General features: G+C 34.5%; 2 protein-coding genes and 1 pseudogene across 3 annotated transcripts; all 3 read left to right on the forward strand.

Annotated features, from left to right (window-relative positions):
- Positions 1–489: 489 nt before the first annotated feature.
- LOC100266139 (geraniol 8-hydroxylase-like) lies at positions 490–2,335 on the forward strand (annotated as a pseudogene).
- A 37,533-nt stretch (positions 2,336–39,868) lies between these two features.
- Positions 39,869–40,856, forward strand: LOC132253168 (uncharacterized; the record flags this gene model as incomplete). The annotated part of the gene is made up of 1 exon (XM_059734589.1): positions 39,869–40,856. A coding segment is annotated over exon 1 (981 nt), but the record flags the coding sequence as incomplete, so codon positions are not given.
- Positions 40,857–53,887: 13,031 nt separating this feature from the next.
- Positions 53,888–61,914, forward strand: LOC100242086 (uncharacterized). 2 transcript variants are annotated; one of them, XM_059734597.1, is made up of 9 exons: positions 53,888–54,335; positions 54,864–54,969; positions 57,045–57,223; positions 57,695–57,840; positions 58,363–58,454; positions 58,567–58,913; positions 59,298–59,361; positions 60,131–60,193; positions 61,519–61,914. In XM_059734597.1, the coding sequence occupies exons 1-9, from the start codon at positions 54,217–54,219 to the stop codon at positions 61,567–61,569; spliced, it is 1,167 nt and encodes a 388-aa protein (XP_059590580.1). In that variant the 5' UTR covers positions 53,888–54,216; the 3' UTR covers positions 61,570–61,914. The 2 variants fall into 2 exon arrangements, with proteins under 2 accessions (XP_059590580.1, XP_002275354.2); XM_002275318.5 differs by having other exon boundaries at positions 53,889–54,335; positions 61,578–61,914.
- The last annotated feature ends 10,175 nt before the right edge of the window (positions 61,915–72,089 follow it).

The following is a 72,089-nucleotide window of genomic DNA, read 5'->3' on the forward strand; positions in this document are numbered from 1 at the left end:
GAGTAACCCAACCTAATTAAGTTGCATCCCTAGTCATCTAACAATTAAAAGCTGTCATCGGCCATGGGTTGATCATGTTACATTTCAGTGCATCAAAGGGGTGTTGAAGTGATTTCATAAATCCAAGATATCTTTTAAGTATACTTATTAGGTACCTACCGTAATATTTTCCTTTTTTAAAAAAAGAAAAAAAAAATATACTTTGTAGACGGTCCCTTTTGACCGTTCCTCTTTTTGGGTTTGCCTTCTTTTAGATGAAATGGATCAACCAGCATTCAGCCAACCCAACTTTTTTGTGCAGGGAACCCACTTCATCAATAAAAAATTGTTGTTGAATATCTTTGGACAATAAATTTCACTTTTACATGCTTTCCAGAGTGGAATCCCATCTCTACAATTATATTAATGGATTATTACCTTCTATTTAAATGATAGTGCGACTTTTCTATGCAGATCATTAATTAGTGAAGCATGCTAACTAGGGCGGCTACTTTTATTTCCAAAAGAAACGTATCCGGAAATTAATAGATCAAACCATAGGGAAAGAAATAGGCAGTTTTATATTTGTGTGCTTGTCATGTTTGTAGTCTAAAAAAAGGTCTTGATTTTATAATTATTGAGAAATCATGTCATTGTGTGATGTTCAACAGCTCCAGGGGAACAAATAGAGTTGTTCATCTCTTGACCTGGACCTCAATTTAAACTTTCCCCGTAGGGAGAGGCGCGGAGACTGATGGACTTGTTCAGCTGTTTGTTATGTCTTCTTGTGGCCTGGGCCTCAATTTACATCGTTGTTTCAGCTAGAAGACGCAAATCTGGTGCTGGCAAGCTTCCGCCTGGACCTGTCCCGTTTCCAATCATTGGAAACCTTTTAAACCTTGGAAACAAACCCCATGAATCCCTCGCCAACCTTGCCAAAATTCACGGCCCCGTGATGACTCTCGAGCTTGGCTGTGTAACCACAGTAGTCATCACATCTGCAACCATGGCCAAAGAAGTCCTCCAAAAGAAGGACCAGTCCTTCTGCAACCGAACTATTCCTGATGCCCTCCGAGCCCATAACCACAACCAGCTCTCCGTGGTATGGTTGCCCGCTTCCACAAAGTGGAGAACCCTTCGGAAGATGGGCGTTGGAGTCTAGTTTTTGACTGGTGAATATGTGTGAATTGCCAAGCTGGTGATGTAGTAGATATTGGCCTAGAAGCTTTCAGAACTACTCTTAACTTGTTATCAAACACCATTTTCTCTGTGGATCTGGTAGAACCAAGTTCTGATACTGTGCAGGAGTTTAAAGAGTTAGTACGGAATATGATGGAAGAGGCTGCCAAACCCAATAATGGCAATTCATTTTGGAAACATGATTGAGGTGTTCGATAAAATGGTCAAGCAACGTCTGCGGTCAAGACAAGTGCAGGGTTGGATGGCTAGCAGCGATGTGTTGCATATTCTTCTCACCATCAGTGAAGACAGCAATAATGTTCTTGATATAACTAATATTGACCACTTGTTACTGGTTAGCAATCTCTATCCTCTCTTTCTTCCTTTCTTTTTTTTTTTCCCTTTTTCCTCAGTCTAAAAAAAAAAAAATCAAATTTTTGTAATTAAATTCGAGTGCATTAATCTTTCTTTAAAAGAAATTTATGTGTAAACTACGTTGCAGGACCTATTTGCGGCGGGGACTGATACAACTACGAACACATTGGAATGGGCAATGGCAAACTACTACACAAACCCGAAACACTACGGAGAGTCCAAGTAGAGCTCCTGCAAACAATTGGTAAAGACAAACTGGTAAAAGAATCAGACATCGCCCAACTTCCATACTTGCAAGCGGTGGTGAAAGAAACCTTCCGATTGCATCCAGCGGTTCCATTATTACTCCCACGGAAGGCCGATGTAGACACAGATATATGCGGGTTCATTGTCCCAAAGGATGCACAAGTACTGGTAAATGTATGGGCTATAGGCCGAGATCCGAATCTGTGGGAAAACCCCAACTCGTTTATGCCAGAGAGGTTCTTAGGATCAGATATGGATGTGAGGGGCCAGAATTTTGAGCTGATCCCATTCGGTGCCGGTAGGCGAATCTGTCCAGGTATCCGGATGATTCACTTGATGCTGGCTTCACTCCTTCACTCCTATGATTGGAAGCTTGAAGATGGGGTGACACCGGAGAACATGAACATGGAAGAAAAGTTTGGCGTCACCTTACAGAACGCTCAGCCTCTGCGTGCTCTCCCTACCCTTGTATGAAATTAAGGGTATGCGGCCTACTACCTCTGTTTATACTACAAACTGTATCAATGGCATGGTCAATAAAATCAAACCATTTGGCCGTGATGTGTGAGCAAAATTCCCAATGCATAAGCAAACGTGCATGCATGTTCAGCAAATAAAGTAGTTGATCACTCAGTAAAGCTGGTTATTTATATACCAAAGTAGGGTTCTAGTTGATTTTATTTTGAATTGGGTAATGTGAAACAAAATTCCCAGGACCTTATTGCCATCTAAACTGGCTTTTCAAAGGTGAACTCGTAGCTTGCTCCATGGGATAGCTATGAAGTGGACTTCCTAAGCCTAACTGAGGCCGGTGCAAAATAAAGATAAAAAATGAGAGAGGAAGAGACTATATTGAACTAAGTTTTAAAACATGCCAGAAGACATGTTTTGTTTAGCTGAAAGACTATTTACCATTCTTTTCACCATAGTTATGTAAGAAAAATTTTACGATAGGTATCTTACTCAACTACCAATTTGGTACCATGCTTTCATGTGAGTGTAATGTAATAGAAGCTCTCTACAGTATCATAGTCGTCTAACTTAAAATTCTCTTATAACATTTAGTAAAAGAACTTTTGATTAAGAAAGAATAATAGAAAGGCTCTTGTTTCCGTATCAAAATATAATTTTTTTTAGTATCTGTTGAAAGGTCTCATTATTTTGTATATGGGACTCATTCTTTTGTATCATGTATGAGATCCGTATACCTTGTACCTTGGTTTCATCATATCGTCTTTTAGTTCATTTGTTTGTATTTTATTTTCATTCATTTGTACATTAATTTTATTTTTTTATACCTTGATCTCATATATTTGTATCATTATTTAATGATCGAGATTTTACTATACAATATTTCCAATGATTCATATTCAAATTTGGTTGATAATGTATTACCTTAATATTTTCCAAATTGAAAGAAAATGTAATATTTCATTTATATGGGAAGTTGTGAAGTTGTTTTATGATTAATTAAATTTTAAAATCTTAAGTTATGATTTAGCCTAATCATACCTAATAGAATCTAGAATATTGATTGCCACTCACAATAAATTTTTAAGAGAATCATGCTTTAGAGTCTCTAATGTATGTAACCTAGCTAAAAGGATATAAAAGATTGACATTCTAAATAAATTACTTGTAAAGAAATTGACCATTTGACTATGATTATTATTCAATTTATCATTTATAATATTTAAATTGTTTAATATATAACTACTATTGTTAATAGTATTACTATGTTGTTATTACTTAACATCATCATCATCATCATTATCAATTAATGTCAATTTTATTTTGTATATATTTATTTAAAATAGTTTCAACAAATTACTAATATTAATTAATTAATATTTTAATCAACACTATTAATCAATTATTTTTTAATTTATCGTTATTTTAATGATTTTATTAGCATTAATTGTATTTTACATGTCACACAAATGCACTTCATAAATAGAATGTAATTTATCTTGTATATGGTTTTTTACATGCATAAAATGTATTTAGATTATAAAAAATTCATTACTGAGACAAATTATGGACCATAGCTTATGTTAGGGAGTTAAATAGGCATATATTAATTAACTTATATTATAAACTCTATTCACTCCCTCTTCATTCTAGTCTTGGAGGTGTATCTATGAGTGCGGCTAGGGATCTGTAATTTGACTTATCTTTCTAAATACACCTATCCTTGCATGGCTAATAGTAGGCTAGAGAGAGAAATAGGCAAGATTTTGAGTTGTCTCATACTATTAATAAGGGATAACCGATTAAAAGGTAGAAAATAAACATGAAATTACAAATCTAACCTCTTTTTTTTTCTTAAAAAAAAATACTCATTTTTGACAAAAATGCGCTTTATTTTTTTCTTCTAAAAATAACATTTTCTTTTAAAATGCACATATAAATAATGAAAATGTAAAAGAGTATTTATGTCCGAAATGAGTTACTTTTCAAGTTCAAAAATAAAAGAGGTTAATTTTATAAATTTAAGATCTTTTCATCATTTTTAATCAATTAATCCTAATAATAATAATATGCATATCCCATAATTACTACATAAATATAGCGTAGATATCTTATATATGGTTTATAAATAAATAAAGGTGAATAATACTACACATTGCATAATTGCTTTGTAAATACCATACATATATATATATATATATATATATATATATATATATATATATATATATATTTGCTAACATATCATAAATTGTTTATAACAACAATAGGATAAGTTGACTAAAAGAGATGAAATAATCCCAAATTTATAATTCTAACCGTCTATATTTTTTCAGCTTAAATAATACCAATTTTTGTCAAAAATAGTATTCTTATTTTTATTTTCTCGTAAAAATAACATTCTATCTTAAAACTTATATAAAAATAATCAAAATATTGAAGCATATTTGTATAAAAAAAATGGTTTATTTTTTAAATTCAAACATACAAGATATTGGATTTTTAAATTTAGGATCATTTTATCACTTTTTATGTAAAATCAAGAGAAACAAAAGATTATTTGAAAACTGGAGTGGAATTAAAACTGTTCAAGAGAAAACTTGATTTTTGAAATTTATTTGAAAATTGGAATCTCGAAAATTATTTGAAAATTAGAGTCTAGGGGAATAAATTTGAGAATTGGAAATTTAAAAATTAAATTTGAAAGAAATTTGAATTTTGAAAATTATTTGAGAATTGGAACTATGAAAATTAAATTATAAAAATTGGAATCTTGGAAATCATTTGAAGATGGAGTTTTTAAGCATAAATAAATAAAATAATAATAATAATAAACAAATGTGAAAACTGGAATTTTGGAAATTGGAAATTAAATTTGAAAATTGGAAATTTGAAGAATTATTTAAAGATCGAATTTTTAAAAATAAATAAAATAATAATAATAATAATAATAAATAAATAAATAAATAAATAAATAAATGTGAAAATTGGAATTTTGGAAATTGGAAATTAAATTTAGAAATTGGAATTTTGAAGAATTATTTAGAGATGGAATTTAAAAAATAAATAAATAAATAAAATAAAAATAATAACAAAAATAATAATTATTAAATAAATGAATGTGAAAATTGGAATTTTGGAAATTGGAAATTAAATTTGGAAATGGGAATTTTGAAGATTATTCAAAGATGGAATTTTTAAAAATAAATAAAATAATAATAATAATAATAATAATAATAAACAAATGTGAAAATTGGAATTTTGGAAATTGGAAATTAAATTTGAAAATCGGAATTTTGAAGAATCATTTGGAATTTTTAAAAATAAAATAATAATAAATAAATAAATAAATACATAAATAAATAAATAAATGTGAAAATTGGAATATTGGAAATTGAAAATTAAATTCAGAAATTGGAATTTTGAAGAATGATTTAAAGATGGAATTTAAAATAAATAAATAAATAATAATAATAACGAAATTAATAATGATTAAATAAATGAATGTGAAAATTGGAATTTTGGAAATTGGAAATTAAATTTGAAAATCGGAATTTTGAAGAATTATTTAAAGATGGAATTTAAAATAATAATAATAATAATAATAATAATAATAATAATAAGCAAATGTGAAAATTGGAATTTTGGAAATTGGAAATTAAATTCGGAAATTGGAATTTTGAAGAATTATTTAAAAATCGAAGTTTTAAAAATTAAATTTGAGAATCGGAATTTTGAAAAATTATTTGAGAATAGAATTTTTAGCAATAATTTGAAAATAGAAGTTTTGGAAATTAAAGATTCGGGAAATTATTTAAAAATAGTATTTTTTTTAGGAATTAAAATTGAAAATTAGAATAGAAACGAGATTATTCAAGAAATTGGGATTTTAAGAATCATTTAAAAAGAATTTAGGAAAATCAAACTTTGACACGTGAGAAAAAAGAAAAAAAAAATTCACCATGAGGCCACAATTGGACCCATGCCATTGCCACTTATTTATTCAGAGAACTTAAAGCGCCCCTACCACTTATGAAAATCCCCATGCCATTGACTTGTCATTCATCATTTTTTTAAAACCTTTTCATCTTTGCTTTCCCCCGCATTCAACTCATCCATTCTTAAAAAAAAAAAAAAAGGATTTTTGAACAGAAGTTCCCAAGTCTCCAACTCCATGGTTGTCATAAACACCAAAAAAAAAAAAACCAAGTGGAGGCATCCGGATCAGGGTATGCAGCATGAGCATTTTCATGGTTGTGCGTCATCCTAGCACCAACTCCACATACATCAAGAGGAAATACTGTTGTGTTTCCATACTTTAATGCGCTACCTCCGGCTAATATCGAAAGTCGTAAAACCTCCACTCTCAACTGTTTGGCCATTGATAATATCACTCCACCATCAACAAGAAACGGAGCAATAAACAGAGAATGATAAAAATGTAAAAACAAAGTAAGGATTCAGCTCTATGTCATGGACTATCAAGGAGCTAGGAGCAAGTGGAATCCAAAGAAAAAAAAAACATGGTTTTGATACATCAAGTTATGGGAAGGAACAGAGCATCCAATATTTTCAAGAAAAGTAAAAAACACCCAAAATAAATCTGAAACAGAGCATGCATACCCAGAGTCCCACAAAACAAACGAGTGACCTATAATATCCACACCAATCAACAAACCAAATACCCAGAAGAATAGCTGAAAACTAGACTCAATCCATGTGGAAATGAGAAATAAGGAGATCACGAATAGGCATACCTGGAATGCTCATTTCAAGAAAAGAGTGGGTTGGCTTCCAACTCTCCTCTCTCAGCTCTCTCTTTTGTGAAAACCCTCTTAGGCTCCTCCCACAGTCTTTTTCTCCCAAGTTCCTCAAACATCTCTCTGTAACCGCAACAAAATCTCTCATTCTCTCACTAAAACTCTCTCCTCGTTCTCTTTCCGTCCCATCTGGCCACCCAAAAAAAATAGCTTACCTATCAGTTGCTATGGCCGTCCAAAAAATAGCTCACCCATCAGTCCCATGGCCGCCCAATACAACTCACTCATCCGCAGTTTTCCGTCACCTTCAGTCCTCTTTGGTTGCCCAAGAATGGCTCCTTCTTGAGGTGGCTAGAAAAATAAAAATAAAATAAAATAAAATAAAATAAAATAAAATAAACCTTTCTATGTGAGGGGGTTTACAATTATGCCCTTCTTCGGTAGAGTTCACGAGTGCAAGGAATATGAACACTAGAGTGAAAAGAGAGCATGAAAAGTGAGTGGAATGAAGTGAACTCTACCGAAGAACAAAGAAAGACCCCTAAAAGGTACATAAGTAAAACACAAGCTCGCTCAAGATTCTAAAATCCTAAGAGAAAAGTAACTCTTAAAGTGCCTCCAAAGATGCACTAGGGATCCAGACTCCGTTTGATATTTCTCCAAAAGTGACTTGAAAATCGATGTAAAAAATGAGTAACGGTCGAACCACCCTGGAGTACAGAAAAGAATGCGTCTAAAGGGGACTTCCCTATGTGAACTACATGAGAACGCTAAGTGTAGGGTGCCCAACAATATGATCGAAATTTGTGTCGTGAACCATAAGGACTATGTTATGTGCCGGGAAAGGGAAAGTCTAGAAGGGCATGATGAACAAGCGATAAGCATAAGGCAACGAGGTGAGGAAAAAGAGGGCGAATGTAAAATTGTGAAGGCAAGATGTGCGATGCCAGTGAATATGAACACCAAGAGCTATGATTCTGAATGATTAGGTTGAGGAAAAAAATGACTTGGAACTCCAAAAGGAGGAAAGGTGGTGACTCAAAATGTTGGAATGAGTATGCATAATGACTCTGAATGTCAAAACTGAAGAGAGATGGTGACTTTAAATGACTGAATAAGTATGCACAACAGCTCTGAATGCCAAAACTAAAGGAAGATGGTGACTCTAAATGCCTGAATGAGTATGCACAATGGCTCTAAACGCCAAAACTAAAGGAAGATGGTGGCACTGAATGCCAAGTTGGACAATGGATCTAGATGTCAAAATAAAGACATGACTCTGAATGCCAAACTGAAGAAGATGATGGCTCTAAATGCCAAACTGAACACATGGCTCTGAACGCCTAAAACTGATGAAAGTGGGTCTGAATGGTAAGAAAGACTCTGAATGCTAAACTAAAAGAAAATGACAACCCTAAATGCTAACAATGTGGCTCTGAAAACCAAACTAGAAGAGAAAGACAACTCTAAATGCTAGGAATGTGGCTTAGAACACCAAGCTAACTAATGGCTCCGAATGCCAAACTGAAGATATGACTCTAAACGCCTAAAACTAATTAAAGTGGCTCTGAATGCCTAAAACTGGAAGAAATGGCCTTGAACGCTTGTATTAAAGGCATGGCTAGGAATGCCAAACTGAATACATGGCTTTGAATGCTTGTACTAAAGACATGGTTCTGAACTCCAAACTGAAGAAGATGATGGCTTTAAACACCAAGAATGAACGATGGCTCTGAACTCCAAATTGTGAACGCCAGGGATGTAGCTCTGAAAGTCGAAAAGACGACAACGAATGCTCGATCGTGACAAGATAATGGCTCTGAACGTCAAACTGTGAAAGGATAGTGACTTTAAACGCCAAACTGAAAAGAGATGGTGGCTCTAAACGCCCAAATTGAGAAGAGATGGTGGCTCTGGACACCCAAACTGAGAAGGGATGGTGGCTCTAAACACCAAACTAAAAAGATATGGTGGCTCTAAACGCCAAATTGAAAACATGGCTTTGAAGGCCAAACTGAGAGAGGATAGTGACTCTGAAAGCCAAACTGAAAAGAGATGGTGGCTCTGAACGCCAAACTGAAAAACATGGCTCTGAAGGCCAAACTGAGAAGGGATGGTGGCTTTGAATGCCAAACTGAAAAGAGATGGTGGCTCCGAACACCAAACTGAAAACATGGCTTTGAAGGCCAAACTGAGAAGATATGACGACTCTGAACGCTAAACTATGAAGGGATAGTGACTTTGAATGCTAAACTAAAGATGCGGCTCTGAACACCAAACTGGAGAAGATGAAGGCTCTGAACACCATAACTGAGAACTGACATCATGAGAATGCTAAGTGTAGGGTGCTCAACAATATGATCGAAATATGTGTCGTGAACTCAAAGGACTATGTTATGTGTCAGGGAAGGGAAAGTCTAGAAGGGCATGATGAACAAGCGATAAGCACAAGGCAACGAGGTGAGGAAAAAGAGGGCGAATGTAAAATCGTGAAGGCAAGATGTGTGATGCCAGTGAATATGAACACTAGGAGCTATGACTCTGAATGATTAAGCTGAGGAAAAAAATGACTTTGAACTCCAAAAGGAGGAAAGGTAGTGACTCAAAATGTCGGAATGAGTATGCATAATGACTCTGAACGTCAAAACTGAAGAGAGATGGTGACTCTAAATGACTGAATGAGTATGCACAACAGCTTTGGATGCCAAAAATAAAGGAAGATGGTGACTCTAAATGCCTGAATGAGTATGCACAACGGCTCTGAACACCAAAACTAAAGGAAGATGGTGGCACTGAATGCTAAGATGGACAATGGATCTGGATGCCAAAATAAAGATACAACTCTGAACGCCAAACTGAAGAAGATGATAGCTCTAAATGCCAAACTAAACACATGGCTCTAAACGCCTAAAACTGATGAAAGTGGGTCTAAATGGTAAGAATGACTCTGAATGCTAAACTAAAAGAAAATGACAACCCTAAATGCTAGCAATGTGGCTCTAAACACCAAACTAGAAGAGAAAGACAACTCTAAATGCTAGGAACTCTAAATGCTAGGAATGTGGCTCTGAATACTAGGTTGACTAATGGCTCTGAATGCCAAACTGAAGATATGGCTCTAAACGCCTAAAACTAATTAAAGTGGCTCTGAATGCCTAAAACTAGAAGAAATGGCCTTAAACGCTTGTACTAAAGACATGGCTCGGAATGCCAAACTTAAGACATGGCTTTGAATGCTTGTACTAAAGACATGGTTCTGAACTCTAAACTAAAAAAGATGATAGCTCTAAACACCAAGAATGAACGATGGCTCTGAACTCCAAATTGTGAACGACGACTTTGAATGCTAGGAATGTAGCTCTGAATGTTAAAAAGGCGACAACGAATGCCCGATCGTGACAAGATAATGGCTCTGAACGCCAAACTGGAAATGATAGTGACTTTAAACGCCAAACTGAAAAGAGATGGTGGCTTTGAACGCCCAAACTAAGAAGAGATGGTGGCTCCAAACACACTAAAAAGAGATGATGGCTTTAAACGCCAAACTGAAAACATGGCTCTAAAGGCCAAATTGAGAGGGGATAGTGGATCTGAACGCCAAACTGAAAAGAGATGGTGGCTCCGAACGCCAATTGAAAACATGGCTCTAAAGGCCAAACTGATAAGGGATGGTGGCTTTGAAAGCCAAACTGAAAAGAGATGGTGGCTCCGAACACCAAACTGAAAACATGGCTCTGAAGACCAAACTGAGAAGATATGACGACTCTGAACGCCAAACTGTGAAGGGATAATGACTTTGAACGCTAAACTAAAGATGCGGCTTTGAACGCCAAACTGGAGAAGATGAAGGCTCTAAACACCATAGCTGAGAACTGACATCTCTAAATGTCAAACCGAGAAAGATGACTTTGAACGACGTAATTGAGAAGCAATAATGGCTTTGAACGTCGAGCTGTAAGAAGATGGTGGCTCTAAACTCTCAAACTGAGAAATTATGGTGGCTTTGAACGCCAAACTAAAATGAGATGGTGGCTCTAAACGCCAAACTAAAAACATGGCTTTGAAGGCCAAACTGAAAAGAGATGGTGGCTTCGAATGCCAAACTGCAAACATGGCTTTGAAGGTCAAATTGAGAAGATATGGTGCTAAACTCCAAAGAGAAGAAGATGATGGCTCAAAACTCCAAGAATGAACGACAGCTCTGAACTCCAAACTATGAACGATGGCTCTGAACGCCAGGGATGTAGCTCTGAATGCCGAAAATGCGGCAATGAATGCCCGATCATGACAGGATGATGGCTTTGAACGCCAAACTGTGAAAGGACAATGACTCTGAATGCCAAACTGAAAAGAGATGGTGGCTCTGAACGCCCAAACTGATAAGAGATGGTGGCTTTGAACACCCAAACTAAGAAAGGATGGTGGCTCTGAACGCTAAACTAAAAAGAGATGGTGGCTCTGGACACCCAAACTAAGAAGGGATGGTGGCTCTGAACGCCAAACTAAAAAGAGATGGTGGCTTTGAACGCCAAATTGAAAACATGGCTCTGAAGGCCAAACCGAGAAGGGATGCTGGCTCTGATCGCCAAACTGAAAAGAGATGGTGGCTTAGAATGCCAAACTGAAAACATGGCTCTGAAGGCCAAACTGAGAAGATATGGCAACTTTGAACGCCAAACTGTAAAGGGATAATGACTTGGAACGCTAAACTAAAGATGCGGCTCTGAGCGCCAAACTGAAAAAGATTAAGGCTCTGAATGACATAACTAAGAACTGACATATTTGAATGTCAAACCGAGAAAGACGACTCTAAACGTCGTAATTGAGAAGCAATGATGGCTCTGAACTCTGAGCTGTAAGGAGATGGTGGCTTTTAATTCTCAAATTGAGAAGGGGTGGTGGCTCTGAACTCCAAATTGAGAAGAGATGGTGGCTCTGAACGCCAAATTGAGAAGAGATGGTGGCTTTGAACGCCAAATTGAAAACATGGCTCTAAAGGCTAAATTAAGAAGGGATGGTGGCTCTGAATGCCAAATTGAAAAAAGATGATGGCTCCGAACGCCAAACTTAAAACATGGCTCTGAAGGCCAAACTGAGAATGCCCGATCGTGACAGGATGATGGCTCTGAACGCCAAACTGTGAAAGGACAGTGACTCTGAACGCCAAACTGAAAAGAGATGGTGGCTCTGAATGCCCAAATTGAGAAGATATGGTGGCTTTAGACGCCCAAATTGAGAAGGGATGATGGCTCTAAACGTCAAACTAAAAAGAGATGGTGGCTTTGGAGGCCTAAACTGAGAAGGAATGGTGGCTCTGAATGCCAAACTGAAAAGAGATGGTGGCTTTGAATGCTAAACTAAAAACATGGCTTTAAAGGCCAAATCGAGAAATGATGGTGGCTCAGAACGCCAAATTGAAAAGAGATGGTGGCTCCGAACGCCAAACTGAAAAACATGGCTTTGAAGGCCAAACTGAGAAGATATAGCGGCTTTGAACGCTAAACTCTGAAGGGATAGTGACTCTGAACGCTAAACTAAAGATGCGGCTCTGAACGCCAAACTGAAGAAAATGATGGCTCTAAACGCCATAACTGAGAACTGACATCTTTGAATGTCAAATCGAGAAAGACGACTCTGAACGTTGTAACTGAAAAGCAATGATGGCTCTAAACGTTGAGCTGTAAGGAGATGGTGGCTCTGAATGCTCAAACTAAAAACATGGTGCTGAAGGCCAAATTGAGAAGGGATGGTGGCTCTGACCGCCAAATTGAAAAGAGATGGTGGCTACAAATGCCAAACTGAAAACATGACTTTGAAGGCCAAACTAAGAAGGAATGGTGGCTTTGAACGCCAAATTGAAAAGAGATGGTGGTTTCGAACACCAAACTGAAAACATGGCTATGAAGGCTAAATTGAGAAGGGATGGTAGCTTTGAACGCCATAATTGAGAACTGACATCTCTGAATGTCAAACCGAGAAAGGCGACTTTGAACGTCATAACTGAGAAGTAATGATGGCTCTGAACGTCGAGCTGTAAGGAGATGGTTGCTCTGAACGCTCAAACTGAGAAGGGATAGTGGCTTTGAACACCAAACTGAAAAGAGGTGGTGGCTCTGAACTCCAAACTGAAAAGAGATGGTGGCTCCAAACACCAAACTGAGAACATGGTGGTTCTAAACGCCCAAACTAAGAAGAGATGGTGGCTCTGAACGTCGAAATTGAGAAGTACAACTCTGAACGTTGTAATTGAGAATAGATGGCTGCTCTGAATGTCAAGCTGTAAGGAAATGATGAGAAGGGTAATATGCTTCAGTGTAGCGTGTCGCTATAACTCTTAATCTACTAAAAGGGTTTGAAAGAGACTCCATGAGTCTCAAAAGATGCTCCGCTAGCAAGCTGGAATGGTCAAATCGACTATAAGTACGATCTCACAATCGATCCGACTAAATCATGAGGCTGGTTGATGTGTCACAATAAGTCAGGCATCTCTAACTCAAAATGTTTTGCTTGAGGAGTCCATCGTCATCTCAAATGAATGATCCAACGAGGAGTCTCAAGAGAATAGTCTATCGGGGTAACTACTGCGATCTCAACATAAAAATCTACTGAAAAGTCATGGATAGTGGGGCAGTAAAAACCCAGAAGGTTGTGCTCTTCTGGAGGCTCATCTCGGCCAAAATCACCGAAACTGTGACTAGTAATGCAAAGATTTATCCATCGTCCGAGTAATGAAGACTGTAACAGATCTGTGAGAAAACAATCATCTCCACAGCTAAAAGAGGGAAATATGCCCCAGTATAGCAACTAAGGCATCCGGTCTATCCTGATAACTCGAGAATAACTTAATGGAGATGTATAAGAGATCTGACATCTACTCCACTGAAATGATGATATGGGAGTCTATGCGCCTGAGATAACTCCATCATAGGATCACGACAATATTGGAAAGTATGAGCCTGACTGAATGACTCAAGAAAGGTTTATCAAAGGAATCATCGTAAAATAGAAACAGATCATCAACTCAACATGTATCTCGTAAATGAGGATGATCATGCAAATCAATGGAGATCTACAAATCTCAACCAAAACGGAAATATGCCCCAGTATGGCATCAGATGTGTGGTAGGTCATAAAATCAGATGGCACCAAATCATCCATCACCAAGTGTGTAATCCTAGCCATCCATGTCCGCAGCTGAATCGGATCAACAGATCAAAGAAGCGTATCCTAGAAGGAAAAACATGATGACATCCAATTACCGAAAAGTGTGGGTCTGACTGAATGGCTCAAGAGAGGCTTCCTTAGGAGATTATGATAAGATAACAAACAGGTCATCATCTCGGCGTATATCTCGTAAGTGGGGATAAGCATGCAACTCTGTGAAGATCTATAAATCTCAATCGAAACAGAAATATGCCCCAATGTAGCATCAGATGTATGGTAGATCGAAAAATCAGACAACATCATGTCATCCATCATCGAAGGTGCAATCCCAATCATCCATATCCACAACTGAATCGGGTCCAAACGTCAAAGAGGCATCTCATAGAAGAAAAAACATGATGATATCTAAATATCAACCAAATCTCAAACACCTATCCAAGTAGGGGTTGTTGAAGACGACATCTGATCCCATGGCCTCATGGTGGTTTTAAGACACGGGACGTAACGTAGGCTAAGGTGATAAGGTAATAGAAATGAAGGGAAACTGGCCTAAATACCCAATGATAAAAAAAAAAAAAAAAAAAAAAGACCCATGCCCTCATGTATAAAATGCAACATGTATAGAAAAGCTCTTGAGCCATGGACCTGAGGGTGCCCAATATGAATATAATATCAATAATGAGACGATGAGGCAAATCAAACTGATAATGAGATACACAAGAATGATGCCAAGGAAATATCAAATTTGGAATAGGTTAGTGTAGGAAAAGAACAAAGGGGTGAAGAAAATGGGATGAATCACAAGCAATGACGAGGATGATAGCGAAACAATGAATATGAAGAAAAGTGATGATCAACTCAAATCAAACATGGAGTGAAGTCACATCAATAATGAATGTAATGATGAAAATGACAATGACCTAAAGTCCCTAGGAGAAGGTCACTCATCTCACTCTCAAAGAAATATGACAAAGTGGATACAAAGAAAAGAGGATCTCGGAATGCACATATACTAACTCTCAACAACAAACATACTCTATAAAATGACCCTCAAATATCAATATACACACTCAATGATGGAGAATACTATGCACATACACACATGTGCTTATTTTTCTTTTCTTTTCATTTCATTTCATTCTTTTTTTTCAGATTTTTTTTTTTTTTTTACATTCATACAAATGCACATACCCTGAACATAAACAAATGAACCCCAAATGTGATATCAATAAAGGATAGACACACTCGCAAGTGCAACAAAAACTCTCTCTGACGAGATGACCTTCTCAAACTAAGGATCTCTAAATCAGTGTCTGTATGATAGATAGTGGAAATGATGTGACTATCCTCCATGTAATGAACTGAGGAGGATCACCACTCAGGGTGGAGAGAATATGAAGCAAAACAAGCAATAGATAAAATAAAGAATAAGAGATGAAGAACACAACCAATGAGATACGATGGAATGTAGTAGAGTGATGGTAGGAAAAATAATGAGAGAAAAATGCACCTATATGTCCAAGACTCATGAGACTCCCAAACAATGCTTTCATACACTAAAGGGCTCCTATCCCAGCGCAAAAAAAAAAAAAAAAAAAAATGAGCAAGACAATAAGAAAGAAAGGTTATAATGCATATGTGAGGCTCAATGGGCTAGCAACGATCTATATGTCATAAGGGAATAACAAGGTATATGGCTAACTAAAATGATGGCCGCCCATCCTACGATCATGGTCTCAAACACAATACTTCTTCAGTTGATCTACGTTAGTTGGCTCCGAGAATCGGTTTCCATCTAGATCCATCAACCATGCAGCACTCTCTAGGGTCAGCTCCCTAATGAAGTAAGGTTTGCTCCAATTGGGTCTGAACTTCCTTCTAGGATCTCTGATCAATCCCTTGATGACCTTCAGAACCAAGGCACCTCTCTGTAGCGGTCTAGGCTTGACCCACTTTTTGAATGCACGGGCCATCTTCCTCTGATAAGCACAAACATAGTATGTTGCCCTCAATCTCCTCTCATCTAGGAGATTGAGTTGGTCTAATCGAGCCTAGGCACAATCTACCTTTAAAATCTGCTGCTCCAATGCTACCCTTAATGAACTCATATCTATCTCAACTAGTAGCACTGCTTCCATACCATACACCAAGGAGTCAGGTGTGGCTCCTGTAGAGGTGCGAAAAGAAGTTCAATAAGCCCACAATGCAAACGGAAGCTTCTCTTACCAATCTCGAGAAGTCTCAATCATCCTCCATAAGATCCTCTTAATATTCTTATTCGTAGCCTCTACCGTTCCGTTAGTCTCGGCCTGTACGCAAACGATCTATGATACTGGATCTCGTATCTCTATAATAAAGTATCAACATCTGCTCTGAAATGTACTCATCTGTCTAAAATCAGCTCATGAGGGACTCCAAAGTGACAGATAATGTGTGATATGATGAAACTAACAACTCCAGATGATGTCAATCTCGCATATGAGGCAACCTCCAGCCACTTGGTGAAGTAATCAATGGCGACCAAGATGAACTCATGAACAATGGAAGACTTTGGCGAAATCTTCCCAATAATGTCTATGCCCCATACTGAAAATAGCCATGGCAAAGTCAATTCATGTAACTCTTAAAGTGGCATGTGAATAAGGTCCCCATGAATCTAACACTTTGGACATCTCAGAACAAACTAGCAACAATCTATCTCCATAGTCAACAAAAAATAGTCAGTCCTCATGATCTTACGAGCTTACATATGCTTTCCCATGTGTGGTCCACAAACTCCCACGTGAACCTCTCTCATCACTCGATCGGCAGAGACGTGGTCTAAGCACAATAATAACATCCCATCAGCTGATCGTCTGTACAATGTCTCTCCACAAATCACAAATCGAGTGGCCAACTGTCTCAATGCTCTCTTATCCTTGGTCATGGCGGCCTCAAGATATGCACCAAGTCTAAGAAACTAGTATATGTCATGGTACCAAGGTAAGCCAGCATCAAACTCTACCTCATCAATCAAGCAACAGTAGGCAGGAACTGATCTCGACTCAATCAGTAAAGAGCAAACAACGGTATCAGTAGGAATATCAATCATGGAAGCTAGAGTATCTAAGACATCAGCAAACTGGTTCTGCGCTATAGGTAGATGTGTATAACTCAAATCATCAAATTTCCTAATCAACAGCTCTAAATATGCATGGTAAGGACAAAACTTCATATCTCTAGTCTTCCACTCGCCTTGAATTTGTCTTAATACCATATTGGAGTCACCAAACACCTCCATATGTCTGATCCCGAGCTCAAGAGTTGTCTCTTATCCCAAGATGTAAGCCTCATACTTAACAATATTATTCGTGGCAAGATGTTGATTCGAGAATGCCAAACGGACAGATTTAGGAATATGGTCACCATGAGGGGATATGAACAAAATACATATCCCGTATATAGAATGGTTGGTCGCACCATCAAAGTACATGCGCCAACCCGACAAACTAGTCACAACAGCAACATCCTCAGTTGGGAAATCATCATCTATAGCTCTGCCATAAAAACTGGCAATGAGGCTAGGTGATCTGCAACAATGTTCCCTCTAATGGACTTCTGAGTGACATAATGGATGTCAATCTCAGTTAGAAGTACCAACCATCTCAGGAGGCGACCGACCAAAGCAGGCCTATCAAACAAATATCTTAAAGGATCCAGACGGGATATCAAGTGCACTGAATACTCGGTCATGTAATGTCTCAATCTGCGAGTGACCCAAACCAATGCCAAATGGTAACGCTCAATCATGACATATCTCATCTCATAATCTAGCATCCTCTTACTCAAATAATAAATGGCTCGCTCCTTGCCTGAATCGTCGAGTTAAGCCAACATGCAATCCAAAGCTACGTCTGAGACTGATAGGTATAGGAGTAAAGGACGGCCTGGTGTAGGAGGCACCAAGACTGGAAGTGACAACAAGTACTCTCTAATCCTCTCAAATACGCACTGACATTGATCATCCCAAACAGTAGGTTGACTCTTCCTTAAGAGTTGGAAAATGGGCTCACAGATGTTTATCAATCTAGCAATGAATTTGATGATGTATTGAAGTCTACCCAAGAAACCTCTAATCTTTCTCTGTCATTGGCACAGGCATGTCAACGATGGCTCTAATCTTATCCGGATCTATCACTATACCTCTCTCATTGACCATGTACCCCAACAGCTTCCCAGAAGTCACTCCAAAAGTACACTTCTTGGGATTTAGTCTCAATCTGAACTATCTGATCTTCTCAAAGAATCTCTCCAAAGCTGCTAGGTGATTTGCTCTATCTCAGGATTTCACTATCATGTCGTCTACATAAACCTTGACATCCCGATGCATCATATCATGGAAGAGGATAGTTGTTACTCTTTGATAGGTAGCTTCCGCATTCTTTAACCCTAATGACATGACTTGGTAGCAGCAAGTACCCCACTCAGTAATGAAGGACGTCTTCTCCATGTCCTCTGATGCCATCAGAATCTGACTATACCAGGAAAATCCGTCCATAAAGGACAACATCGAGTGACCGGTCGTACTGTCAACTAGCATGTTAATGTGTGGGAGAGGAAAATCATCCTTAGGATTGGACTTGTTGAGATCTCGAAAATCAACACAGACTCTCACTTTGTCGTTCTTTTTGGGAATAGGGACGATATTGGCCAGCCACTCGGGATACTCGACCACTAATAAAAATCCTACACTGAGCTGCTTCTGAATCTCCTCCTTCACCTGCAAGTTCCAACGAGGGTGCAATCATCTCAACTTCTACTTAACTGGTTTGGCATGGGGCAGAAGTGGTAAACGATGTTAGACGATTGATGGATCAAGGCCCGACATGTCCTCATAAGACCATGCAAAAACATCCAAAAATGACCTGAGCAACTGGGCGAGGTCGTCCCTCTCATCTGTAGACAAATCCAATCCAATCCTTAGCTCCCTAGGCTAGTCTGTTGTACCAAAATCAACAATCTCAGTGTCTCCTATGCCAAGTGAAACTCTCTTATCAATGGGACTCGGATAAAAAACAAAAAAAGAGTTATCATCTGAATCGTGCTGTGCAATCTCATAATCTATATCGAATATCTATGATGTGGGTGAAAAGGGTGCAGATAAAGTGATATCATAAGAGACAGGCAGATACTCGAAAATGCTCAAATACATAAATGAAGAGTCATGAACATCGTCAGAACGAGATACAAATCTCGATAAAACATCAAATGAAAGAGGTGGGTTCATAAAGTCGGACACTCCCTCAACTAGGCCAACAGGGCCCTCAAACAAATCATCAACAACTACAACATCACCAACTGAAAACTCCTAAGCAGGAGCAGTGTGGATCTACTCGGTAACCTCGATGACGAAAACCCCAAAGAGATCAAATGGCAAAGCAAGCTCTGGCTAAAATATCCTATCGATCTGGCTTATACTCAACGCGAGCATCTCATCAATGTATTCGTCATGTGGAACAACTCTATCCACTATGTCTCCGATCTCGGCAAATGTCCCATGCTCATTGATCTCATCTGGGAAATAGAGCTTCATAAGGCTTATACGATCTGGAGATGATGGGGCGACCAACGCAAACACCGAAGTGCCAGGAGCTCCATCACAAAACTGTAGCTAATGGACAAGATGCTAAAGCTCGGCCTCCTAAACAGTGCTGAGTCCCCCAATGATCTCGTCCGAATACGTCTGTAGCTCTGACGCCCTCACAAAGTAATCTGCCAAGCTCGTGGTGTATGGGAGAACAAGATAGTCAAAGGATGTGTGAGTCAATCGGGGCCTCACCCTCTCCTTGCGCAATCGCACCATATATCGATAATCGGCCTCAATGGGGATGAACCCGAGTTCGAAAGGTACATCGTGATCTAGGATAGCCATGAACTCACTAGGCCTATGCTAACGTCGCCCCAACCCCATGCCAGGTAAATAAGACATGCTTCTCATCATGTCGAGTACCACTGTGCTACCATGCTGGTCAAACGACATAACCACGAAGTCTCGACAAAAATCCTCCATCTCCAAGGTTTGCACCTCATCGAATGTGAACCCAGTCAAGAATAGGTCATCATCGTTATGATTGATTTGAAGCTTAGAAGAAATAAACATATCTCCCACAAACTGCATTGTGACGACTTGGCCACCATGAATGAACTTCACCTTCTGATGAAGGGAAGAAGGAATGGCCCTTGCTCTGTGAATCCAAGGTCGACCCAATAGCAGATTAAAGGATGTAGAAATCCTCAAAACCTGGAACAAAGTGATGAATGTGGTTGGACCTATCAACAGCTTAATCTCTAAAGTGCCCATGACCTCTCTCTAAGTGCTATCATATGCACGAACTGTATGAGTTGAGGAACCAAATTCAGAGGGCGCATAGCCGAGGGAAATGGCAATGGCTAGAGGGTAGATGTTCAGGGCCGAGCCATTGTCCAAAAAGACGAATAGGACTTTACGGCCTAAACAATCAACTGAGATATATAGTGGACGTGTATGGTCTGAACCCTTAGGTGGCAAGTCATCATCAGAGAATACTATGCAAGTGGCTTTGCCAAGCGTTACCATGTGAATCAACCTCTCTAGAGTAGTGGTAATCTTGACTCTGATCTAGCTCAAAATTCAAATCAATGCATCTCTGTGAGTGTTGGAAAATGCCATCAAAATCCAAATAGAAATATGACCTTGAGTGCTTTACAACTGCCTCAGAATCTCATCATCCTCTCTCTTGAACTCCTCATGAGAGGACGTCCCCTCCAAGGGTCTAGTGACTGTAGGGGGCTACTGTCGTACCATCCTACCCCCACGAATAACATACTGTACATCAGGAGTGTGAACATCATCAACATATGGAGTTTGAACCTCCTCAACATTCAGAATCAATAAAAATGGCGTCTGAACACTGTAATATGGGAAAGTCAATGGCTCGACTGTCACAGTCTTTATTGATGCCGCTTCAGGAACCAGTCTGAATGGTGTGGGCATCTGTAAGCCCAAGGTCACTCCGCCTATCTCATAAATCTTATTTGCCACTATGGGCTCTGGCTCTGACTCATCCCAGCTCAGCATGTGGATATGATCGTCGACCTCGGAAAAGTCAATGGAATGTACGCCATCGCCCGGAGAGGAAACTACATGTGTAGTATGGGCCAGTAATGGGTTTGTGGTTACACTCGGCTGACCCAAGTGAACCAAACCCTGATTAATCAGATCTTGGATGGCATGTCTCAAAGCAATACAATGGTCTATCTCATGTCCTGGTCCCTGATGATATGCACAGTGTAGATCCATCTAGAACTGAGGCGGGATAGGCTGAAGCAATGGTTTGGGAGTGAGGGTCGTCAATAATCCAGCCTTTGTGAGTTTCTGAAGAGCCTGTCTCAATGGCATACCCAACTATGAAAACTGTCTCTACGTCCTCAAAGCAAAAGAAGCAGAGATCTACTGAGCTCTAGGCTTAGGATAGAATGTTGTAGGTTTAGTGGCAAACTGTGCTGTATAGCATGGCTGCATTGTGCTAGAATATGAAACAAGAGGTTTCATAGTGCCCTACGCAGCATAGTAAGGCAGTGCCAATGTAGGAGGCAGGTAAGCTTAATCATAAGACCGATGAGGTGTTCGTGGCCTATACTGCAGAAGAGGATATGAATGGTGAGTCCTAGTGAGTTGTGGAACTGGCTTATGATGCCTATGAGTCCTCTAACTGGTAGAACTAATAACACCAATATCTCCTGATCTCTGTCCTCCTAAAGGCTTCTTCCCCTTAGAGTCAGTAGGGAAAGACTCGGACCATAATCCTCTAGCTATGCCCTCCTTTATACCATACAATGCCTTCACCAAATAGCCAAAATCCGTATGAGGGAATCCCATCAAGTGCTTAGCAAATCGAGACTGCAAGCTCCTCATGATCATACTAATCTGATCCCTCTCAGATGGCCTATCAATAACCAGTGAAATCTTCTCCTTCCAGCTGGAGATAAATGAGGTGACCGACTCCTCTGTCCTCTGCCTCAAAGCCTCTAACTCTCTCCTCGAAACATCAATGACAGTGTTAAATGCAAACTGTCTCAAAAACTCTTGGGCCAAATCATCCGAAGTCCGGAGACGTGATACATCCAATGAAGCAAACCAACGCTGTGTCACACCACTCAGGGACATAGGGAAAATCATAACCATCTAGGTCTCATTCAGTCCATGGGCCCTCATGATCGTACTGTAAAGCCTTAAATGGATGCGAGGACAACCAATGCCCGTGTATCTCTCAATCTTGGGCATCCTGGTTGGTAAACTGGCCACTAGTGCTCCATCAAAGTCCTCCCAAGTAATAGATCCATCTAAAGTCCTCAATTGCCTCAACTTCTGCTCAAGTCTATCCATACGAGCATGTGGGTCCTCTGAGATTAGGGTAGGCACTATGACAGGAGGCGGGGCAACCTCGATCTGATTATGCAAAGTGAAAGGTATAGCCTGTGGCATTGACTAACTGGGTGGAGGGGGTGGTGGTATTATAGGGTCATACTGTGCGCCATCCAGAAGCAGAACCGTTGGGCCTACTGCCTATCTATCCTTTGGTAGAGGCTAGCTATAGCCTCCTAAATCGAAGCCATGGTTGAAGCAAACTGATCGATGGTAACCACCTACGAATCCATATCCCTCTTATCTGATCTCTAGTCTGACTGGTCTGATGCTCTGGTCAATCTACCTTTAACTCTGATCCAAGAAGTTGAATCTAGACCAAACCTATCAATACTCCTACAATAGTGGAAATACTAGATAAGATACAGTGTAAGGGAAACTCTACAAGGAATGTCTATCAAGTATGCTGAAAGGTAACCCGGAAGTAATCAAATCGATATCCAATTTTGAGCAAATATACAAGAGACTACTATGAAGGTAACTAAACCTATCACTACTAACCTGGCTTTGAAGGCCCACAGATGCACCCACGTGTAGGAAATGAAACCCTGATCGAATGATCTAAGGCTCAGCCTACAAGGTTAAGGTGACTCTAGAAAGAAAAAGAGGTGGACTTTAAAGGATCCCTAGCAGAAGCAATCATATGCTCTAGCAGTACGCAACCCTTTACACGCCTCTGAAGAGACGGAGCGCTTCCATGCAAGGTGGTCATCACCTTCACACATGCATTACCTCGACATCCCAGGGGGTCTCCTATAATGTAAGCTCTCGCAACTCTCAGCACTCAATAGTAAACTAAAGTGCATAGTGAGTGGTGTGGGTGCGTTTGAAAATCCTATAAAACTAAGGCAGAAAGGGAAACACACTAGTTGCACAAATATCCATGAAACCTAGCTCCGGGCTATATAGGTCTTCAATGATCGGACTTCAATCAACATCAATGTGTCGATCTCCTCCAGAATGCTCCCAAACATTGATATGGCCCGTCGCTAGACCCTACTCCTATCCTCTAGCTTGGTCAGAGAAACAAGCACATACAAGGCCTCACATTAACAAAAGTGAGAGCCGAAATGAAGGAAATGATCGAAACTAGAGGGTTGGAGGTAAGGGGATAGATGTGCAGCCCACACGGACTAACGACATGCAATCACGTAGAAGAGGGCAATCATTGAACATACAGTTAAGCAAAGTATAGATATATCACTCATGTCCACATACAAGCTATGACAATCAAGACGAATAATGATACAGACATCATGCTCAAAGACGATCAAGATAATATATAGGTCAGAGAATCAATCTATCAAGTCAAATGATATACAACAGTGAGCCTATACATGTGGAGTGAGCAGAACAATCATGGCAAAATCAGAGTCACTATGCTAAGACAGGCAAGATAATCAATTAATACAATCAGCATGTCAATGTCCCAAATGAATATAATAACCGAGCATGCATCAAGGATAATGATATCAAGAGCTCTTAATGTGCAGTCAAGAGATAGGTACCCACTGATTGACCAATCAAATGCTACATTTGCTTCATCTTAAGTTCAAGCTTGACCCACTAACAATCCTCAGTGGAGTCTCCATTTTGTGGACCCCACATTTCTACTCATGCGCTTCCACTTTTTTGTGGACCCCACATTTCTACTCATGCGCTTCCACTTGATGGCAAACTCACTTTTTATTTGAAAATGATTTATTTTTTAGAAAATGACTTGGAGTCGCCACTTATTTTTCTTTTATTTTTAAAGGGTAAACAAAATAAGAAAGAAAACCCTAAGTGTGACTCCTTATTTGGTAAAGGTGGTCTGTGAAAAATTGGATCAGGGCTCGAGGGTCAGGTTACTTATTGGGAAGGTACGGTAAAGACTATAGCACCCTTCTAAGTCTCTAAAAACGGGTCTCTACTAATGAAATGAAACAAGTATGACAATTGATCGATCAAACATGGATACTGAACGAATATCAATAAAAACAAACTAACCAAATGAACAAGAGAGGCAAGGAGTGCACCTGAATGATGGGTCAGTTTACTTCATGGAAAACAAAGGTTAGTAAACAAGTACAGAATAATCGCATGCATGTATAAGAGTGGAATAAATCAATCATGTATAACAATCAATCCATCAACCAATCAATGAGGAAATCACATATGTTGGGCTCCCGCCAAAGCCCGATTTATCTTGCATGAATTGGTCTCACAAATTTCATTATTTCGGAATTATGAAAAAATTCATTCTTGCTTATGTAAAATCAAGAGAAATAGAAGATTATTTGAAAATTGGAGTGGAATTAAAACTGTTCGAGAGAAAACTGGATTTTTGAAATTTATTTGAAAATTAGAGTCTCGAAAATTATTTGAAAATTGGAGTCTAGGGAATTAAATTTGAGAATTGGAATTTTGGAAATTAAATTGAAAGAAATTAGAATTTTGAAAATTATTTGAGAATTGGAACTATGAAAATTAAATTATAAAAATTGGAATCTTGGAAATCATTTGAACAAATGTGAAAACTGGAATTTTGGAAATTGGAAATTAAATTTGGAAATTGGAATTTTGAAGAATTATTTAAAGATGGAATTTTTAAAAATAAATAAATAACATAATAATAATAATAATAAATAAATAAATGTGAAAATTGGAAATTAAATTCAGAAATTGGAATTTTGAAGAATTATTTAGAGATGAAATTTTAAAAAATAAAATAATAATAATAATGAAAATAATAATGATTAAATAAATGAATGTGAAATTTGGAATTTTGGAAATTGGAAATTAAATTTGGAAATCGGAATTTTGAAGAATTATTTAAAGATAGAATTTTTTAAAAATAAAATAATGATAATAATAATAATAATAATAATAATAATAATAATAATAATAATAATAATAAACAAATGTGAAAATCGGAATTTTGGAAATTGAAAATTAAATTTGGAAATCGGAATTTTGAAGAATTATTTAAAGATGGAATTTTTAAAAATAAATAAAATAATAATAATAATAATAAATAAATAAATGTGAAAATTGGAATTTTGGAAATTGGAAATTAAATTCGGAAATTGGAATTTTGAAGAATTATTTAAAGATGGAATTTTAAAAAATAAATAAATAAATAAAGTAATAATAATAACGAAAATAATAATTATTAAATAAATGAATGTGAAAATTGGAAATTAAATTTGGAAATCGGAATTTTGAAGAATTATTTAAAGATGGAATTTTAAAAAAAAATAAAATAAAATAATAATAATAATAAACAAATGTGAAAATTGGAATTTTGGAAATTAGAAATTAAATTCAGAAATTGGAATTTTGAAGAATTATTTAAAAATCGAAGTTTTAAAAATTAAATTTGAGAATCAGAATTTCTAAAAATTATTTGAGAATAGAATTTTAGCGATCATTTGAAAATAGAAGTTTTGGAAATTAAATTTTGAAAATTAAAGATTCGGGAAATTATTTAAAAATGGTATTTTTAGGAATTAAATTTGAAAATTGGAATAGAAATGAGATTATTCGAGAAACCGGGATTTTAAGAATCATTTAAAAAGAATTTGCGAAAATCAAACTTTGACATGTGAGAAAAAAGAAAAAAAAAATTCATCATGAGGCCACAACTGGACCCATGCCATTGCCACTTATTTATTTAGAGAACTTAAAGCGCCCCTACCACTTATGAAAATCCCCATGCCATTGACTTGTCATTCATCATTTTTTTTTAAACCTTTTCATCTTTGCCCCCCCCCCAATTCAACTCATCCATTCTGAAAAAAAAAAAAAGATTTCTTCTGAACAGAAGTTCCCAAGTCTCTAGCTCCATGGTCGTCATAAACACCAAAAAAAAGAAAAAAGAAAAACCAAATGGAGGCATCCGGATTAGGGTATGCAGTATGAGCATTTCCATGGTTGTGCGCCATCCTTGCACCAACTCCACATACATCAAGAGGAAATACCGTAGTGTTTCCATACTTTCTAGAGAATGCACTACCTCTGGCTGATACCAAAAGCCGTAAAACCTCCACTCTCAACAGTTTGGCCATTGATAATATCACTCCACCATCAACAAGAAACGGAGCAATAAACAAAGAATGATAAAAACGTAAAAACATAGTAAGGATTTAGCTCTATGTCATGGACTATCAAGGAGCTAAGAGCAAGTGGAATCCGGAGAAAATAAAGCATGGTTTTGATACATCAAGTTATGGGAAGGAACAGAGCATCCAATATTTTCAAGAAAAGTAAAAAACACCCACAGTAAATTTGAAATAGAGCATTCGTACTCAGAGTCCCACAAAACAAACGAGTGGCCTATAATATCCACACCAATCAACAAACCAAATACATTGAAGAATAGCTAAAAATGAGAGTTAATCCATGTGGAAATGAGAAATAAGAAGGTCATGAATAGGCATACCTGGAATGCTCATTTCAAGCAAAGAGTAAGTTGGCTTCCAGCTCTGCTCTCTTAGCTCTTTCTTCTGTGAAAACCCTCTCAGGCTCCTCCCATAGTCTTTTTCTCCCAAGCTCCTCAAATATTTCTCTGTAACCACAACAAAATCTCTCCATTCTCTCACTAAAACTCTCTTCCCATCCATCTGGCCGCCCAAAAAAAAACAGCTCACCTATCAGCTACTATGGCTACCCAAAAAATAGCTCACCCATCAGTCCCATGGCCGCCCAATACATCTCACTCATCCATTGTTTTCTTTCACCTTCAGTCCTCTTTGGTTGCCCAAGAACGACTCCTTATTGGGATGGCTAGAAAAAAAATAAAATAAAAAACCTTTTTAGTTGAGGGGGTTTACAATTTGGTTTCCAAAAAATTTGAAGAAAAATGTGAAGAAAAGAAAATAAAGACAAAAAGTATAAGAAAATAAAAAATGAAAAAAATAAAAAATAAATTTAAATTTAATAAATTATTTTTATGCGTTTCTTCAAACTCATTTTACTTATTTCCTTTCATTATACAAAGATTAAATAATTTAACAATATGTAAATTTTTGATAAATTTTAATTTTTATCCAAATCACTGGAAAATATATGGATAATAAGTGTGTACAATAAGTATATAAATAAAATAAAGTAAGTAAAAAATTGAAACTCACAAATAAGGTTGATTGAGGCTAGAGTTTGACTTTATTTCCTTAAGACGAATTTGTTCCACTTAGGTGCTTATAATTTATTAACAATCATCTCTAAAGATACAACAATCACTTTCTTGTGATAGTAACACTTCAAATCACAAGAACAACAAATCACTTGGTGATTTATACTCTCTTGAATACCAAATATTTGGTAGAAAAGATAAATGACTAGACTTGAAGTTAAGAGAACTTGAATGACAAGAAAAGAGAGAGTGGAGAGAATTGATGAATGAATGAAAATGTCATTGGGAAGAGGTGGGGGGAAGAGGGGATTCCCTATTTATAGATCTGAATATGACTTATTAGAAGAGATGTGCCTTTAAAATACTAGACACATCCTTTGGAAGAGGTTATGTCTTTTAAATATAAGACACATCCTTTAAAACAAGTTGTGTCCATTAAGAAACTACATATCTTCCAAGAAAAAAAAAAATGTTCTAATGTAAATTCCAATATTAATTACATTTGTTTTTTTTTTCTAATGGTAAAACCAAATATGAGAAAACCATTTTCCTTTAACATTTTTTTTTCTTTTCTTAATATTTTTCAGGAACCAAACATAAACTAAAACATTCTTATCTGGATTTATAAAATCCAACATAGAACAAATTAGAGCATATTGACGTATGGGGGGGCCTTTTTGTGTCCATGCATAGGGAAGGTATGAGTACTTCATTATGTTTACATATGATTGCTTCAGGTTCTGATATGTTTACTTGGTGCATAGGAAGTTTGATGCCTTAGAAAAATTCATTGAATTTAAGGTGGAATAAAAAAACTAATTAGGTAAACATATCAAGGCACTTTAATCTTACTGAGGTAGCGAGTACATGTCTACTCAATTTGATTCTTTTCCTAAGGAGCATGGAATTATATCCTAGTTGAGTTCACTTGGAACTCCACAACAAAATGGAGTAATGGAAAAAAAAAATCAAACATTGATGGACATGGTGAGATCTATGATGAGTTTCTTATCTTTTACTATATCCTACATTCTCAACCTAGTGTCTTCCAAGTCGGTAACTTCAACTCCTGGAGAGATCTAGAAAGGTTGCAAACCTGGTTTGCAAAAATCCACACGTGGGGGTGCTTAACACATTTACTAAAACCAAAAGTAGACAAGTTGGAAGCAAGTCTGAGGTGTCTCTGTTTATAGGCTATCCAAAAAGAATGAGAGGATATTACTTTTATAGTCAAGTCAACTAGAAGGTATTTATTAGTACAAATGTCAAATTTCTAGAAGATGATTATATGATGTGTAATAGGGTAAAACGTGATATAGATTGGAAAGTACTTGAAGACATTCCCACATTAGCATAGGGGACTATGAGTTCAGAGGTTCTTATACATACCATTCCAGTCAGTTCTAGTACACTAGTGTCTCATCGTAATGGGATGGTTGTTATATAACTAGATAGGTTCATGTATTTGGAATAGCCCTTCGAGACAATTTTAAAGGAACATGAGACCAATCTCACAAATTACAATAAAGTAATGAGTAGTGAAGATGTTATTTTATGGTAATGAGTTATGGAGGTAAAGTTAGAATCTATGTATTTTAATGGAGTCAAAGATATTATAGAAGCACCTAAAGATATAAAATCCATAAGGTGAAGTGGGTTTACAAGAGGAAGGGAGGGGTAGATGGAAAGCTTAAAATGTATAAGGCTGGGCTGGTAGCGAAGAGTTATAGTCAGAAACCAGGTTTTGACTATGAAGAGACATTATCACTAGTAGCCATGCTCAAATCCATCAAAATACTCTTATCCATTGAAACGCATCTTGATTATGAGATATGGAAAATGGATGTCAAGATAACGTAGATCTTGAAGTGAGTATTTGTATGATGTAACTAGATGGATTCATAGCAAAGGGTCAAGAACACCTTGTGTGTAAGTTGCATAAATCTATTTATGGGTTAAAGCAAGCATTTCGCTCATGCAATAGGCATTTTGATCAAACTATTAAGACTTTTGATTTTAATCAAAACAAGGATAAGCCTTGTGTGTACAAGAAAACGTATGGAAATGTGGTGGTGTTTTTAGTCTTATATGTTGACAACATTCTACTCATTGGGAATGACGTAGGGTTATTGTCATTAGTTAAGATCTGATTGTCTACTTAGTTCCAAATGAAAGATTTACTTGAGGTGCAATATATTCTTAGGATAAAGGTCCTTTAGGATTACAAGAATAGAAAGATTGCGTTATCTCAAGCCAACTACATTGACAAGCTTTTGGTCAAGTATATGATGCAGTAGTATCCTATGCTTTTGTAGTGGGTAGTCTTTTGTATGTGATGTTATATACTAGACCAAATATTTGTTTTACTGTAAGGATGGTGAGTAGATATTAGTCCAATCCAAGCATGGAGCATTGGACGACAATCAAGCATATACTCAAGTTTTTTAAAGAATGAGGGATTATATATATGTTGATGTATCATTGAAATGAGTTGTTACCTCTTGGGTATATGGATTCAATCTTTCAATTTGATGAGGACTATCACAAGTCTACCTTCAATTTTGTGTTCACTCTAAGTAGTGGAGCTATTAGTTGGAAAAGTGTGAAACGATTTTGTATTGTTGAATCCACTATGAAAGTTGAGTATGTTGTTGCTTCTGAAGTATCAAAGGAAGTTGTTTGGCTTCATAAGTTCCTAATGGGACTTGGGGTAGTACCCTTGGTTCTGTCACCCCCAATACTATTTTGTGACAATAATGGGGTAGTGACACGGTTTAAAGAACTAAGAAACCACCCGAAAATAACCATATTAAGAGAAAGTATCATTTGATATGTGAGATAGTATTGAGAGGAGATGTGGCTATGTAGAAGATTGCTTTTGTGAAGAACATGGCATATCCCTTCATGAAGATTTTGCCTACTAGAGTCTTTAATAGTCACAAGGATGGCTCAAGTGTCAGATGTGTTCTTAGCATGCATTATGGCTAATGGGAATTTGTTGGGATTGAGCCCTAGAAAGCATGACATGATGCAACAACTTGAGATACATTTATAAATTTATTTATTTATGTTTCTTGGTTTCCCATTTATTATTTCTTTTGTATTAATCAATTGTTTGAGCATACGTGTCGCAAATCACTTGCATTGTACATGACTTGAGTGCTAGGAGTTGCACAAAAGATCCAAGTCATAGGTTCCTTTCAGAGTGATGAGTTGTCCATAGTCAGTTCATGGATTTAGGTAATCCATTTGAAAATATAATGCACTACCTCTTAATTGGAGGGATGACTTGTCTTGGCCATCGAGATGGTTTTCCCATGCCTAGTGCACTAGTATATGTGATGCATATTGGATATGAGCTATGTTGAATCATGATGTAAGACTATCAATTGTCATGATTCATCAAATTACTATACTGCATAGACTTTCAACATTAAGAGGATATTAAGCCTATGTCGAAGTCACCAAGAGGCTTTGACCTATGGATGAGACCCTAAAGTGGTCATATATCCCTATGTATTGGGTCACTATTGATGAAAGTTGGTGGCAACAAGTATTCTTAATCGAGTCACCATAATATCTCATGGGATTGAGACTATGTGTCCCCTTAGGGTGATCCAAAGGACATGTGATCTAAAAGACTATGACCATAACATTTCTTTTAATGGAAGTTTGACATATGCTGCTTGGAGATAGAGTATGTCAATTAATTACATAATAAGTGAGACCCGTAACTCAAGAATTGGACAAATAATCTTGATAGGTGATAGGACCACTTTGTTAGATTACGACACTAGTTCATGGAATTTTGCATACAATGGATACTGGTTGCAGACTAGAACTTCATTTTGTTGTTATTTACATAGGGTATTAGAGTGAAATTGATTTTTTTTTATGAAATGTTGAGTCAACTTCAGAATTGAATTTTAAAGGAGTCATTACTCTTATGAGTCATAGTAGTCCCTGTTCTAAGCTTATATACCATGATGACATGGTTTATGAGGATTGGATTGACTTTAAGTTCACTCTTATGCATAAGGACACCTTGGTAATTATGCAAGGTTGCATAGGGGAATAATGAACAAGTTATATGGATTGGGCTAATTGATTAATTAGATGACCTTATGTGGTTAATTTATTAATTAGGACCTATTTTGTGCTAAATTAAGGGACTCAAACCTTAGTGAGCTCAAGTCATTTAAGCTCAATAAAGGAACCTTATAAATACCCTATTAGGGCTTATGGTTTCCATCACTTTTTAGTGTGAGAGTCATCTTCCACCTCTAAAGGGAGAGAGAACCTAGGATTCTTCTCTTTTAAAGCCCACACTTCGGAGTGCCATGATCGTAGTTCGAGTCATCAGATGGAAGATCTTGAGCGTATGAGACCTCCAAACTCTTTGGACTTTATTTTCATCGAGCCAAATTGATTTGGGAATGTCCAAATCACAAGTAAATTTTTCTAATGCCTATTCTCTAGATTCTAGTATATTAAAAATGTTATTTTTGTCTTTTGTTACATAGGATTTAAAGACTCAGGGTAGTTAGCATGTACCTATTTGATCCAAGGTTAGGGAACATAGAGACTTAAGATTCCAACATGTAGTGCCCATTAGAGCTGGAGAATCTAATTGTAAGAGATTGGAAGCTTGGTTGAAACTTCACATTTGTGGAACCCTCACTCAAAAAGAAGTTGAGAAGAAGGGGATGTAGATAGGGTTTATTTAACTACTATAAATAGTGCTTACATCTCTCTAAACTCTATCTCTTTATATTCATTGTTCAATTACTTTTTAATTAAGAGTATTTTTTAAAAGGTTTTTAAAATCCAATTTACCTACCCCTTGGATGTTTTGCATTAATTAAATTAGTCTTTATTTCACACCTATCACTTGTTAAGCCCAAATTTTGTTAAATTAAAAAATTACAATTTTAATGATTAATTTAGTTGTAATTTAATCTGCTATTTTTTTTCTTTGTTTACAAATGCCCTACCTTCAAGATTTATTATATACATATCTTGTCATGCGTACGAGATGAGTCTTGAAGTTAGCCTCCTCAATCTTAATTTTTTTTTTTTTGTCAAAAAAATATTTTAATATAAAATTTCATATTTCATAATCTATTTCCCACTTTTCTCAAACACTACTTTGTTTTATTCATTTCCTTCTACTTGGTATCAAAGGAAGATTTTGCAATAACAAGAAAGTTTTTTATTTGAACATTCACTTTCCTTTTTCATAGACATCTTTATTTCCAATTTGTCCTCCTTATTTATTTATTTATTTATTTTTGTAAAAAAGGCAATAATTTGATTTTTCACACAAGAAAGCCTTTCACCCTTAGTCAATATTTCAACTTGTAAGTCTTGCTTTACCCTTATGTATTTTTTTTTTTTTAATATTTATAAAAGCTTGGAGATGATGATTCATTTTCCTAATGAAGCATGAAGCCACAAAGGAGTGCATGCCTACCCTACATGGTGCATGGTATGTTGTGGAACAACACCACATGTATATGTGTGTATGTATATATATATATATATATATATATCCCAAGTTACATCTAAGTTACATCTAAGGGAGCCACAAAGGAGTGTATGTATATATATATGTATATGTGTGTATGTATATATATATATATAATAATTTGATTTTTTTTTTAAATTTGTTTTCTATCTTTTTTCTTCTAACCTCTTTTTTTCAAGGCAAAAAAGCTCATCAATCCTAAACATGTGTTAATCTTCATTGCTTGTAGAGATGAATTTAATTTTAGATACCTTCTTTTTTAAAAAAAAAAATCAAGTAAAAATTCTTCAAAAAACTATATTTGTACTTCAAAAGAAAATTTAACAAACTTAAATATAAAAAAATATGTATATTTGGAGTTTGACCTTCATGTAAACAAGTTGTAGCCTTGTTCATATTTTTGACACTTAAATGCTAAAATCTTAATCTATGCAAATTGACTTAACTTGGATGCCTAATGGTATCCAACTTTTGACACTTGATTAAAAGTGAAAACATATTCAATACCTATATAGACAAGTCATAGCCTTGACATTGGGTGGTACTGTATTTTCAACATTTAATGTGACTTAAATATTAAAGTCTTCACTCATACGAATTAGCTTAGTTTAGATGCATAGTGGTGCCCAATTTTTAACACATAACAAGTTAATGTGGCTTAATTGCTAAAATTTTCACTCCTGTGAATTTGTTTATCTTCGATGTATAGAGGTCTATAACTTTTAACACTTAGTTAAATTTGGGATTGCACTTAACACTCACATATTTTTTCTCTCCTATTTATCATTTATTATTATTATTTTTTTGTGGTGGTGACTGAGCATTGGTAATTTCCACAAATTGCCTCTGTACCCTTTATAGAGAAATGATCAAGTCAAACGTAGGGAAGTTCTACAAAAATAACATACTGTTATAGGTGTTAAATATACTTTCAATTTTAACTAAGTGTTAAAATTTGGATACTATTATGCACTCAAACCAAGTCAACTGACATGCATGAAAACTTTAGTATTAAATGTCAAAAACATAAGACCGCTTAGCATCAAGGTTATGACTTGTTTTACATAGGTTTTAAATAAAGTTTCAGTTTTTGATTAAGTTAATAGTTGAACACCACTACTCATCCAAGCCAAGCTAATGAATGAAAACTTTAGTACTTAAGTTGCATTAAATGCTAAAAATACAACACCATTCAACATCAAGGTTATGACTTATTCACATGTGTTAAATGTATTTTCAATTTTAATTAAGTGTTAAAAATTGAACATCACTATACATCAAAACCAAGCTAATTGATATTGGTGAAAGTTTTAGTATTTAAGTGCCAAAAATATGAAATTGGTCCATGTTAAAGCTACAACTTGTCTACATGAAGGTCAAGGTTTAAATATTCCTTATTTTTTAAAATTTTAATTTTTTTTAATTCTTTTTCGAGTGTAAGGACAAATTTTTGAAGAATTTGGCCTTGATTTAAAAAAAAAAAAAAAAAAAGTATCTAAAGGCAAATTTGTCTCTACAAGTGATGAAGACTAACATGTATTCGGAGATTACAAACATTTCTTCCTCGAAAAAAGAAAGGTAAAAAAGACCAAAAAAAAAGTTTGAAAAAAAATAAATTCAAAAGAAATGTAGAAACTTGAAAACAAAAAGTCAAAAAGAAAAAGTTAAATTAGGAAAAAAAAATGAAAAAAAAAAACGTTAAAAAGAAAGCTTTATGTGAAGCCACCTATGAAAAAGACAAAAAAGTGCATATATAAATAGTCTCAAGGTACACCATAGATTGTTGTTCCATGGCATATGGTAGTGTGCAGGGCATGCATGTACTCTACTACAAGTTCATGCTCATTATGAAAATAGCTACAAAATAAAAAATTAAAAAAAATCTAGAATAGTAAAGCAAGACTTACAAATGGGAAACTTGTGTTTTCGGCCTATGATTAGGAAAATATATGATTTTGGAATCCTATATAAGTGAAATATGAGATTTTCTTGTTAGTAGGGAAAATATTATATTTCTCGTGCACTATATACTGTTTAGATATGCATTTCCAAAATTGCCCTTTAATGTTTCCCTGTCAATAGCCATCAGTTTCCATGTCAGCAAGAAGGTGCCCAATTTAATAAGCACCAAAATCTAAAACTTGAAGTTATCAAATCTGAAACCCACAAAACACCCGACCCGAGAAACATTTGAAAGTTGGGAAACTCTCTATGTCATTTTTTCTCATTTTACCCTAACCCGATCTTAGAAAATTCCCATTTTCATAGCTCGTTTGATACACGAAGGTAGCCAGTCGATCTGTTTGTTGACGTGTTGACCAGGTGATGGATACCCATCTTCCCAAAGTCGTCTTCGTCTCATTTTGGCCTAACCCTAGTGTGTGTCTCTTCATAAGTTGACCACCCAAACTTGATAGGCATCTTCCGAAAATCTTCAATGAAGCCAAAGTCGAGGCATATCTTCATATTTCTTCATCAAAGGTGGAATTTTTTAAGGTTTCTAGAAACTGAAGTAAAGCTTCCTCTTGTTGTGGATTAATCAATAACAGATGAGTTTTCCATTTCAGGATTCGTTTGGCTGTTGAGAAAATATTGTGGCTGAAAGTCTTATATTTTGGGGTTTATTGTATTTTGATTCATTTTCGCATGAATGAAATAGAAGGAAAATTTGTTTTGGTTAAAGAAATTTTTAGATGGAGTTAAATCGAGTTCATCCTAGCAATAGGAGCAAATTTTTTCAATAATCAATGGCCCTAGCCTATGGAAAGGCCTAAACTACCAATTTAGCTTTCTATCACTTTGTACGATTTAATCTATGTTTTACTATGTCTTCTTTCAATAAACCTATTTTTTGCATAATAGCCCAGTTGTTAGAAGTTGGAATAATTTCAGATTCATTTCCTTCAAGAAAGAGAAGTCATCAAATCTCTTATGAAATCATGTTCTTCTTCGATGGCTTGTTAGGTTTCTCTGGGGAAATGGGAAACAGGAAAAGAGAATGGGGAAGCAGGAACAGTTTAGGAAAAGTTTGTAGATTATAAACTAAAAAATTAGTTACAATTTGGGGCAATCTACTTTTAAAAACTACTTAAGAAAGACAAAACCCTAAAATCTGAAAGGGCTGCTTAGTGATTCATTATCATTTCATGCCCATTTTGTTCATTTTCTTTCACCTGTTCAGTTGTTTTGTCACCCACAATTCTCTAACAGTCAAAGTACAGAACACATGGAGGTTGAAATCAGGACATAAGAAAAGTTGAATCTCATTCTCCTTTTGAGACCTAGATTTCTGCACCTTCTCTAAAAGCAAAAGATATGAAGCATATTCAGGAGGAAATAAAATTACTGTTGAAATTTGACTCAGCTCAGGAGCTTGTCCATTCATTCGAGGCTTTTCCTTATGATGGAAATGATTCTTTGAGTATAATTGATTTACCTGCATTTTCAAGAAATAATGAGCTTGTATTTGAGTTTTTTGAATCTAAGCAGCCATAACTATGAAAGCCACTGCATAGCAAGTAAGTTCTTGCTACTCTATTGTTGTTTCTCTTTATTATTTCCTGTATTAAATATTGTTGATTTGAATCTATGTTTCAGCTTACACTTAAATTAAGGATGGTGCCATATTGTTATGATAGAGTTGGCACACATTAATATTGTGACTATATGTTATTTCTTTGGATTTGGTCTGTCAATCTGATGGTGGCCACTTCTTGAACACCTCAAATTTAAGGTACTTCCAATTCGCATTTCGACTTCTATGTTTTAATTTGAAGTGCTTACTTTTATGCGAAAATCTTCAATTTTCACAAAATCTTTTTGACTCTATTCAAGAGGTCTAATAATGTATGTATGTTGGACCTTTTGAAGCAATTATAGATCTTGGGAGGCAATTCTAATTGGTCAATAAAAATACATTTCAATTATTTATTTATTTTTTTTTCGTTTTTCCTTAATTTAGACATGTGGCAAATGGACAAATGAATTGTAGGGTAATTTTTTATTGTTGAATTTGTGATTTCTTTAATGGGTTTTTGTTGAAATAGTGATGAAACATGTAGAAATTATTAGACAATATATAATGACAAAACAAAACACAGAAAACAATATGTTAAATAGGATTTCTGTGGGCCTCTTGTTGAATCCCTCTATAACTAAAATAGAACAAGGTTACTATTTATATTCCACTTTTGGCGATGGGAAAAAGTGTTTTCATAGTGTTCATTTGGTTTCTGTCAAGTTGAAGGAAGAATTTTGTGAAACTGATCTGAGGCCACCCATGATTTATGGAATAGAATGATGGGCAATTAAGAAACAATACATGTAACGCCCAGGCATTTTCTTTTAAGGGTAATTTAGGAAATTGTTATTAATAATTTAATTAGTTAATTAATTAATTTAATAAAGTGGAAGAGGGGTAAAAGTGTAATTTTACAAATAAATACCCTAGGTATAAATTAGAAATTTTATTCTTTCCCTTCTTTTCTGAATAGAGTTCCTGTTCGCAGAATTCCAGAGAATGTAAGGTTGGAGTCAGATTTCAGGGTTGAAGAACAGATCTCTATAGGTAAGATTCTAACCCCTAGTTTAATATTTTAGATTCATTGATTAATTTCAAACACATTAGATATATTTTTTTTTGGAAAACCCCAAATCTAGATTAGGGTTAAATTATTTTTTTAATTCGTTTTAATATCAAATAGTGAAAATTTAATATTTTGATTTTAGTATTGGGAGATCTTAAGTTTTATTAGAAAAAAAAATTCCTTGGAATATTTCGATTTTAGATTAGGGTTAATTTTAAAAAAAAAAAGAGTAAATAAATATATTGTTATTTGTGGTGGAAGGGATTAGAAAAAGTTAATAAAAAAATAATAATAATAATAATAATAAGAAAAGAAGAGACGCGTGTGCACACTAGAAGGAAGAAGGAAGGAAAAAAAGAAAAAAAAAACAGGTGGGGCGTGACAGAGGGCTATGGAGGCTTTTATATATATATATATAATGAATCATCATCAAAAAAAAAAAAAACTTGCTTTTTGGTGTGTACCCGAGAATGAGTAATGGTTAGGTAGCTATTGAATTGGATAATAAAAAAAAATGAAAATGATATTTAGTTTTAGATTAATAAATAAGATAATAGTAATAATGGTATTTTTGTAATGAATAGAAAAAGAGATTTAGCAATATAAATATATATATATATATATATAGAATTTTATAATGAAATAAAGTTATAATTGAATTAAATTAGTAATGTGTTATTAGAAACAAATTGGGAATTTATTAGTTTTATTTAAATAAGGAATAGATTAGTTAAATTATAAATAAATAGTAATAATTGTTTCTCTTATGTTATATTAGGTGAAGAGTAGATTATTATTTTTCAGAATTATCCTTCTCCCAAGCTTTCAAGGACTTCCTTTGAGGTAAGGGAAGTTAATGTAATATTTATAAAATTAAATTATTTTATGCGTTATTTTGAATTGTGGAAAAGAAAATGATATTTTGTTACCATGCATGGATCAAATTGTTTTGCACTAAATGTTATGTTGGAATATTTTGTTTTATTTATGACACAAAATATGGAGATATTATGTTGTGTAAATTTGAATACTTGAACAAAAAACATCACTCTAATTTATTTGGCCCTTGTCAACGGGATATAATAGTTGACTATTCGGCCCTGTCAACGGGATATAATAGTTGACCTTTACATTTCATGGTGGGAATGTAATTGATTTGGACCCCAGCCTCTAGGGGTTTGGTTAGAGGTTACTAGTACTAGTAGTGTTTGGTTCCGTCCACCAAGAACAATTTGAGGCTAGCCACCCATTTGAAAAGTCCCACCTAACTGGGCATTTGATATTTAATAACCAGAGTAATGAAAAAATTGAATGGATTTGATTGAGTCTGATGTGAAAGTGTTTGAATTTGATATGAAATTTGTTGGTTGAATTTTGAATATATTGGTATTTTTGAAACTCTGATATTTGATGAGAAAAAAAAAATTGATATCTCCTATTTGAAATGAAAATATTTGATCCATGAATTGCATTAATATTCCTTATTGGGCTGTGAGCTCATTCCCAATTGTTGAAAATTTTTCAGGTACTCTTAGGTCGGGTGAGGAGTGATGGCTAGGCTGAGGAATGGTCATCATTAGGATTTGACTTAGGATTTTATGTTGGATTTTGTTTAACTATTAGTTATGTTCATTTGGATCATTTGATATTTGGGAGTTATTTGGTAATTGAATTTTGAGGATTTTAGATTTTGTTCCGCTACTCTGAACAGGTATTTGGTAATTGGTAACATCCAGTTACAATATGATTGTTTGGGTCAGATTATACTTTAAGCCTTCGGGTTTGAGGTGTGAAATGACCGTCACGCCCTTGGAGTGGGTCTTGGGGCGTGACAGAGTGGTATCAGAAGAGCACTAGGTTGTGATCTTGATGGGAACTTGTTTAGTGTACCTTTGGGAATAGATGAGTGACGTATTAGTTTAAGTTTCAACTTCATCTAGTGTGATTCCTTTTATTCCTTACAATTCTGATTCACTTATTTGACTTTTTAGTGACTAATTTAGTTACACCTATTGCTTTATAGGACACCATGCCACCAAGGAGACCTGCATCTTCCCAAAACAGTCAGGCTAATGATGATGTACCTCCAGTTGAGGGTTTGCCTCCCGTGAGTGCAGAAGAGATCTATAGGTATCTTGGGACACTAGCTGGTTTAGTTGAACGCCAAGCTCGAGCTGTTGGGACTAATGTTCAGGGACAGTCTTCATCTTCTAGGGGTAACTCTTTTGATGACTTCAATAAATTGGGTCCTCCTTACTTTTCTGGTGCTACAGATCCCACAGAGGCAGAGGCTTGGATCCTTAAGATGGAGAAATTCTTTGGTGTCATAGATTGCTCTGAGGAGCAAAAAGCCTCTTATGCAGCTTTTATGTTAGATAAAGAGGCAGATCATTGGTGGCGTATGACTAGGAGACTTTTGGAGGATCAGGGACCCATAACATGGAGACAATTTAGGGAGGCTTTCTACAAGAAGTATTTCCCTGACAGTGTTAGGCGGCAGAAGGTGGGAGAGTTTATTCGTTTGGAACAGGGGGATATGACTGTGGCTCAGTATGAGGCCAAATTTACAGAGTTATCACGTTTTTCCCCACAGTTGATTGCTACAGAGGAGGAAAAGGCATTAAAGTTTCAGGATGGATTGAAGCCTTATTTGAAGAACAAGATATCTATTCTGAAGCTTGGTGTCTATTCAGAGGTTGTTGACAGAGCCCTTATAGCAGAGAAAGATAATGAGGAGCTTCTTCAGTATAGGGAACAGCAAAGGAAGCGAAATAGGAGTGATGGTGCTCATGGTAATCAAGCACAGCGAAGGTCTACATCAGGAAGAAATCAGAATAAAGGGAAGGCAGCGCAGAATTTGGATGGGGCTTGTCCTACTTGTGGTAAGAAGCATGGGGGTAGGCCATGCTATAGAGAGACTGGAGCTTGCTTTGGTTGTGGGAAGCAAGGACATTTGATCAGAGATTGTCCAGAGAATAGGAAGTTCATCACTGGGAAGCCTAAAGAGGAAAATAAGGTAGATAAACAAAAACCCAAAGCCCAAGGACGGGTGTTTGCTATGACTCATCGAGATGCTCAGGCCACTTCTGATGTGGTGACAGGTACTCTCCGAATCCACACCTTATTTGCTAGAGTCTTGATTGATCCTGGATCAACACACTCTTTTGTTTCAGTATCTTTTGCTGGTTTGTTGGGTTTGCCTGTTGCTAGCATGGACTTTGATTTGATTGTTGCTACTCCTGTGGGAGATTCTGTTGTGGCTAGTAGAATGCTTAGAAATTGTATTGTGATGATTAGTTATAGGGAAATGCCAGTTGATTTAGTACTCCTTGACCTTCAGGATTTTGATGTGATTTTGGGGATGGATTGGTTAGCTTCCTACCATGCCTCTATTGACTGTTTTGAGAAAAGGGTGACGTTTAGTATTCCTGGTCAGCCTAAGTTTAGCTTTGAAGGGAAGCATGTGGACAGACCACTGCGTATGATCTCAGCCTTACGAGCTAGTAGCTTGCTCAAGAAGGGTTGCCAAGGATTTTTGGCGAGTGTGATGAGTAATGAAAGTGATTTGAAGTTGGAAGACATACCCATAGTAAGGGAGTATCCTGATGTCTTTCCAGAGGATTTGCCTGGCTTGCCACCAGAGAGAGAGGTGGAGTTCACCATCGATCTGGTACCAGGAACAGGTCCTATGTCTAAGGCCCCATACAGGATGGCACCTATGGAGCTTAAGGAGTTGAAAGTTCAGCTTCAGGAGTTATTAGACAAGGGTTTTATCAGGCCTAGTGTTTCACCTTGGGGAGCTCCTGTTCTATTTGTGAAAAAGAAAGATGGCTCAATGAGACTTTGCATTGACTATAGGGAGTTGAATAAGGTGACAATGAGGAATAAGTATCCCCTTCCTCGGATTGATGATTTGTTTGATCAGCTATAAGGTGCTTGTGTGTTCTCTAAGATAGATCTTCGATCGGGTTATCACCAGTTGAGGGTTAGAGGGGAAGATGTACCCAAGACTGCTTTTCGAACTAGGTATGGGCACTATGAGTTTCTTGTTATGCCTTTTGGTTTGACTAATGCACCTGCTGCTTTTATGGACTTGATGAATAGGGTATTCAAACCCTATTTAGATCAGTTTGTGGTGGTTTTTATAGATGACATCTTGGTATACTCAAGAAGTAGAGAGGAGCATGAGGGCCATTTGAGTATTGTATTACAGACCCTCAGAGATAAGCAGTTGTATGCTAAACTGAAGAAGTGTGAGTTTTTGTTAGACCGAATTTCTTTCCTTGGGCATGTGGTAAGCAATGATGGCATCTCAGTTGACCCTGGTAAGGTAGATGCTGTAGCTAATTGGAGAAGACCTAGTACTGTGACTGAGATTCGAAGTTTCTTGGGACTTGCTGGTTACTATAGGCGGTTTATAGAAGGGTTCTCTAAGATTGCCCTACCTTTAACTAAGTTGACACAGAAGGGAGTTAAGTTTGAGTGGTCTGATGATTGTGAATGTAGCTTCCAAGAGTTGAAGAATAGATTAGTGTCAGCTCCTATTTTGACTATCCCTTCAGGTTCAGGAGGATTTGTGGTGTATAGTGATGCCTCTCATCAGGGTTTAGGTTGTGTTCTTATGCAGCATGGGAGAGTTGTAGCTTATGCTTCTAGACAGTTGAAGCCTTATGAAAGGAACTACCCTACTCATGATTTGGAGTTAGCTGCTGTGGTTTTTGCACTTAAGATTTGGAGACATTTTCTTTTTGGTGAAACTTGTGAGATATTCACAGATCATAAGAGTTTGAAGTATCTATTTTCCCAAAAGGAGTTGAACATGAGACAGAGAAGATGGATAGAACTACTTAAGGACTATGATTGTATTATTCAGTATCATCCTGGGAAGGCGAATGTTGTAGCTGATGCCTTGAGTAGGAAGTCAGTTGGTTCTCTAGCAGCTATTAGAGGTTGTCAAAGGCAGTTACTTGAAGAGTTAAGGAGTTTACAAGTCCACTTTCGAGTTATGGGCTTAGGAGCACTTGTAGCAAATTTCAGAGTACAACCAGACTTAGTTGGGAGAATTAAGACCCTATAAAAGAATGACTCCCAATTAGTGCAAGTTATGGAGGAAGTTAAGAGGGGCAGTAAGCCTGATTTTGTTTTGTCAGATGATGAGATCTTGAGATTTGGGACTAGACTTTGTGTCCCAAATGATGAAGACTTAAGGAGGAAGCTCATTGTTCCAAGTTTGCAATCCACCCAGGAGGGACAAAGATTTTCACGGATTTGAGGCAAAACTATTGGTGGTCAGGTATGAAGCGTGATATTGCACAATTTGTGGCTCAGTGTTTAGTGTGTCAACAGGTGAAGGCTGAACATCAGCGACCAGCAGGGTCTTTGCAGCCACTTGTTATTCCTGAGTGGAAGTGGGAGCATATTACCATGGATTTTGTGATAGGATTGCCAAGAACCTTAGGGGGTAATAATGCTATTTGGGTGATTGTTGATCGGTTGACAAAGTCTGCTCACTTTTTGCCTATGAAAGTCAACTTTTCTTTAGATCGTTTAGTTTCTCTTTATGTGAAGGAGATTGTGAGAATGCATGGAGTACCAGTTTCTATAGTGTCTGACAGAGATCCTCGTTTCACTTCTAGATTCTGGCATAGTCTACAAAAAGCTTTGGGCACTAAGTTGAGTTTTAGTACTGCTTTCCATCCTCAAACTGATGGCCAATCAAAAAGGGTAATTCAAGTTTTGGAAGACTTGTTGAGAGCTTGTATTTTGGACCTACAAGGTAATTGGGATGATCATTTTCCTTTAGTAGAGTTTGCCTATAACAATAGTTTTCAAGCTAGCATTGGGATGGCACCTTTTGAGGCATTGTATGGTAGGAAATGTCGATCTCCTATCTGTTGGAATGATGTTGGAGAAAGGAAACTTTTGGGGCCTGAACTTGTGCAGTTAACTGTTGAAAAAGTTGCTTTGATTAAAGAAAGATTAAAAGCAGCTCAAAGTAGACATAAGAGTTATGTTGATCAGCGTAGGCGAGATTTGGAGTTTGAGGTGGGTGATCATGTGTTCTTGAAAGTTTCACCTATGAAGTCTGTGATGAGATTTGGGAGAAAAGGAAAACTTAGTCCTCGTTTTGTGGGTCCGTTTGAAATATTAGAAAGAGTAGGCACTTTGGCATATAAAGTAGCCTTGCCCCCAAGCCTGTCTAAGGTTCATAATGTTTTCCATGTTTCAACCTTGAGGAAGTATATTTATGATCCCTCTCATGTTGTGGAGTTGGAGCCTATTCAAATTTCTGAGGACTTGAACTATGAAGAGGTACCCGTTCAAATTGTGGATGTGATGGATAAGGTACTGCAACATGCTGTTGTCAAATTGGTAAAGGTTCAATGGAGCAACCATAGTGTTCGTGAAGCTACTTGGGAGTTAGAAGAAGAGATGAGAGAAAAACATCCTCAATTATTTCAAGACTCAGGTATGTCAAGTTTAGAGGACTAAACTTTTGTTAAGGAATGGAGGATGTAACGCCCAGGCATTTTCTTTTAAGGGTAATTTAGGAAATTGATATTAATAATTTAATTAGTTAATTAATTAATTTAATAAAGTGGAAGAGGGGTAAAAGTGTAATTTTACGAATAAATACCCTAGGTATAAATTAGAAATTTTATTCTTTCCCTTCTTTTCTGAATAGAGTTCCTGTTCGCAGAATTCCAGAAAACGTAAGGTTGGAGTCAGATTTCAAGGTTGAAGAACAGATCTCTATAGGTAAGATTCTAACCCCTAGTTTAATATTTTAGATTCATTGATTAATTTCAAACACATTAGATATATTTTTTTTTGGAAAACCCCAAATCTAGATTAGGGTTAGATTATTTTTTTAATTCGTTTTAATATCAAATAGTGAAAATTTAATATTTTGATTTTAGTATTGGAATTTGGGAGATCTTAAGTTTTATTAGAAAAAAAAAAAATTCCTTGGAATATTTCGATTTTAGATTAGGGTTAATTTAAAAAAAAAAAGAGTAAATAAATATATTGTTATTTGTGGTGGAAGGGATTAGAAAAAGTTAATAATAATAATAATAATAATAATAATAATAATAAGAAAAGAAGAGACGCGTGTGCACACTAGAAGGAAGAAGGAAAGAAAAAAAGAAAAAAAAAACAGGTGGGGCGTGACAGAGGGTTATGGAGGCTTTTATATATATATATATATATAATGAATCATCATCAAAAAAAAAAAAAAAAAAAAAAAAACTTGCTTTTTGGTGTGTACCCGAGAATGAGTAATAGTTAGGTAGCTATTGAATTGGATAATAAAAAAAAAATGAAAATGATATTTAGTTTTAGATTAATAAATAAGATAATAGTAATAATGGTATTTTTGTAATGAATAGAAAAAGAGATTTAGCAATATAAATATATATATATATATATATATATATATATAGAATTTTATAATGAAATAAAGTTATAATTGAATTAAATTAGTAATGTGTTATTAGAAACAAATTGGGAATTTATTAGTTTTATTTAAATAAGGAATAGATTAGTTAAATTATAAATAAATAGTAATAATTGTTTCTCTTATGTTATATTAGGTGAAGAGTAGATTATTATTTTTCAGAATTATTCTTCTCCCAAGCTTTCAACCTTTGAGGTAAGGGAAGTTAATGTAATATTTATAAAATTAAATTATTTTATACGTTATTTTGAATTGTGGAAAAGAAAATGATATTTTGTTACCATGCATGGATCAAATTGTTTTGCACTAAATGTTATGTTGGAATATTTTGTTTTATTTATGACACAAAATATGGAGATATTATGTTGTGTAAATTTGAATACTTTAACAAAAAACATCACTCTGATTTATTTGGCCCTTGTCAACGGGATATAATAGTTGACTATTCGGCCCTGTCAACGGGATATAATAGTTGACTTTTACATTTCATGGTGGGAATGTAATTGATTTGGACCCCAGCCTCTAGGGGTTTGGTTAGAGGTTACTAGTACTAGTAGTGTTTGGTTCCGTCCACCAGGAACAATTTGAGGCTAGCCACCCATTTGAAAAGTCCCACCTAACTGAGCATTTGATATTTGATAACCAGAATAATGAAAAAATTGAATGGATTTGATTGAGTCTGATGTGAAAGTGTTTGAATTTGATATGAAATTGGTTGGTTGAATTTTGAATATATTGGTATTTTTGAAACTCTGATATTTGATGAGAAAAAAAAAAATTGATATCTCCTATTTGAAATGAAAATATTTGATCCATGAATTGCATTAATATTCCTTATTGGGCTGTGAGCTCATTCCCAATTGTTGAAAATTTTTCAGGTACTCTTAGTTCGGGTGAGGAGTGATGGCTAGGCTGAGGAATGGTCATCATTAGGATTTGACTTAGGATTTTATGTTGGATTTTGTTTAACTATTAGTTATGTTCATTTGGATCATTTGATATTTGGGAGTTATTTGGTAATTGAATTTTGAGGATTTTAGATTTTGTTCCGCTACTCTGAATAGGTATTTGGTAATTGGTAACATCCAGTTACAATATGATTGTTTGGGTCAGATTATACTTTAAGCCTTCGGGTTTGAGGTGTGAAATGACCGTCACGTCCTTGGAGTGGGTCTTGGGGCGTGACAATACATCTAAAAAATTATCATAAATGAATGAGGAAGCTGGGATGGTATATAAAGAATGTCAATGATTGCACTAGCATGGATGTTTAAGGTTAGCATAAGGACAAAGATGAATGGATCAAAATGAAAACAGGATGAAACAATAAGAGAAGACGAAAGATTATGATTTAACTAGACTGTGGGTGTTTATAGAGCTGAATGGAAAAAGTATTGATTTTTCAGCTTTTATTTTTTCCATTTCTGTCCAACATTAGCTATTTTGTTAACTTTTAAATGCTCTTCATTTTCCTACCATTTGTGCATAATCATCATTTCTGCTCTTAACCCATAGTCTATCTGTGGTTAATATTTCACTAGTAAGAGGTTAATATTTTATTTATTGTAGGATTATGGAGCTCATCAACGATGGAAATTCCAATCATCAAGCAATTGGTGACCCATCAAAGTTGGCATGCATGAAGCTACTTGAGTTACATCCTGCATCTTGGTTAGGACAATCTAATTTAATTAGGCTAATCATAGCATGCCTATTGATTACTCAAAGACAATTATGGAATTGCATAGGCATGCTAAGCTTGAATTCCTTTAATTAAGGGTAATGAAAGATAACTTTATCTCTAATCTTTTTAGTTGATTTATAAGTTTCAACTCTAAAGACCCCCTGATTTTTCTATCTAGAATTGCAGTATATGCTAACTATTTTTTTTATAAATCACGTTAAACTGCTTTTCTTTAGCTTTTGATATGGGCAAATAGAATAAGGTGTAGCAAGAAAATCCACAAATTGAAACTTAATGTCTTTATTCATCATTTTCACCTTCAAATTTATTTACACAAAAAGGAAGAAAAATTTTCTTCACATTGGGACTGGATGTTAAGTAGATTAGAGTGCATAATTTTGTGCAGATTTTTAGATTAATATCATTATCTTTCTACTTTTACTCTAAAGGAACCTTGCTGACAAAGTTGCGGGAGCTGGAGTCAACGTGGTGGTCCCTAACTTCTTCTATGGAGATCCATTTTTACCTGAAACCAATATACCAGTCTAGATAAAAGTGCATGGAATGGTTTGTTTATGATTTGATCCAAAATAGAGTTGCATTTATTTTTCATTTACATATGCATCATTATGTAAGTTTTATTCATAAGCCTTACTATCACATTCCTTTTTGTTGTTGTTGTAAGGATAAAAGATTTGAAGATGCAAAACCGATTATTGCAGAACTGAGAAGTAAAGGCATAAATGAAATTGGAGTAGCAGGATTTTGCTGGGATGGTGAGAATGGATACACACAGTAAGAGAAAGTGGAATGAGAAGCATGAATGAAGACCTTTTTGGTTCTCCTGTATATGTTTTATGTTTTATGATCTTAAGGACAAGATGACTCAATTATGTTTTTTGTACCATTTTTAGATGAATGTTGGTATGGTGCCTAAATAATTTTTTCCCTGTAAAGTTGGTTGAGAGTGAGAAAGTTGTGCATCATGGGGACGAGATAAAGGGTTTTGGGCATGTAAGTCTTTTTATTTGTAAATCTTTAAAGTACAAATAGGATCTAGTACAAACATTATTTGAATATTATGAGTGTGAATAGACAATATTATGACTCCTCATATTTATTCCATACGTAGTCATCCTAGACAAAGTCCGAATCCATGAATTATTGGTCTTGTATTCTTTTTGGACAAGTGTAGGGCAATTATTGTAGATGTAAAAATGGGTTCAATTTTCAGGCAAATGAAATCAAACTCTCATTTAAGTCCGTCTGCGCTTGGTTAGATTTTCCTACTCTTTTGTTTTCTTATGGGTTTGTTTTATTAATTGTAAGTGCAGTGCAAGTTGAAACGTGAAATGGGGTTTGATTTATGTTGTTGATTATTGCTTATTTGAAGTTTGTTGGGTTGATTTTAGGATCCTTTTTGTTGTAGGTGAGTGTTACTTTCCTGGAAATTGAGTGAAAATGTGTAAGAAAGTTGTTGGGGATGATGAGAAAATGAAGGGCTTGACATAGACTTTTGATTTTGAGTTTGTAAGTACTGAGAGATTGAACTAGAGACCCCATATAACATTATGTGGGCATTCTGGCTATGAGACGCCAAAATGTTTTATGTTGGTTAATATTTATCCAAATCCAGTCACTGCAGGCAATTTATGTTTGTTAATAAGGGGAACATAATTTTTAAGTTGAAAAGAATTCCTATCATTTTATTGTCCATGATTAAATTATAGATGTGATAAATTTCTTAGCCCTTCTTCTTGCTTTTTATAATTTTTAATTACATTAATTTTGCATTATCTAAATATAATTTCTATCAAAAGAAACAAACATAATTTAAATAATTAGAAATTTATTTTAGCTCATATTGACAAAATTTGTACATATTAGCTTAAATTTAAATTTGAAAAATGCTAAAATTTAATTTCCCTATATATAGTTGTTAGCTTTACATCTCAACTAAAATTTATTCCAAAGCTTATGATGTGTCAAAAATTCTCAATTTCTCTTATGTTGTGACCTCTAATAAACAAATTGTCTTATGCTTCAAACGTTTGAGTGAGCATTTTCAGTTTAACAAAGTTGGTAATAATAATAATAATCACATAGTACCTGTGAACACTACGACAAATACATTACTAGACATTGATATTCATAACATATTTCCACAACCTATGTTAAACTAAATATTACAATAAATAGAACACATGCTACAAAGAAGCTAACAAAGAAACTGATTACATATGTATATGAAATATTTTGCAAGGAATGTTGATCATCAATTGCAAGTTCAAACTTTGTTTTGCCAGCTGATGAACATTCATCACTTCTCTTCCATCTTGGTGCATAGAACACCCAAGCTCAGACAACTTCCTCTCTAGAAGTATATGATTTGTAAACACTCCCCTTATAAAGTAGCATATTCTTTTGACATTCAGCCCAAGAATCGTACACTCCATGTCTACGACCCACAAACACTGCATAGTATGTTTGCTTGTTCGTCATCTGATGACATAATTGTTGTTGGTTAATTTTTTATAATCAATTGAGAAAAAACTATTGAAAAATATAGTACGAAACATATATAATTCACACATGTGTACCACATTGTAGGATAATAATAGTGATGATTAACTACAAAGTTTTAAATATAACAAGTAATGTCCGAGATTGAAAGTCTGAGGCTTCGGATAGGTAGATCCCAATTTTAACTAAGGTAGTACCTAAGGTCGCTTAAAGTAGTACCTAAGGTAGATTAAGGTGGTACCTAAGGGCTATTAAGGTAGTACCTAAGGTACAGTCTGAAAAAAAAACCAAAGGTGAACCACTTGCCCACACAAAAAAATCACATAATGACATGCTCTAAGGGTCATAAAGGAAGGTCCAAGGCTTCGGATAGGTAGAACCCAACTTTAACTAAGGTAATACCTAATGTCGCTTAAGGTAGTACCAAAGGCAGATTAAGGTGGTACCTAAGGGCTATTAAGGTAGTACCTAAGGTACAGTCCGAAAAAGACCAAAGGTAAACCACTTGCCCACATAAAAGAATCACATAATGGCATGTCCTAAGGATCACAAAGGAAGGTCCGAGGCTTCGGATAAGTAGAACCCAACTTTAACTAAGGTAGTACCTAAGGTCGCTTAAGGTAGTACCTAAGGTAGATTAAGGTGGTACCTAAAGGCTATTAAGGTAGTACCCAAGGTGCAGTTCGCAAAAAACCAAAGGTGAACCACTTGACCACTCAAAAGAATCACATAATGGCATGCTCTAAGGGTTAGAAGGAAAGGTCTGAGGCTTCGGATAGGTAGAACCCAACTTTAACTAAAGTAGTACCTAAGGTCGGTTAAGGTAGTACTTAAGGTAGATTAAAGTGGTACCTAAGGGCTATTAAGGTGGTACCTAAGGCATAGTCCGCAAAAAACCAAAGATGAACCACTTAGCCAAACAAAAGAATCACATAATGGCATGCTCTAAGGGTCACAAAGGAAGGTCTGAGGCTTCGGATAGGTAGAACCCAACTTTAACTAAGTTAATACCTTTGGTACTACCTAAGGTAGATTAAGGTGGTACCTAAGGGCTATTAAGATAGTACCTAAGGTACAGTCCACAAAAAACCAAAGGTGAACCACTTGACCACACAAAAGAATCATATAATGGCATGCTCTAAGGGTTACAAAGGAAGGTCCGAGGCTTCGGATAGGTAGAACCCAACTTTAACTAAGGTAGTACCTAAGGTCGCTTAAAGAAGTACCTAAGGTAGATTAAGGTGGTACCTAAGGTACAGTCTGTAAAAAACCAAAGGTGAACCACTTGACCACACAAAATAATCACATAATGGCATGCTCTAAGGGTCACTAATGAAGGTCTGAGGCTTCAGATATGTAGTACCCACCTTTAACTAAGGTAGTACCTAAGGTTGGTTAAGGTAGTACCTAAGGTAGATTAAGGTGGTACCTAAGGGCTATTAAGGTAGTACTTATAATACAGTCTCCAAAATAACAATGTGACTTACAACCAGATATGTTGTAAGTTCCATCTTGATTCAATATGACTTGTGGGTCATATGGTTATTTGGGAATAATATGGTTCCTACAACCCAACACAAAAGTTTAAGTCCACCAACAACTCCAAAATCCTTGATGTGCTCTATTTCAAATAAATGAACTAAAAAACAATAATGAAAATAATTTACCTCCAGATTTCGATTTGGGGTTAGGGCAAAATGCCACTCAATGACAGGAAGAGATATCTTGTTCATGAAGCCAATATTTTGGATTCCACCTTTCTGTTCTGGTACGCGCTGCTACAGTAAATTCTCAATCACAGATGTGCCTCTTGAAGTTGTCTTTTAATCGGACATTCTTAGGATGGAATGCTCCATTTTGTTGCACTTTTATGTGGATAAGAGAGAAACACGCAGATTGGAGTTTTAGATTAATGGTTTTTTTTCTCTCAAATGAGACAATTTTTGGGAAATTTTACATGGGTCTCGGGATTGTGTGGGTGATGAAGCCAAGAGAGAGAGAGAGAGAGAGAGAGAGAAATGCTCCCAAATCAGAGAGAAGAAAAGTTTTAGATTAGGGAAATTACAACTGGTTCTCGAGTTGGGTCATTTTTCATAGGTTTCAAATTCAAATTTTTGTTTTAAAAATTTTCACTCTCTCATGTGACATGGAGGGCTTCCTACTAATATGGAGATAGGGTTGCAGCTGATATGGAGACATGGAGGGGCAATCTAGGAACATAAAATGGAGTCAACAAAGAGTGCATGAGAAAGATAATATTTTCCCCATTAATAGGGACATCTCATATTTCATTTACGTGGGTTCCCAAAACCATATATCTTCCTAATAGCAGCCTACAAACACAACTTTCCCCTTACAAATTGGAAAATCAACTAAACGTTAAATACTTCTTACGAAAAGTTCAAGTTGGGTCTCTCATATTATTGTCTATTTAATATATATAAAAAAAAAGGGAGAGTAGGAAAATTTTCTATTAAAATATTATTTTAAAGAAAAAAAATTAAAGATCTAAAAGACTAACTTCTAGATTTACTTGGTACATATCACAAGACATATATTTGATTGTTTTTGAAATGAAGATATTTGTAGACAAAAAAAATATATATAGTAGATTTAATTATTACTAAATTAATCATTAAAGTTGTGACGTTTTAGTTTAATAAATTTTGAACTTAACAAGTGACAAGTCATATATGTTTGAAAGATAAAGGGTGACATATAATGAAATTTGGAAGAATAAAAAATTTAAGTCTTATAAAATAAAATAATTAAAGTTAAGAGAGAATTAGAAATAAATATTCTCTTTTTGGTAAATTTTTTAAAACAAAAGAAAGAAATCTTTTAATTGAAATCAAAAGAGAATTAAAAATAAATATTCTCTTGTTGCCAAATTTTTTTTAGGAAAGAGACAAGTTAAAATAAAAAAGCCAAGTTCTTTGAATTAAGTAATTAAATTTTAAGGATTTTAAATTTAATATCCCAACTTCGATAATGGTGACTTCCTTCCCTAGGGAGGATTAGGAAAAAACAATTTTACATGGGAAAAAAAGTGTCATGAAAAGAAAAAGGCTTCATAAAATATCCTTATAAGTTTAAAAAATCAGAACAATACTATACACACGTGCTTTATCATTTAACAAATTCATTTGGGAACAAATTGTTCTAAACCTTCAAGTGATCTTCAACTCTAAGGAGACATTTTTAAAGTGAATGAATTAGAAGAAAATATATTCTTTTTTAAAGAATATTATCACAAATATTGTATCCCATACTTATTTTAATACAAAATTTTTATTTACATATTTTTCTTATAGTTTTATGGGTTATTTGATTAAAAAGGTTTTTGAAAACCCAATTTTCAAAATTTAACCTCCTACCCTTTTATGATATCATTTGGATAAAAATATCTTTATTATTTTATTATAAAAATAATTATCTTTTTTAAAATCTACATTTAAATACGTGAAATAATAGAGGACATTTATATAAAAAATGGAATGCTTTTCAAGAAAAAAAAATACGAGAATTATTAAATTCACAATTTGAGGATTATTTCATCATTTTTAACCAAATATTTTTAATTTTATTTAATTTTGTTTCTAAAATTCGTACTAAAAAGTTATTTGTCGTTGAATTTTTCAATAAAACAAAGGTACGGTAGAAATTTTGATTTATTACTGAATACAATCCTGCAATAAAACCTATCCACCTAGGCAGCTTTTCGAAAGAGCAAAAACCAAGGTTTTGTGAGTTATAGTTCCCAAATGGGAATGGTCCAATCGTGACAATCTTCCTATTTGTATTTAATAAATTATTATAAATTTGAAATATGTTTTTTAGTGCTATAAATCCGAAATTATTATTACAAACCATTTTTAACAAATATGATTTTTTTAAAAGGTGGTAGAAATAGAAACAATTGGAATCGATGGGTGTAGGGATGATAGTGGAACAAATTTTTTCTGTACCGGTCCCTCTTTATCCCTAATGAAACTAGTTTGAATTTTAATTAAATCGGTATAATCTTTTTTTTTTAAACCCAAAAAGGGTTTGGGTATTGCCTTATCCCATCCTGTTCATCCCTGATTATATATAAAATTAAAATTAAAATTAAAATTAATTTAATTTTTATTTTATTATTTTTAATTATAGATAATAATAAAATAAGTTATAAAAAATATAATAATTTAATTATTTATAAAAATATTTATTTTAAAGTAATTAAAAAAATTTTAAAGTAATTTACAAAAATAAAAAAATAAAAGGTTAAACGGGATGGAGCATAATGGGACGGGTATGAAAATTTCTTATATTTGCCTTTAATTTCTTAAACGAGATCAAAATATAAATTATTTTGAATAAATTGGACGAGGTTGGATGGGCCGACTGCCATCCTAGATGGGAGGGTTAAATTGCAAAAACAAGAGATACTAGGTTTAGAATTAGCTGGGGTTCATTTAGTAATGGTGGTCCAGTTTGCAATACCCAGATACAACACAAAATAGTACACCGCGCCAATTGGGAGAACCCTATTTTTGGAGGCCCAAGTGATTCTCTTAGTCTTGCTCCAGAATACTCAGAAAAGCCGAAACATTAAGAATTCTGGCGGCATTTCTTTCGGCTCCCGTCCAAGTCCGGGATTTTGGATCGAAATCTTGGAGATTCTCTCGAAATCTTAGGCACTCAATAATATTTGAGAGGGCAATGCTGTCGCCTGGTGCAGTAGAAATAGGGAGGGATCTGATGGAAAATGAGAAGGAAAACAAGGTTTATGTTCACTACACCCACACTCACCCCACCAAATTCTCTAGGTGGACTGCGAGGTAATGCATATCTTTTTAATTAATTTGCCATTTTTTTTCTGCAATTTTTTGTTGGGTTGTTTTAATGACCTACCCGAGTGTTGGAGTGAGTTTTGAGTTGACCAAGTTGGGTTTTGAGACAACTTTTTGCAGTTCGTGAGAATTTCCAAGAATTTCGAGTTTTTATTGATTTGTTTTATGGGTTGTTGAACGGGTTAACTCACAAGTTGACTCGTGGGGTTGCAAGCCTTTTTGCCTTTTGAGCTGACACAGATGGTTTTTGAGGCAACATTGCTAAAAATTTTCAATTTTCTTTATTGTAGTAGTTTTAAACGGGTTCACTCACGAGTTGAGTTGGGTGTGTTTCGGATTGTATGCCTTTGTAGTCATGAACTTGAGAGGATCAGATTTTGGTTGAGTTATGATTTTACCCACCTGGGTTTTGAATAATCTGGTTCAATGTTCTTTGCAGTGTTTCATGACAGGGCATCTTTAAACTATTTTTTTAAGCACAATCTTGGTGAAATAGTGTATATTTTGTTTTGGCAGGGAAAGTCACCAATTTATGTATAAAAGGCCCTGGCAACAAGTTCTTGATTTTTACTCAAATGTGGTGACCGGGCGCTGCTCATTGTTGGGATTGCTTGGAATTGAGGTGGGTCTTTGGTGAGTTTTAATTTTGGACGCATTTCTATTTCACATTTTGGTTGCAATAGTCTTTAGCTTTTCTTGTTGGATTTGCTATTGGTAACTCTACATTTTGTGAGGTTGTCGTGTGGATTGAAATTAACACGCAAGCAATCTGAGTTCAAAATTAGTTGTCCTTAACTGAGAAATATTAATTAGTTTATTAGAATTCAGTATGAACTGCTTCTGGTTGTTGGTCAGTTCTTAAGTAGGTATTGTATTTGCAAACAATTGTCTTGCTATGATTCTTTCTAGTTATTTCTATGAATATCCTTCCATTCCTTCACAAGCTTTGTAATTAGTCCGAGTTTCATTCTTGTTATTCTGCTCAACTTTGCTGTATGCGGTCGATGTCTCCTACGAGTTCAGGCCTTGTTTGAGAACATTTTCAAAAACAGTTCTATTATGTTTTTGGAATAAAAATCTGTTTGGGAACTTAAATGTTCTTAACCTGTTTTGTGTGTTTTCGGATATTGCTTATAAATAAACTTTTATCTATAATGCTTTATTTTTAATTATTCCTCATATTTGTACAATTATTTTTTAAAATAGTCTATAGAAAACAAGTGAAAACAACTAAAATGTGTTATAAAAAAACATGTGTTTTTTAAACAATTCTCAAAAATCTGTGTTGGAAACAAGAGATAACCAAAACCCTGAGGGGTAGCTCAGTTGGTCCGGCCTTGGGTTTGCTCCCCAATGGTCACCAGTTCGAGTCTCCTCAGGGCCATTGGAGGTTTACCCAGTCGTTAACTTCAGGGCCTCGTGGAATTAGTCGAGGTGCGTGTAAGCTGACCCGGACATCTACGGTTATAAAAAAGAAACAAGAGATAACCAAATGTGTGCTCATATTTTTCTGTTTTTTTTTTTGGTTTGAAAACCTGCTCCTGAGAACAATTCTCAAACATAGCCTTGATTATTTTATGGTGCACTAGGATGACTTGTGGAAATGACTAATTTCAATGCATTTTAATTGGCATATGCAAAGTAATTGTCCTTGCAATTGGTACTTGAAAATGAACCTTTTCGACAATTGATGGTAAAGATTAGATTTTTAGAATTTATGTCATTTCAATCAATGGACTCATTTTAATGCCATACAAATTGGTCCTTTGTAACGCTTGATACTAAAGATCTTAGAATTTTTAATTTTTTAATAGGATAAAAACACAAAAATATATTATACATAAAGAACAAAGGGCCCCCAAAGGCCAACCCAAAATATACAAGGAGTATATGACATGCGCCTACGACAAAAAAGAAGAAGAGGGGATATGAAAAACCTCATCCGCCCTTATTTAGAACCCAACCAATTAAAAAAGTTGATTAAAGGTAAATGTCCTTCGTCTATAAACAATGTAGTCGAAGACCAAAAACTGCAAACAAAAGAATTTTTTATCATTTGAATTGAAAAATCCTCATTATTCGAAGGCAATCCTGTTTCTTTCCTCCCAAACGGTCCAAAAGAAACATAAAGGAGTGGCTTTCCAAAGTTTTTTACGCTTCTTTCCCACAAGAGAATTTATGTCATTTCAACCAATGGACTCATTTTAATGCTATACAAATTGGTTGACTATTTTGCAAGGACAGTTCACTCGTAAGAGGAAACAACTATGGGCCAAAAATGTATTATTATTACTTCTCATTGCTGTTGAACTCAAACTAAATTTGAGTTTGCTTTGCTGGTTACTGATAGAACTCCTTACAAACATTATATGGATCTACCTATCTCTCTTTGGAGAAGAAAAGAAATGATGATTGCAATCATTTTTGAATATGGCTCTTTTCTTCATTCTGTTTGTTGCATCCTGTTGTATAGGGTTATACAAGGGTTTGATTTGGTCAATTTTTGGGGAAAAATTGGTGGAACTGAAGGAAAAATGAATCTCACTGAATTTGTTGAGATTGATTTAGATGGATATGCTTAACCCAAGCTAATTTGGGCTTTATGTTTTCTTGTATTGTGAATGACAAATTAGTGTGAGTATCTTATGGATTTGTTATTTTCATTTTTGTATTTATTCTATAGAGCTTTCTCCACAGACGCATCCTATTCATGATGGTGAAATTGTAGAGGCTTCTGATAAAACTGAATTTGGTAATGTTCTGACTAAAGATAGGGGTGGAAGGTGGGCAAGATTGACATTTAAGATTGTTCTTTCGTATCATGGCGCCTCTTTTGATGGGTGGCAGAAGCAGCCTGGCTTGAACACTGTTCAAGGGTAAGTTGTTTTCCTTCCAACTTCTGAAGTTTGGTCAACCATTCTATCTGGTGGAAAAATTAGAATCTTGTATATGATATCTTGTATCCCAGATAACTTGTGCAAGTGGGGTTTTTATCAATGGTGTATTAGGAACTAGAGGAAAATGAGATTTTCCCTTTTTTTATATAACATCTGAAGTGAATCTATTTATTTTCTCATGGTATTTGGGATGAAAATATTTTGGATCAGGAATCAGGTTTTTTGTTTTTTGTATCATATTTGTGACATGCCCACCCCCACCCTCCCCCAATGCAGTCTCAGTTGATTCTTAATGCTATTTTTTTGGGTCAGGTGGGGTGGGGTGGTTAAGTTGAGGGTTTTGTTGTTGATGAAACCTGTTGTGCTGGTCCCGTGCATGATTTTGCTACCGTCTTCTAATTATTTTGCCCTCATGTGTTAACTATTTTCTTTAAATATTAATTTTGACAGCTTAGTAGAAGCATCACTTGGGAGATTTGTTGATGAGAGAAAGGCACAACAGCTGAAAGAGAAGAATTTACCTGTAGAAGGCATGGTTACTGTTGCAGGACGCACAGACAAGGGAGTGACAGCTCTTCAACAAGTCTGCTCTTTCTGTATGCCAAGCTACAACCTCATTTTTTCTTGAAGCATGTTATTTCATTTCTGATAGGCACCCCTTCACCTTATTAGTGTCTTATATTATCTTTATTTATTTCTGGACTATTTATTTATTTGCTTCAGTCTTGCTTATAATGACCAGATGGATCATGGCCATAACTTGTGGTGTTTTTTGGTGATGATTTATTTGAATTGCAGCAGGGTTAACTCTGTAAATGTTTTCCATAATTAACATTCAGGAGTATTTATTTCATCCATATTTTGAAAATTCCTTCACTTCGAGTTCTATAGGCTATTTATCCTTTTAAAACCTGAAAGAAATGAAAGATCTTCACTATGTCTTACTTTTTCTTATGTCTCCTTTCATTTAAAATATATGAAGCTAACCTTTCCTATATTAAAGTTGGTTTAACTTCATGCAATTATAGGCTAACAAATAAACAGCTTCCATTTGCACACATCTTTTATGCAATCTCTTGTTAATAAAAGAGATTCAAAATGCTTTCCGTTTCATCTAGATACTTGGAAGAAGGATGTTAAAGTTCAAGATATTGAAGATGCCATCAATGGTGCAGCACCAGGAAAGCTCAGGGTTATATCTGTTTCTGAGGTAATTTCTTTTTTTTTTTTCCTTTCTGATTAAAGCTTGTGGAGATTTTTGTCTTCTGCCATTCATATTCATCATTGTCTAATGGAATAATATAGGATCAAAATTGGTGCAGGTATCACGTATATTCCATCCTAATTTCTCTGCCAAGTGGAGGCATTATTTTTATATTTTCCCTTTGAATGATGGGGATGATGGGGAGCAAATTAGTGAGAATGAGATGGATATTCAGAAAATCAGTTTTAATGAAAAGTATGGTGAGCAGGGAAGTGAATGTCCTGCTCAATACAATGGTGGGGAGAATACGGAGAACTTAATATTTGATGATGATGGTGAGTTTGAAAGCAGAAAGAAACCAAGTACGTTCAGCATAAGCAGAGTCGACCAACTTTTGCGACAATTAGAAGGAAAGTTATTATCCTACAAAATATTTGCACGGGATACAAAAGCTTCAAGAAACATGTAAGAAAAGAAAAAACACTACAATGTTGCTAATGATTTAGCTTGTGAAGTCATAGTCATATGTGTGGCCCACAAATTTCTACACAGGTTGGGTATTTTTTGTATTTGTATGTGTTTATTTTGCTGAGAATACTTCTGGTTTCTAACCAAGAATATGTATCCAAGCATAATTAGATTCAGCTTTTGTCTCTTACTTTTACTTGATCTAATTCAGGATTAAGAAGTAACTCAGTGCTTTAGTTTGGGTTTGTTGCCATGTGTTTTCATATTTTGTGTAGTGTGATAATTCAGCTACCTGAAGTTGCTCTTGACAAGGGCTTTATTTTGCTGAAGAGATTAATCTTTCAATTGCACATTCTAACTGCATTTTTTTTCCTCTTTCAGAGGTCCACCAACAGAATGTTTTGTCTTCCATGCTCGAGCCACAGAAGCCAGATTACAATTTTCTGTCAGTACTTCCTACTATTACCCTTTCAGCATATTTAGTCATCTTTCTGTGTTTTTCCTTTGAAAATTTCATGCTATGTATTTTATGTAATGTTTTATAATGCCTGCTCAATTTATGGAAGCCAGGTTACGATGTTCTGCAGGTGTTTCGTGATGTTACCCATTTTGCAATTTTTTCTTCCTTTTCTTCTAAAATTAGTGACTTTGATTTCAAGTTGACCATAAAATGACATCAAGTGTGGGACTGTTCACTTGCACATGTCTGCTTGTGCATTGAACGGACACCTGGGTTGCATATTCATGCCTGTATAAAAGGGAAATTGAACTTTACGTTATTCCGTTGGTTGGTAAAACTGAATAGTTTGAAACACACAAGTGAAGAGCTTAAAGAAAAGTTAAATATTATTGTAATACATGATTTCTCATGTACTATTGCTTTTCATTCAATTTCTTTTTGAAGTTTTCTACATTTGAACTACATGATTGATTACAATGAAATGAAAATTTTGGGAATAGGGTTGTACATGGGCTAGTTTGGCCTGATACTATACTTTTCTCTTCATTTTAAAAGGTGGGCTAATTGTTATTATATGACAAATTAGCTTTCTGTTTTTGTTCTATTTTCATAGAGTTTGAATCCCTCTTGAATTTTTATTTCGGGTATGCTTTTTGGAGTCCTTGATGTAACATGCAAACTCAGTTCTTGTTGTACTAGCCTATGCTAAATTCAATTATCCATGTCACTTAACAAACTATTTGTGCTCTTGTAGGATGATGGAGAAGGAACAAAAGTTATGTGTATTGAGCTGGTTGCTAATCGCTTCTTACGCAAGGTAATGCTTTGTGAAAATGTCTATATATTTAAGGAACAAAAGTTATGTGTATTGAGCTGGTTGCTAATCGCTTCTTACGCAAGGTAATGCTTTGTGAAAATGTCTATATATTTAGTGAATAATTCACCTTGCAGAGATATCATAGGATAGCAGAATGCTTATGATATCAACTAATGATCAAGAAGACCTAGGGGGGCCAGTTGCATGGCTTTGGCTGGGCATGTAAATGTTTGTTTCTGTTGGTTATAGTTGCCTGGCTATACTTTGCCTTTTGTTAGTTGGGAAAGGAAATGAGGTTGTTTTGGAACTGAATGGAAATGACCATGATGGATATGAGCTTCTCAAGCTGTAATCAAGAAAAGAAAGGAAAAAAAGAAAAAAAGAAGAAAGGTTTTAGAATTTTCCTTAAAAGTTGCTAAACTTTCTGTTTTTATAAAATAAAAGAAAAGTTCTTATTTTGAGTAAAAAAAAAAAAAATTCTTTTCTAAAGCTTCAATTTGAGTTCTTAGAATTTAGAAATTTAGAAATCTATACTCTGGGAAGACTATAGTGAGACTTGATGTTTTCTTATGTTTCTTTTTTATCTTTTCTTTTTCTATCTTTTATTTTACTTTTTTTTTGCTGCTAAAATTTTATTCTTGTTCTTCTCTTCAATCCTTTAAGATTGATGCCCTAGCCCACCAATTTGATTATAAACAACTAGCTTAGGACTGCCTGACATCAAAACATTTGGCCCAACTAATTTCATGTCTCTATTTACGAACTACAAAGAAAGAGACAGAAGAAAAAAGATACAGTAAGGCATCCACAAAAATTCAATGTATCTTCTCTTTAATTAATAAATTTTTTTAAATATTTGTTTGAAATACAATTATAATAGGTTCATTATTAATATTGTTCTTTGTTAATACAATTTTATGTATGTGTTTGGAAGTGTTTTTATTTGAATTACTTTTAATTAGAGCGTGTTTTTTTAGACGCATTTGTGGGAGAATCACTTATCAAATATTTCTCCATGAAGCACTATAATTGATCTTTCACTTTTTAAAAGGGTTTTCTAAATTTTGTCAAATGTTTGATTTTTCTATAAAAACATTTTTGATGCTAGAAGTGTTTTACACTAGATCTTTTCAGATTCCATGAAATGAAATGCTTTCTTTTTCCACAAGGGTTCTAGAAGTCTCCTTACAAATGAACTGAAATGCATGGAACCATGTTGCTGGTTTTTTGTATGGTATGCAGTTTGATTTGCTTGATGGCGTTCTATTTTTGGGTCTTCCTTTAAACTAATTTTTATTTTATTGTTCTTCTTCCTCTTCCTGAAGCCTAACATCAATGGCCTACGATGTCCTGACAAATCTGCTGATGGTCCTTGAATTGACAGATGGTTCGGGTGCTTGTGGCAACATCAATAAGGGAAGCAGCTGCAGGTGCAGAGCAGGATGCATTGCTTAAGCTGATGGATGCTACATGCAGGCGAGCCACGGCTCCTCCAGCACCCCCTGATGGCCTTTGTCTCATTGACGTTGGATTTACTGAATTTGATCCACAAATTTGCTTCATCCGATAAGGGTAATCTATTAAGGTGAATCTATCATCATAAACAGATGATGACTTTACATTTCAAAAAGGAATAGCTCGTAATTGGGTGCCTGTACACATGATATATGAATAATGAGTTTAGAATGCTTATGATTCAACGGGAACTATTGGACTGGACAGCTATGGAGCCGCTGGATTGTCATTTTCATGCTGGAAGATGTTGTATGTAACTTATGGTGTTTGTTTTTTGACTGAATAGAAAAAACCAAAATATTTTACTTTTTCTATTCAGTTAAAAGTAACCCATTGACATCATCCAATATAATTAAATTGAACTTATTAATAACAAGTTAATTTTAGCTATGTTGGATGATGCCAACATGTTACTTTTAGTTGAATAGAAAAAGCCAAAATATTTGGTTTTTTTTATTCAGCCAAAAAACAAACACCTTTAGAAGGAAAAGATTGCAGATATTTCTGCTGTATATTTGGTTTTTCTATTCAGTCAAAAAACAAACATCATCATTTAGAAGGAAAAGATTGCAAATATTTCTGCTGCATGAGAGACTGATGAGTCAGAGACGTATTTGGTCAGGTGGAAATCATTAGTTTTCACAAAAGTTTAATTCATGGATTGCCCTTCTAATTTCAAGAAAAGCTAGACATTGTATGAGAAGTAATACCTTTTTCCCTTTCTTGGGCTCCTGGAATAAACGAGCATGCAGGAGCAGCAGCCTTATGACACTATATGGGATACCCAAAATTTTAAGTTAAGTCTTTGTTTTTTATATAAAAATTACTATCATTTTGCATTTTTAAGAACATAAAATAAGAAGTGTATATAAAAATATTTGAGGTAGTAAAATATTTTCATTGTTTCAATGTAAGCCTCTGAGAGCTCTTGTATTTATTTAGAGTTAGTTTTAAAAAGAAAAGGTAGGAAGCATATTTAAATAGACACCTAGCAATTGATTTAGCATGAGGGGGAATAACGGGGCTAGTGAGTGTGTTTTGATATGCGGAACCATCTATGGGTGGGGTGTAGGGGGAGGTGTTAAAAGGTAGTCCACGAAGTTACTCCAAAATATAATTTTTATCCAGATTTGAACAACTTTAATGATTTCAATGAAAAGAAAAAAATCATTCCCATACAAAAACATTATAGCGTAGATATACCTACAATGTTAAAATATATGGATAGTGTAGATATAAAAAATCATAGTTTGCACGACTCTAAGGTGATGTTTGTTTTTTTACTTAATTTTAAATAGAACCTTAATGCTTAATAGTGTTAAATATTAGGTTGTTTGTTTTTATAATATTTTATTTCTATTAAGTATTTAAAAGTAAAGAAAAACCAATACGTTATTTTTTCTATTTAGAAAAAGTTACATATTTTGGTTTTTTCAATTTAATAAAAGGTTTATAATAAGTCATGAAAAAATAGAAAAATAAACAACTTAAATTTTGAAAACAAATTGCTTTTAACAAAAAGCCAAAAAAAACACACACCGCATAATGAAATTCACTAAATATGAAAGAATTGCTTGACCTGGATATTCTAACTCTTTTTTAGGGGTCTTATCCCAATTAGAACCTATAAAATTATTCACATTCTTAATGTAGCACTCCATGCTCCTTAATAGATAACCTTAATCTTGTGTTGATGCTAGCATATCGATCTCACCCTCTTTTTTGGTGAAACCCTTTCAAGATCGTTCTTGAAAACTTGAGAGATGGAGAACAATAGTAGAAGGAATGACTAAGTTCTTTTGTGTATTTTCTATCTTAGAAAAATATCATATTCATATCAAAACCCTAGGGCATTATCTTAGAGACATTTTATATGGAAAATTACCAAACTATTCTTTAAAAATCTAAAAAATAATTGAAAATATGCATGAAAATGGTCGAGTGCTTAAACTTCCCAAGGGGATGTTTAAACACTAGAGGAACGTTTGAATGCCCAATAAAGGGATGTTTAAATATTGGAGAAGCATTGGAATGCCCCCACAGGGGATGTTTATTCCTCTTTTTACCTCCAATTCATATGTTTGGCTTTGTTTTTTTTTATGATTCTCTAAAATTTCATGTAATATAGACATTATAGTCATTCTGTTACACCCAAGTATTTTTAGGGGTAATTTAGGAAAGTATTAATAATAATTAAATTAATTAATTAATCAATTAAACAAAATTGAAAGAGGGGTAAAAATGTAATTTTATGAATAAATACCCTCAGTATAAATTAAAAATTATGTTCTTCTTATTCTTTTTTGAATAGCGTTCTTGTTCACAGAATTCCAAATAACATAAGGTTGGAGTCGGATTTCAAGGTTTGAAGAACAGATCTTTATAGGTAAGATTCTAACCCCTAAATTAATATTTTAGATTCATTAGTTAATTTCAAACACATTAAATATTTTTTGGAAAACCCAAATCTAGATTAGGGTTAGTTTATTATTATTTTTAATTCGTTTTAATATCAAAATAGTGAAAATTTAAGATTTTGATTTATTGTTGGAAATTGGGAAATCTTAAGTTTTTAGATGAAAAAAAAAAGAAGGATTTTTTTGGAAGATTTTGATTCAGGGTAGGATTAATTTATTTTAAAAAAAAGAGTAAATAAATATATTGTTAATTGTGGCTTAAGGGATTAGGAAAAAAAAGAACGCGTGTGCACTGGTTGCATGCGTGTGGGGACTGTGCATTCACTCTTTGTAGCATGATGTGAGGATTTTACGGGTGAAATCTAGTCGGTGATTTTCACATACTCTATTATTAGACTTAGCCATTGGGACTTGTGCAACCACTTTTTGTAGCATTATGTAAGGATTTCATGGTTGAAATCTAGTTGGTGGATTTTCACATACTCTATTATTAGACTTTGATGGATACTTGGGTATGTAATATTTAATAGTAGTAGGACTTCGTATTATTAGACTTTGATGGGTATTTGAGTACTGTATTATTTAATAATGACAAGGTTTTGTGTTATTAGACTTTGATGGGTACTGTATTATTTAATAAAAGAAGATGTGTACGGATGGTATTGGGGTGGTTAATATATATATATATATATATATATATATATATATATATATTATTATATTAGCAATGATGGAGAGTTGTTGTGTATAGGCTATGTTTGGTGAAAAAAAAAAAGAACTTGAAAGTGAGAAAATATAATTTATAAATAAAAGAAAGTAAAGTTTTTGGTATTATAATTATATTAATGATGGGTGTAAGTTAATAAATAGCATATAATTTAATTAGTGAAATAAATTACAATTTAATTAAATTATGTTGTGTCTTAAGAAATAAATTGAAAATGAAATTTAAGTTTGATATGAATTAGAAATTTGTTAAATTTTCTAAAATAAGAATAGATTAAATTATCTTTCATAATTAAAAAAAAATTAATTTGAATACCTAAAATTTTAGGATTGTCAAACCTATAATTTTAGATAAATAGTAATGGTTATTTCTCTTATATTTTGTTAGGTGAAGAGTAGATTTTCAGGATTATTTTTCTCCAAAGTTTTTGAGGACTTCTTTTGAGGTAAGGGAAATTAATGCAGTTGTTTTTTTTTTTTTAGAAACAAATTTTTATATACATTATTTGGAAACGTTTTGAGTTATTATTCGTTTTATGCATGGATCAAATATGTTTTGCATGAAAAGTATGTTAGAACCTTAAATTTTGTTTATAACAAAGACATGTGAAGATATTATGTTTTGCAAATTTGAATAATTGAAATAAGTGTTTGATTCTGGTTTGTTTAGCCCTTGTCAACAGGATATAATAGTTGATCTTTACATTTCTTGATGGAGAATGTAATTGATTTGGACCCCAACCTCTAAGGGTTTGGTTAGAGGTTATTAGTACCAGTAGTCTTTGGTTTCGTCCACCTTAAAGGAACAATTTGATGCTAGCCACCTATTTGAAAAGTCTCACATAACTAGGCACCATTTGATGTTTGATGACCAGAGTAAATAAATAATTTGAATATTTTGATTGAATTTGATATGAAAATGTTTAAATCAGAAATGAAAGTGTACAATTAAAAGTTTTGAATGTATTGGCAAAACTGACTCAAAGATTTATGAAAATAGTTAGTTATAATATCTCCTATTTTGCAAGTGAACTTGAAATATTTGATCCATGGACTGCATTAATGTTCTTTATTGTGCTTTGAGCTCATTCCTATTTGTTGATAATTTTTCAAGTACCCTTAGTTCAGGCGAGGAGTGATGCTTAGGTCAGGGAATGGTCATCATTAGGATTTTGCTTAGGATGTTATTTTTGGACATTGTTAGCTTATAATTTTATGTCCATTTGGATTATTTGGTTTTTGGAAGCTATTTAGATTTGAACTTACAAATTTTTATGATAGTTTGAAGTTGAGATTTGGAGATTATGAAAATTTGTTAGCACTTGATTTGTTTGAGTTTGCAATCTATTTGGATAATGGATTTTGGTTGATGGATGCTTAGTTTTAAATTTAAGTTTGAAGATTTTAGAATTTTGTTCCGCTACTTTGAACAGGTATTTGGTAATTGGTTACTTCCAGTTACAATATGATTGTTTGGGTCAAGTTACACTTTAAGCCTTCGGGTTTGAGGTGTGAAATGACTGTCATGCCCTTGGAGTGGGTCTTGGGACGTGACACATTCCTTATGCTCTAATTACTCTAGATGTATACATACCTTGAATATGAATCAATTCTAAAGCGGCATGAAGTTGATTATAACTAGTAAGACCTTTGGATGTAAGATACATTGGTTGAAGTGCAACAATGGAACAAAATTGTCAATCTCATTAATATATCAATAATCACTCCCTTTGGTAATTTTATGACAACATAAGACTACAATGAGACCCTAATATCTCAAATATCATCTTATTGAAACCTAAAACTAAACCAGTCTTAACTATCACAAACTTTTCAAACATGGCATCTACGCACATTCAACCAACAAACCAAGAAAAGTAATGTGGCATAATATTGCTTCACATAAAATTTGAAAGTCATAGTGTTTATGTCACCTACTCCCCTTTTATCACAAAATGACAAAGCAAAAAAGGATGAGCATGTGAGTAGAAATAGTGAAAACATGGAATATATTTGGCCTAAAGAAGGTGATAGAAATATATAAAGATGTGGACAATAGTAATCATCCAAAATACATCTTAAAAGGTCAATGAGAGACATAGCAACCAAATAAGAAAGAAAAAAATACATGCCAAAATCACTATATAATAATGACTAATGCATTAAACAAAATATTTATAAGTACATACCTAGAGGAGGAAATGGACATGAGATAGGTCTTGGTTGAGACGTGACCCATGAATCTACCTTTATGACCTACATATTGATGCTCTAGAGTTGGGTCTCTATTGATCCTAAGTAGGAGTCAATGGATACCCTCATCAATATATCAAATAATTTGTTGAATAAGATCATTGATTGAAGGATCAATAAGAGGTGTTATATTAATCAATAGGTTAGCAGAAAGACTAGAGCTAGGCGCAATAGCTGCTTCACATCCATGACTCTTGGCTTGGCTATGAGAAACACAATTGCAACTTGGAAAAGGTCTAACCTCATCAAAATGTTACTTGGTAGCTTGAATCCCATCCTCATTGTTCTCTACATTTAGCTATGGAATCAAACTTACATGCTTAGATCAAGAGGTTTGATCAAGTGGTATATGATGATAAAGGACAAGGAGCTCATATTGGAATTCAAGCCCTTACTTAAGAAGGATTTAGAAGTGTATGATACCATAAGATCTTGTATAAATTGAACTTTGTTCATCTCCCTCTCATTGAGTACACTATGAACAAAGTGAGTGGTTGAATGTTAGGTTTGGGTGCAATAAATGAGGTGTAGGATAAAACATTTTGCATCCAAATGAGCTTAAAACCCAAGTTGGCATGATATCATCAATCAATAGAATATAAATAAGAGATAAGACTCACCTTAAAATATATTGTAAAGCCTCACACTTAGACAGTGAAAGGGTCAGGATTTAGTTTTCATGGGTGGGGTAATTCCAAAATAATGTTGAATACCTATGACTTGATAAAAAAGACATGGGATCACTATGAATGTCAACCTTGATAAGATTGAATAGCTATGACAAGATAAAAAAAATGCTAGGTCACTATCAATGTTATCTATACATGGAGATATTGAATGAGACCCTCAAATGAGATCCTCGAATTAGATCCCCAAAACATAATCGAAGATATTCATGTAGAGCATCTGCTTATATGTATGGCATTGTGATCTCATAAAATCCACCCTGTTATAGGAGTCGATGATTGGAGCCAAAATATGTGCTCTAATGGCACACATTTGATATGATTTGTGATCCAAAGGGCACTCAAATCACCCAACTTGACTTAAATCGATGCTAAGGCCCTAGGCATGAGTTTAACTTGTATTTTGGAGTTTTATCTCAGGTTCGAGGGAAGAAAAGAGTGCAAGTTGAATCACTTTAGATTTTGAAAGATCAAGAAAGGGTTAAATGAGGAAATAAGAAAGTCAAGACTCATGGACCATAAGGAAAGGCAAGACGAGGATATCATAAGTTTGGGAGATGAGAAATGACCATTATGAAGTAATAAAGAAGGCAAGAAAACATAGGAAATGAGGCATGAAGCAAGATTCAACTACATGGAAAATTAGAACTCAAAATCTAGTGGCAACATATACTTTGACTTTGAGGATAAATTTAGAGAAGTTTACGAAGTCCATTTTAATCATACCATATATCATTTTGAAGCTCAGGAAGTTAGAAGTCCAATGCTTCAAACAGTGTACAAATCAAAGCTGAAATGAAGAAGTTATGGCCATTTGAATACAACCGTGCAAAGTTGAAAGACCATTTCAAAATTATTTTGAAATTCAACTTATGAATTCAAAATCCAATTTGAAATTACCCAATTTCGAATTCACCCACTACCACTTTGATGCTTCGCCTCTTCTACCTTGGGAATTGTATCTAGGGCACTCCATCCACCCTAAGTGGGTCCCAAATGACTAGAAATCACAATTTTATTATTATTCTTAGCTATTTTTAGGTAATTATTTTGTAATAAGTGGCCAATGAGAGTGCCCCACATGTTAGGTAATTGATGATATTATATAAACTCTCTTAATTCTAGGGTTTAGGCATCTTGGATCTTTTTTTCGGAGATTTGACATTGGAGGCGGAAGAAGACGAGAATTTTGGTTTAATTTATTTTCCTCTTTATTAAATATATTATTTTTAGTTTCTTTTGATTCAAATTATGGATTTTTACCTCATTATGGATTGTGAATGTGAAATCACCCCCATGAGAGGCTAAAAAGAACCAACTTGGGGCTTGAAGCATGAAAACCTAAGGGTTAGGAAACCTATAGGGACAATGGGTAAATCATTATAACAATGAGATTAATTATTGGTTGAATTACAATGTATCAATTTTTTATCCTATCCTTGTGAGTTAGTTATGGGAATGATATGGTAGGTTATTTTCTGATGCTAGTGATTCTTGGTAACTCTTGATCATTAGTTATCTTGGTATTTCCTATCATTATTTTTCCCAAAACAAAGCTATAAGGAGTAAGAAGGGTTAAAAAGTTAAACCTTAAACTAGTAATCAATCTCATTCATTTGATGGTTTTAGGAATCTGTTTTAAAAGGAAAAATTAGGTTTCAGATGTAGTTTTGAGTTATAGAACTCAAGTTGATTGTGAACAACCAAAGACCTTAAAACCCTTGTTTTCTCTAATTTATATACCCTAAGTTGGATTGTGGAAAACCCCAAAATTGAATCAATCGAATTTAAAATCAATATTCATTTTGTTATTAATTTAATTTGTTTTACTTAGTTTCACTTTATTCACATATCATTTTCCACTTTAGGATTCAAACAAAAGCAATTCCTTTACTCTAGTATTGACAAATCCCATAAGTCAATCTCTAAGGACGATACCTGGAATACTACAAAAGCTGTAGTAGCCTTTTCTCTTATTTTTCTTGGCGAGAGCTACTACGTATTAGGCTTAAATATTTTGGTACAATAGAGATTTACAATTAATCCACCACTGACATGCCATTATAGGCTCTCTTTTGGGAGAGAGACTCTTTAGGTAATAATAATAATAAAAATTGGATAATGAAAATGAAAAATGATACAACAACCAAGATTTGAACATGAGTCTCTCCTATGTACAAAGTCCCTTGTTAATGATGAATGTTGATTTGTTAATAAAATAATAATAAATAAAAAAAGGTACAATAAAAAACAATTTTTTTAATAATAATTGGGTCCTTCTAATTAAATTTTTGATTTGTTCAAATATTTAATTAAAATATGAGTATATGTTGCTCATTAAAATTAAATACTTTTGGTCAGGTGCAAAATGGTACGAATGAAGAGAACTAGGAGAGTACTAAGGGGTAGAGGACTTTGGCCATTTTTGGATATGCTTATGAACTACAAGAGGGACCCAACCATTCTATAAATGAACACGTAGATCATGTTATTAATATGATTAAGAGTTTGGAAGTATATATATATATATTATTCATGATGTCTTATTTACATCATTGCTTTTTTAATAGTATAGATACAAGTGTGAATAATCTTCAGTCTCAAGCTCAAGTTTCTATGTGGGTTGAATGGAGACAATGGGCCATAGTATGAGTGGATCAATATTTGAGTTCGGTGTGATAAATAAACTAATTGAGTCTTTGGTTTTGATCGAGTTTGTTGGAATCATGCCTAGTTAGGTGACAAAGAGAATGAGACCAATGTATGATTAAGGATGATCGCACCTAACATTATGCCTACATGTTACTAGCCTACTATCATGCACAAATACGAACCCAACTAGGGGCTAGACCACTTGTGTGAAGAGTATTGTTCCAAAAAATGTTGTAATACCACTTGTAGTACTAGCAATAACATCAATACAAACATATTAATGAAAGAATACAAAAATAAAGCAAATCATCATAAAAAAAATACATTAGGTTTTAACAAAATTCAACCAATCATACCGATCTTCATGGATGAGAAAAAACATTCTACTATACAATAAATAATATTAAAAGGATATAAACAAATACAATTATTATGTCTTGAAACATTCTACTTTTCTCAACTCCTTATATCTCCACTTGAACCATGAATGACACTAGTGAGCCCTCTCACTAGGTATCTCTTGCTCTTCCTCACTTCTCTATTTATCACATATAGTTCTCATAATCTCATCTTCTTCTCATAACCTTTTCCCTTCATGATTGAAATATTTATAAAGATATTCTTACTAGTTTTCTTTATTATATATATATATATATATAGCGTTTCAACACTGTTTTATTAATCTTTTTGGTTATGTCAAACATGTCAAAAGGAAAAAAAAATTAATTTCAACATACTTTCTAATGATGAACACAAAACAAGTCATGCAGATGATAATTTTCCAATGACTATTTTGTTAGTATGAAGATTATTGTTCATCCAACATGCTCTTCAATTCCCTATTTTTGCTAAACTAATAAACCTTTATGTAAAGCAACTTGTCTTGAAAATCTTGAAGTCATTCACCAAATCAGATGTTGAACACAATCCTTGCCTCATTTTTCTCATTTTACTTGTACTCTAAGGTTATGTTTAGTTGACAGGATATGATATGATAGGATATATATATATATATTTAGGATATTATAAAAATCCATGGACATGATATTCTAAAGTAGTATATTCAATATGATATGTTATATTATATTATGTTTATATTTAATTTGTAAAATGAATAAAAAAAATGAGTTTAAAATAAAAATTATATCACATTCAAATATTTTTTATTTAAAAAAAAAATGAAATTTCTCTTATGTTTTATATTATGTTATTTAATATATAAAAATAATATATATATATATCATATATTAATATTATTTAATAATATATTTCAAAATATTTTTTTAAAAAATGTTTTAACCATAAATTTAATTTATAATAAAAAAAATTATTTTGCAAAATAAGTATATAGAAAAAAATAAAAAATTTGATAAAAATAAATTTATGATACATGAGATATACATATCCTATATCTTAGTATGAGGTTAACATATTCCATATTGAAGGGATATAAAAAAGATGGTGGACAATATATCCCATCATGTATCCTATTCCATGTTTGATTGGATATAGAATAAGATAAGTAATGAAATAACTTATCATATTCCATCACCAACCAAACATGAAATAGGATCTATTAATGTTCATCTTTTATCCTATCCCATGTTATATTCAGTCAATCAAATATGACTTAAATATATTCATATT

This window comes from Vitis vinifera, chromosome 2 (genome assembly GCF_030704535.1).
Source record: "Vitis vinifera cultivar Pinot Noir 40024 chromosome 2, ASM3070453v1".
NCBI lineage: Eukaryota > Viridiplantae > Streptophyta > Magnoliopsida > Vitales > Vitaceae > Vitis > Vitis vinifera.

What these genes read in the sequence shown, in the direction of transcription:
- LOC100242086 (XM_002275318.5), top strand. Translation starts at nt 54,217, where the DNA reads ATGCTGTCGCCTGGTGCAGTAGAAATAGGGAGGGATCTGATGGAAAAT. An exon ending in GGGTTATATCTGTTTCTGAG is followed by an intron (nt 58,455 to 58,566) that starts GTAATTTCTTTT and finishes AAATTGGTGCAG; the next exon opens with GTATCACGTATATTCCATCC. An exon ending in ACAAAAGCTTCAAGAAACAT is followed by an intron (nt 58,914 to 59,297) that starts GTAAGAAAAGAA and finishes TTCCTCTTTCAG; the next exon opens with AGGTCCACCAACAGAATGTT.